This window comes from Vidua chalybeata, chromosome 3 (assembly GCF_026979565.1).
Source record: "Vidua chalybeata isolate OUT-0048 chromosome 3, bVidCha1 merged haplotype, whole genome shotgun sequence".
Lineage (NCBI taxonomy): Eukaryota > Metazoa > Chordata > Aves > Passeriformes > Viduidae > Vidua > Vidua chalybeata.
The window spans coordinates 2,558,399-2,629,419 of record NC_071532.1 but is presented as its reverse complement, the minus strand read 5'-3'; the positions used below and the strand labels follow the sequence as shown (position 1 = coordinate 2,629,419).

The 71,021-nt window shown below is 45.5% G+C and overlaps 1 protein-coding gene across 2 annotated transcripts; it reads left to right on the top strand.

Annotated features, from left to right (window-relative positions):
- Window positions 1–38,157: 38,157 nt before the first annotated feature.
- FOXN2 (forkhead box N2) lies at window positions 38,158–69,235 on the top strand. 2 transcript variants are annotated; one of them, XM_053939178.1, is made up of 6 exons: window positions 38,158–38,196; window positions 49,827–50,377; window positions 57,066–57,190; window positions 61,372–61,436; window positions 64,463–64,531; window positions 65,455–69,235. In XM_053939178.1, exons 2-6 carry the CDS (start codon window positions 49,841–49,843, stop codon window positions 65,970–65,972), a joined length of 1,314 nt encoding a protein of 437 aa, XP_053795153.1. In that variant the 5' UTR covers window positions 38,158–38,196; window positions 49,827–49,840; the 3' UTR covers window positions 65,973–69,235. The 2 variants fall into 2 exon arrangements, with proteins under 2 accessions (XP_053795153.1, XP_053795152.1); XM_053939177.1 differs by lacking the exon at window positions 38,158–38,196 and adding an exon at window positions 40,904–41,057.
- The last annotated feature ends 1,786 nt before the right edge of the window (window positions 69,236–71,021 follow it).

Sequence of the window (71,021 nt, the reverse complement as noted above, 5' to 3'; positions counted from 1 at the left end):
CTCTTGCCTCAGTACCTTTCAGTAACAAGAATCACAGGCAGGTGAAAATATCAATTTAGGGTCAAATAGCAAATTAGTAATTCATTGTTAGTTATTACTTCCTACAGGCATAGGCTGAAAACTGTAAAGAAAGTTTTGTTATTAAAATGTATGCTCATTTTTACCAGAGAAGAGCTAGCTTTGGGAAGGCTGAGGCTGTATATCCTTCGTTTTCTGAGTGGAGAAAACATCAGGTAGTTACAAAAGGGCAGGGATTTGGTTTGGTTTACTTTATTAAGGTCTCATTCAAGGCTCTTGCCTGTAGTCAGGATGGACACGAAGGAATCACCAGGACCTGGAGTAAACTGGGACACAAGGCCCACACACTGTAACACTGGGGGACAAATTTTATTGGGATGCTGTTGACACTTCTCTGACATCAAAAAAGCATTCCCTGATCTCTCCAACATGAGGGACACGCGGTCAGAAATGCCAAAGGGGGAGAAACATTTCAGACTGCCCTCCTACACATGAGGAAGGAAAGCAGACCACAAGCCCGTTTTCAAAACAACCTTCCTTTCCAAAGTTAACTGTGCTCACCTCCTGTGAGAGGAGAAGGCAGCTGAAATGTCATCTGGCCACGAGAAGAGCAGCTTGAACAGTGAAAAAGTGTCCAGGAAGGACTGGACCACGTCGTGCAAGCAGCTGGAGAGCTGACAGCTCATCCTTTATTGCTGGGAGGTGTCACTCGTGAGGGACAGGGAGCCTCGTGGGGGCTCTGTGTGGCAGCACATTTCTCTCTCTCTCAGGATCTTTCATAGAGGTGCACAGAGAGAAAGAAAGAGAAAACAATTTCTATTTTTTCCCATGTGGAATGTGTTTGGAGAATTGTTTACCTGGGGTGATTGCTTGGTAGGATTCTGGTGAGGATTATTTGAGCCTGTGGCCAATCTAACCCACCTATGGCTGGACTCTCCAAACAAGGTCACAAGTTGTTAGTTAGTGAGATATGGTAGGTAGAAAAGTAGGTTTGTAGTTTTAGTATCTTCCTTTGTATAGTACATTAATGTATTACAGCATAGTTATAATAAAGAAATCATTCAGCCTCCTGAACTGGAGTTGGACACCAGCATTTCTTCCCATTGGGTTCACCTGCATTTTACAATAGCTCTGCAGCCTGGAGAGGTTTCCAGTCATTCCAGAGCTTTTGTGAAGGATGCTGGTTACAAACTGCTTCCCACTGGATAAACGTGTGGGAGGCAAAATCTGCCACCAATGGCACCAGGAGGTGTGTTAGCCAAGGGCTCAATTGAACATTTGCATTCGTAGCTTGACAGGATTTTTTGGGTTCAAAATTCTATTGTTCACTCTTTTTTTTCCTTGAATTTCTAAAGAAATAACTGTTCTCTTGTGTGTTGTGGTACTGCCTGGTTGCCTGTTGCCCTACATATTATGCAAAGAAATACCTAGGGTAATATAAACCCAGACATATAAAAAAATATATTAATGAGTACTGGATGGAGAAAAGGAGAATAATTCTTTGAATTTTTCAAATTTTTATTGTCCTCACTCAGAATAAAGCAATGTTGAAAGCCTGAAAAATTTATTGTGAGAGGGATTTAATTTTTCCTTGTGTTTTTCCTGACACATCTTCGACATGTTTTGATTTTCATTAACTATTTGATAGCAGATTCCTAAGGTAGTGGAGAAAAATCAAGAAAACAAAAGAGTAATATTGGTAACTGCTTTTCAAAGGGCTCTGTTAGCATTCCAACTGTCCCCTTTATGCAGCAGGTTAGTAAACAAAATGAATGAAGAACTGGCTTTATTTAAATGCATTAATCGCTGATGGAAAAGGTGCACAGAATTTAGTCTTAACTGGGAAGGCAATAAAAATCCTTTATTATTAATTTTTAACTGTATATCTCCTCATCATGAGTCTGTAAAAATGCAACATCCTAATTTTGTTTTTTTTCACGTCCTAAGTACAATGGATTGCATTGAAGAAAATACAAAGGCTTTCTCTTTTTTTCAGTACTATTGTCTAATTCTCCCTCCACCCCCAGGTAATAATTAAATATAGAGCATGGAACAGGGAAGGTCTGTTCATAGCCTCAGACTGGTATGAACTGGGAGCTAATCCATGGATTTGGTTGTGTGACAATGTGAGGAAATGGTTGGGAGATCAGAGTAAAGGCTTCTGTTTCTAGGAAGACTCACTGAAAAGCATAAAAAGCATACAGCTCTTTTCCTGGAGAGATGCTCCAGAGCCTTTCACATGCTTATTTTAATCAATTACAAAAAATACACTGAATAGGAAAAAAAAAAAGTTGAAAAAAAGAAAAGATGTTTCTAATTCTAGTAGTTCCAAGCGGTGTCTCAAGGTTGAGCACAAAACAAACCATACATAAATAGTAGAAAACAGTCTGCATCTTGTTGCCATGACAATGCCCTACTTATAGCACATTAAGCTGATTCATGTCTTTTCTCACCTCACTGTTAATAAATTATGGTGGCTGATGAGAATTAAGCCAGCTGGAAGAGCCAGTGAATGTAAGCAGCAAATTAATTTGCCACTTAAAACATGGTGTCCTTCAGGGGAATTGCCCTCTACATAGCAAATAATATCTTACTGTATATGTAAAGCAGTAGGAATAAGTTGAAACAGCTGATCTTTGTTTTCTTTGTGATAATGATGTATCACAGCTTGTTGCTGTACCAGCAAGAGCTGGTGCAGCCCCAGTCCTGCTGTAGGCAGCAGCACCAACTTCACGTGGTGGCAGACGAGGCTCCTGCGCTCCATCAGTGGAGATTACAGGGGTAAATCTTTAAAACGTTGATTCCCCACGTCTGAGTCATGTTTTCTCACTGGAAGTGCTGGACATTTGGCCAGCAGCTGCTGAAGGATGTCACCTGCAGTGCAGCACCTTTATGCTGCACTGGTGCACGGTGCCTACCCGTGCAGGGTTACAGTGGGGACAGTCATTTCCCAGCTGATGTGTCACTGGGGTTTATGTGCAGGTCACAGTGCAAGAATGCAGCTGAGAGCAGGCATTCATCAACTGTGAGCAGAGTTTGGGCTTCTTGATTAATGTATATTCACAGTGAAAAAGATTTTCTTCCTGTTCTTTAGGGAAAGGTTCAACAATGGTTATGGTAGAATGGAATAAACTCTGTATAGCTCATAATGGCAGCCTTCAACAGAAACCAGCCACGCTTCATTCAAACCTTTGTCTCTGCATGCACTTCAAGTCAATAAACTCTAACAGCTGGAGCTGGAGGCCTGTATTGGAGGACTTTCCAAGTCACAAGTATAAACCCTCTTGAAAAATAGCAAATGCTTGCTCTTGGGGCCTGAAATCTGTGAAACGCTAGCTGAATTCTGCTAATAAATATTCTGTGATCTTCAAGCATTTGCTCAAGTGCAGGAGCACTTCCCTATATTTTTTCTTCACTTTCTTCTTGAATGGTTTCACTGCTCTCTCAGCTGTAAATCAAATGCAAATTTTCTTTGGCATTGTGCTTCAGTTCGAGTTAACCAAAGAAACCTGATCAGAATCACCTGAGGAAGCCAAATTAAACAGTTGTTCTGTATAGCTTGGCTAAGCTAAGCCCTCCTCTTTTAGATTCTTAATTTCATCTGTTCCTTTCAATGAAAAATCACTGGAGGCTGGCACCTGCTCAGTTATCAGAAATGCCACTAACGGTGTATTCCACTTTTGCTGCTCCTTGTCAGCCCCTTCTGGTTCTTCAGCCTCCCTCAGCAAGGCTCGGCCAAGAGGATGCAGTGCATTAATTCAGACTGGGAGACAGGAAACACCCCAGCCCCAGACCTTCTCAGCAAAATGATGTTTGGGGACCACCTTGTGTGCTCAGAAGCAGAATCTCCCCTCCCCACAAGGCCCTAGACAGGCAGAGAGGGACGCGATTAAAGGCGAACGACGCGTTCCCCGCGCGTTCCCGAGAGGCTTTTGGAGCAGATCCGCTGCCTTGTGCTGGGGGCCTGAAGAGGTGATTCCAGAAGCAGCTGAGTTCTCACCACGCTCTGTGAAGCTGTGCTTTGTCTGGGGCAGCGGCAGCGGCTGCAGAGCCGGAGCCTGCAGCTGCACAGCTCCGCGGGGATGGATCCGCCGGCATCGACAGCATCGGCCCCGCAGGGTCTGGGCACTCTGCCCATCCTTGCACAGCAGCAAAAGGGCCGAAACCTTCCGTGGGTTTTGTGGTCCCAAAGCGGGTCCGTGCACCTCTCGAGCCGAGGGGCGCAGGCACGCCTTGGGAATTGGAGCTCGGTACGGCGTGCGGTCCTAAACTCTCATCTTCTTCCACTCCTCTAGTGCTCGTCAGCTCCACAGCAGTGTTAAGGTTTTTTTTTTTTTTTATTATTATTATTCTTTTTATTTCCACACCAGCAGATTTGGATCTTGGTGAAGAAGATGGACTGTCCTAACATGCCTCTTTATTTATTTTTTTTTTTTTTTTTGGGCTTTGTAAGACAAGATGTGAGCACAACTGAGAGATTTTCTGAATGGATTCAGAAGCATCAGCAGCTTTAAATCCACAAAACTAGAATTCCCAGACTTCTTGCAATTCCAAGGCACAACGCAAAATTTTATTTTACTTGAGATGAATTTATTGCCAATTAATTTAGATCCCTACTTTGAATTACGGAAAAATTAGCACATGTTAGCTAAATTGGAAAAATTAGCTAACATGGAAAAATTAACACATGTTTTGGAAAAATTAGCTGCAGGAATTGTGCACTCAAATCTGCTTAAGGCTTTCTGAAAATTGCAGGAACTGATGTGAAGCTACAGAAAGGTGACAAGCCATTCCCATGTTTCCTTTTGATTGTTTTCCCTACTTTGCAAAAGCGAGAGAGAGGAGATTTGGTTGCTTCTAAAGCAAATATTCAGCAGCCACAGGAAAAGAGGATGTGCTTAGAGGGTGTGCTTTTAGAGGATGTCCATGCAGCTTCTGCTGGAGCTTTGTCATGGCTGGGTGCAAAAAGCAATGGCAGAGAGGACATTGTAATGAGAACAGTTGCGTTTCCTTCTGCATGCACTGAAAATACCAAAATCTCAAATCAGCCCATGCATGTGAAGGATCACAACCTCCAAAATCTGCCATTACCTTCCTGCCCTCACCAAGAATGTTGCTGATTTGAATTAAGATATGTCCCACTTTATGCATCTTGGATGCCTGGGAAGTTTTTCCTATTTTCTCTGCTGGTACCTCTGCAAGAGGGAGGCATGGGGTGGAGAGGCTTTATACATCAGCTTGCAATCTTCTCCGTCTGTTTCAGTAAATAGTAGATAGAAATCCTGAAAGGCAAAGCAAAAAATCAATGCATTCCTTTGCATGACACTTAGCACAAGGATGTCTGACTTATAGAGCCTCACTCTAAAAACCACTTTATAGATGAAAGGTTTTTTTTTTTTTTTTTCTTCTCCCTGGGTTATTCCAGTTCATCTTCTTCATAATGATTCTCTCCTTCAGTTTCCATTGTGTAGCACATGATGTGATTCTTGGGGCTGCCCTGGGCAGGGCTGCCCTGGGGCAGGAGTTAGACTAGGATTCTGTGATTTTATGTATTGCTATTTTAAATTAAAGTGAAACAATTTTGTACTGTAAGATCACAGAAGCAGATTCACAGCTGATATATTTTGCCTTTTCCTCATTTTCTCCAGCACAGCTGGAATGATAACTTGGGGCCTGACCTATTGTGTGCTTTTCTTAAAGCATATTACATTAAAAAAAACCCAAAAACATCAAGTGTAAGTCTAAACACAGCAGCAAATTTTTCATTAGGGGGTTTGCAGATAGGCAGCCTTCAACGACCTATGCTATTAATACAACTTAGAATCACTTTTAAGTAGTTGTGTTGTCAATAAAATGCAGAAGGAAAACCAGTTTCCAGTCAACTTTTCATATGCAGAAGCACCTGAGCTCAAAATTATGAGACTGTGTGATTTTATGTAAATAAATGATAGTGGTTTTATCTGAAAGTGCCAATATTACATGCTAATATCAGGATATAAATGGCACTCGTGCTTGCTAGCTTTGGAAGTATTAATGCTCCTGATGACTTTTTGTTTTCTGAGACACAGAACGGAGGGGGTTCAGTAGCTATTTTTCAGACACAAGCACTCTGGTTGAAGTTCATTAATTCAGCACTTAGAACAAATGGTCTTAACGTTGCCCTAATTTTGTGTGCACCTTGTGTTAGAGGAAGATATTGCTGATCAGCAGCTGATAATGCAGCCACCATATCAACGTGTCTGATCTTGCCTCCCCAGAAAATAAGTGGACATTTTTTTTTTCTTCAGTGGCTAGAAGCAGCCCAAATCTCCTGCCTTCCCCCACTTCAATATCTTGTTCTGTGTGGTGGGGGGAGAGGGGAGGGAGAACCTCTTACCAGCATGATTTTTATGCTGTCTTTAGAGTGTCTTAGCCTTTGGTTTCTCTTCTTTACAGTCACATCTTGTATATGTGGCAATCACAGCCATGACTTACCCTGTAGAAAGCATGCTGGGGAAGTGTGCCATTTCTGACACTGTAAATATGGGGAGAGCCATTACCAGATGCTGATCAGCTCCTCGAGGGTTATGAGCCACGGCAGAGTTTAACAATTTTGGATCCATGTCACTTTGCAATGCTTTTGCCTGGAGACTCTATGAAAGCCTTTTTTTCACCTTTAAAGATTTTTTTTACTTTGAAGTTAGCTGCATTAAGATAGCGAGTGTCAAAAGCTGTGCACAGTGAGCTGTGGCTTCACTTATTCCCTTCTTTTTTTTTTTTTTTTTTTTTTTTTTTTTTTTTTTGAGGGGGGTGGTGTCTTTCCCCCTGCAGAACAGGGGAGACTCAACACGAGGCAGAACCCCAGGGAGAAACGCATAGCCAGAAGAACTGTAACTAATACCAAGCCTAGCTTTTGGTCTCTGCTGAACAAGCCCTCTCCTCAGGCTTCCTAAGCCAGACCTTGCCTGTGGCTGAAGCAGCAGGAGGATTTGGACCCCTTGGACCCAAAGGAGGGTGTGAAGAGGAGTGGTGCAGGGGGTGACAACAGCCCCATGTCCCAGCAGCTTCTCGCCTCTGCTCATTTCTGCTCCTCTGGCCAGCTCCCAAATGGGTCAACCCCAGCACTGGGGTGGATTTCAATAGCACTGTTACCTAGAAACTGAGCCTGTCTCTTCCTTCCACTGCTCACTGACTGAAGGCTCAAGGGTGAAAGTTTTGCATGTGTTAAAAAAGCTAAAAGAGGGAGAGAGAGAGGAAGGGATCCAGCTTGATTAGCATTTCTAGACCACTGATGGTGCTGTCAACTGCTCTGCAACCTGCAAGGGGCCCCAAAATCTCCACTCGAGCAAACGTGGGCTCTGCAAGACTCTGATAGCTAATATTTGAGTCAGCACTTCCCAGTGTGTCCTGCTTGTCCTCTCTTCCAGTGAAACACACACTGAAATATGGGAGCTCAATGTCCCCTTTCCTGATCTGAAGTGGTGGCAGAATACTGTCATTGACTTGCTTCTGTGACAAAATCTGCCACCACACCAAATGCTGTTTGCCTTTTTGTTGTCAGCAGTGTTAACTCTTAATGAGCAGAAAAAAAGAAAAAAAAAAAAAAAAAGAAATGTGTGTTCTCTTCCAGTACACACATCCCTCTGCCTCACTGCTGTGGGGTGAGCCATGGTGCCTATTGAGCAATCCTGGCTGTGCTTCAGCAGCAAAACATTTAGCAGGTTGTTTTCTTTCAGACTTAAGGTGCTTGCTGCACTTCTTTCATCTTGAAGGCAGCTTGGGAGCAGTAGTGCCTGTGGTTACTTTAAACAGGGCCATTTATAGGTCAGGTCTGGGGGAGCTTTGGTCACAGCCTGTCCTTTGGCAGCACTCTGATTTTGTAAAGTGGGACAGGGTCATAAGAATATTTTTAAATGGCTGTTTGCTGCATCCTGTGGTCCAAGGTGTGTATGTGTGTGTGTAAGAACTTTATTTCTAATAACCACATCAGTTTATCTGTGCATTCTGAGCAGCTTGGTATGCTTGGTATAGTTTAACATGGCTTAAGCCTGTCTACAGCTGGCCTGCTGTTCAGTTTTTCCTTACACTAGAAAATATAAGGACATGCTTTTCCTCTCTGTGGCAGTGCATGTCCTTAATTATCCTGAAATGATCTGAGAAATCTGAACTCAGAGAAACACAGTTTGATATCTGTGTGCTTGAAACAAGAGAGCTTCGGCAGAGACACTTAGGATTTATGGAAAATCCATTATGGTCAATACATATTCTTCTAATTATATGATCAGGAGCCTGTGCGAAGTGAAAGTTCCCCATATGGTTCAGTCAGAGATGCTTTTTCTATTTTTTCTATATATTTTTTTTTTAACCTTGCTGCTATTCAGTGTTCTATTGGTTTTCTCCCCACTGGACTCCTGTTTCCTTCTGCTGTTCCCTTCCATGTCAGCTTGCTTCCCATCTTTTATTCCTTCCACTGTTACAAGAGGCTCTGTCCTGCAGGTCTAGCACTGGGTTCTGCCATGTGCTGGCACCAATGTCTCTGCCCCGGGAGCTCTCCCTTTCCTGACCTGTTCCTGTGCCCAAGCCCTCAGCTGGCCTGCCTTAAAAATTGCATATTGTTTTCCTGGGTTCATGATGGAGTAATGAACAAAGTTAAAGGATGCAGCTCCAGAAGTTGTTTCTTGATTTCTTAATTCTTTCGAGTTTTAAATTCTTTTTTTTCCCCCCATGCTTTGGGTTTTATGCCTGACAACAGAATTGAAACAAATGAAGTGTTATAAATTTTGCTAAGCCCTCACAGCATTTTGAGAGTAGCTCAGGAATCATGAGACTGTTTTTAAGAGATTAGAGCTTTCTTTATTTTGTCTGGGTTTTTAAGAAGTCCTTTGGCTATATTTGGGTCACATTTTCAAGCTTTGTTCTGCAACCATAGAGGCTAAAACTTTATATTTTATAAAAAAAATTGGAATTTAAGGGGGCATCACTTCAAACAACCAAGTACTGCAGGACGTATAATTTGAGAGATGCCAATTCTTCTCATCTTCTCCCAGAATGTATTTTTACACTGACCCCTTCACTACCTTGGAGGTTTCTGGGGTTTTATTTATTCAAGCCACTGGCTATTTGTTTTCATCCATTGCTTTTGAACACAGCACGTATGTGCAACCTGGAACAACTGTAAATTTCGTGATGGATTTGGAATAAATATTTCCATACTTAGCAAGAACTGTTTCTTGCATTGACACGTCACCTCCCTTCCCTGGGGCTGTAGGATCTTTCCCAAATCCCCTCTGTGTGCAGCTGATCCAAATAGTATGCAATAATTTTGATGCAGCTTGGTTCAGTCTGAATCAGCAGAGCATTTTGTGTGCTCTTAACCTCCACACTGCAGCCACACCTGTAGGGGGGCTGCTAATCTAATTTTGATTCACAGTGGTGGCAACAAACAGGTCACTTAGGGAGTTAATGTTAATTACTGCAGGAAAGTGATCCCATAATCCCCGATGAAAATGTCTAACTCCAGCCTGCAAAGCACTTCCAGGGCACTAATTCTGTTAATGCTCCATTACTGCTTCACTGGAGCTGTGTAGTCCATCTCCCAAAGTGAGGTAGTAAATCCCCAACCAGCTCCAGAGCTGGGAAAATGTACAGACTAAAACATCATTGAGGATCTTTTGGGCATTGTTTTCTGTTGGGCTTGCTCTGTTTCTTGAAGTTTATCTAGACAGATCTTCCCTGCTAACTCTTAGCTTTAGCAGTTTTCATCCTCTACCTTGAAGGGAGTTGGATGCCAAAAAATACCCTGTGGATGTGGATCTGATCTCTCTGCTCCTTAGATACTGAAATATAAAATAAGGATATAAAGCTACACAATTGCAATGCCTTAAAGATTATTGAAAACCTGACACTGGCAGGTTGATATATATATTTATAAACCAGGTTTATATATATACACACCAACCCCCTCAAACACAGAAGTCAAGAATGCCTTGAAACATCTGGGTAGGTGTCCTTGGGCTTGAGATCTTGCTTCTCTTGTCATGGAAAACTCCACAGCAGCCTCAGTCCATGAGAAACAACCTGGGCACCGTGCAACAGCAAATGTTGTAAGAATAACAGAGACAGGATTCTATGCTGCCCTTCACTCAAACTACCCCCTAAAGACATAGCTATGTACAAAGGGCCTTCTCTTCCTAAGTTTGGAAGGTTTTAATTTTCTTTTTTTTTTAAGTAAGTGGGGATCCTCACACTGGCATCTTTAGCGATTCCTTAGATTTCTTCCAGTCATCCTCATTGTCATTCCTCCTGAAGCCCACTTGTATGTCTCCTTTGAGATGTACAAATTGCTTGGGGATTTGTTGTCAAGCAAAGTGCTTTGGAAGAGCAGAAGAAGATGTGCTGTGTTGGGAGCTGCTGCCTGGCTTGGTTTTGAAAGGAGCTCTAAATGAGGTGTGTTCACCGTGACAGATCAATAAATATGCCCAGATGCCTGAGCTGCCCCTGGGCATTCCCTATTTATTTCTCAGCTGAACTGCAAGGACTCTTGAAAACTTTCTTGGAAGTTGTAAGTGGAAGGCAAATGAAAGCTGTTGAGCTCTTTGTAGCTCATGGGATAGCAAGGGCTGGGTGATGGTGGCTCCTGCAGGCACTGCTTGTGTGATACTCCCTGCATGCCCCTGCCTGGGATCTCTGTTAGTCAAAATTCCCTTGCACTGAGTCTTATGGAGTTCATGCCTCAAAAGTAACTCCAAGCTGCTTGTATATTTCCCTTCCTCTTGTTTTAAATGTGTGAGTTGCATAAAAGTGTTATAAATTGTGATCTCATGACTTAACAGTATTGCACGTCCTGCAGCGAGCAGAACCTAATGCTCAGAGCTCACTAATTCTGTCTATAGAAAGAAATGCTCCTTTCAAGGTAAAAAAACCCCTTGTGGTTCTAAATAGAAGTCTAGTATAAAAGATTGCTGTCTGAGAGGAACTTTTTTTGTCAATGCTTAGGAACCAGTGAAGTGAATGGTTATAGATGAGGTTGGAACGTAGCCTTAATGGCAGGATGTGCTGACACTGGACATTATCCTGCTGTGAAGTTTGGTTTATTTGTACAGACACAGCTGAAGCACCGCATGTGAGAAGGCGAGGGAGTGTCAGAGTCAATCCTGTGATTTGGTCTGAAGGTGTGACTACATCTGGTTTGGCAGTGCCTGGTTATCTCTAACACAAGGTGTTCACTGTCTCCCGGGACTCGGACTGCGATTAACGCACACTTGGAAAACTGCATCTCTGTTCCCCACGGGGAAGGACCACCCTGGCAGGTACATCTGCAGCAGCCCAGCAGATGACACACCTTCAAGGAGCCACGGCTGACACGGAGAGCGTGGCACGAAGCTGTTCCCCCTCGTGCTGGACAAGGGCTCGTGCCTTTATTCTCCACCGCTTCCCAGGGCTCCTTGGCTCTGCTCTGCTTGGCTGCCGGCTGTGCCTCGGGCAGATGGCTGATTTCCATAAGGAGGGGCTGATTTCCATAAGGAGGGGCTGATTTCCATAAGGAGGGGTCGGGCTGTTGTGGCCCCTGTGTGACCACCCCATAACCAGGCACAGCGCAGCTGTAGCAGAGCACGTGAGCGCCGCATTCGTCTTCCCACTGACGCCGGGTCTGAGCTTTTGTGAGGAAAACTGGTGGTGTCACTTGGAGCAGATGGTGAATAGGAGCTTGGTGAAACATCTGTGGTGTCATTTTTAAAGAGTCTTGTCAGGCTGTTCGAGGGATGGGGCTGTGGGACCAGGATATGGCTGCTTCTCCTCATTCCAGAGGTGAGGTGCTGCTAAGGGCAGAGTGCACCTGATCTGGGATGGAAAATGTGACTGTGCTTCCATGCAAGAAATTGCCAGCATTCCTTCGTGATGTCCTGAGCTAGGTGAAATATAGACTATCATCTTCCATGGCGTTGGACCTGGCCAAATTATCCAGCAAAAAAATGTTCAAAGCACAGTGGTCATGAGGGGCCTGTTGGACACACTCAGGCAAGAGGCTGCAAGTGTGGATTACTCGCTGGCCACGGGACAGCTGCAAATGGAATTCTGACAAACCCAGGCTTGTCAGCACTGCAGCCATTCTCAGGAGCCTTTTAAAATCCACTGCGTTGCATTTAACCCAATATTTAGCAAATTCACCCTGACTGAAGAATCAGTGTTGGCTCTTCTATTTCACCTCCCAGAGGTAAGAGGTGAAGATGTCTAAAGAGAAAATGGGCACCACTCTGTGATGGGCTGGGGAATTTGGGAATCACAGCTGGTGGGGTATGAGCCATTGCTGTGAAAACTGCGGTGTGAACCACTGTGTGACCCATACCTGTCCAAGGACATTTCTGTGCACATCTGAGGTGGGTCCTGGCTGTATCAAGGCTCACAAAAGTAAGTGGTGGCAAGGGCTGACTTAGACAGGTAATGGGACCTTTCTCTGCTCCAAAGGGAAGGGGATGGGAGAGATCATGGAAACAGAGTGCCCAGAGGAGCTGATGATGCCTTGTCTCTGCAAGTGTTCAAGGCCAGGTCGGGTGGGGCTCTGAGCAACCTGGGCTAGTGAAAGGAGTTCCTGCCTGTGGCAAGCACATTTCTCTCTCTCTCTCAAGATTTTTTATTGAGGTGCACAGAGAGAAACAAAAGAGAAAACAATTTCTATTTCTGCTCCTTGTTTTTCTCTTGTGGAATGTGTTTGGAGAATTGTTTACCTGGGGTGATTGCTTGGTTGGACCATGGTGGATTGTTTGGGCCTGATGGCCAATCCAGCCCACCTGTGTCTGGACTCTCAGAGAGGGTCACGAGTTGTGGGTTAGTGAGATATGATAGTTAAAGTAGCATGTAGTATTTAGTATCCTCTTTTATATAGCATATGAATGTATTATAACATAATTATAGTAAAGAAATCATTCAGCCTTCTGAAATGGAGTTAGACATCATCATTCTTCCCATTGGGTTCGCCGACATCTGCAACACCTGCCCATCACAGGGGGCTTGAAATGGGATGTTCTTTAAGATTCATTCCAATCCAAACCATTCTATGAAACTTTGAGCAACAGGAATGACTGAGGGGAGTGTTTAGAAGGGTTATGGGGAAGGCTGAAAGCAATGGGAAGTTTTCATCAGTGGAGAGTTGATGAAATAACTGGAATAACTGGGCCAGGTGAGAGAAAACAATCTCTGTGCTCAACATCCCTAGGCACTGTGAATTACCAGGGCCAACATGGACTCAGATTTAGGGTGTTTGTGCTTCTGCTAGTGCTTTCTGAGCCTGCACTGATTTCCCAGTTGTGTGATCTGGTTTGAGTGCTGTTTGCACCTGACATACATTGCCTGATGTGTCAAGCCGCTTTCAGGCAGTTCAGATGCTTTGGGTTATCTCTTCTACCAATAATCTTACATCCTCCTATATTTCCTGGTAACCTGACAGATTCCTGGAAATCTTGGCTCCCAAAACAAAAGGACCTCTTCATTTTGTGTGTGGTGAACCTGGCATGCTGAGGGTACACGAGATGGGCAATGCCTTTCTGTGGGCAAGGCTTTCTGTGCACAGGCAGTGGGTGCTGCTTTTTTGTGTGCAGATTTTAAGAGTTGTGCCATAGGTGGGTGCCTGGAAGAGACCCCATTTCAGCTTCAGAGAATACTTTGGGACTGAACTATCTCTGTCTGAGGGAAGTGGTGACAGACAGGCTTGTCACCAGCAAGTGTCCTGACAGGGACAGTGTTGGCAAGGGCAGGTATTCCTCCCAGCAAACCACGTGAGCCATGTGAGAGGCTGAGGAGGAGCCAACAAAAAGCATGAGGTAGTTGCTATTCCTGTTAGCTGGTTTATTTCTGGTTACCACCCTGTGTTTACCTATGATATCTACACAGCACCTCTGTGTGTTTCATTGTGGCAAGAAAAAAATGACACGGGGATGTGCCCCTTTTTCCCTTCCCCTGGGCATAAAGGGCAATCAAAGCTGGCAAACAGGTCCCTAAGAGGTATTCCTTCCCTTCAGCAGCTCCCTGGGACTGGTCCCAGGTCAAATATACACATGGCTGTAAAAATATTAATGAAAAGAAGTGAAACGTGGTGACAGTAAGTCAAACCCTGAATTGTCTCTGTGAAGAGTAGGATAAAGGATGACTGGCTGGTTTGGGTGCAGTAGCAGCTGTCTGCAGCAGTGGGAATGGGATTGCAATGGAGTTAGTTCACTGAGTGAATCACACATCCCCAGAGACCTGGGTGGTTCCCCCCAATGGATAGCGTGAGCATCCACGACAATTTATTCTCTTTGGAATCTCTGAGCGTCGCTCTCGTAGCCAAAGCACCTTTCTCACACACTGGTGGTGCTTCTGCTGCCTTCCTCACTGGGGACTGGTTTGGGTCCACCAAGAAACACCAACATGTGCTAAGGACTTTGCCTGTGCCCGAGTTCACACATCCCCAAGCCTGCACCCAAAGTGCCGTGTTCCCTTTGCAGTGTCTGTCTGCCCCACATGTGCTTCTCTCTTCTTTGGCTGGCGCCTCTTGGCTCCCCCACAGTCAGGGGATGTCTGGCCCCTAAAACACCGAGCCCTAAAAACCTGCTGGAACAGTTAAAATGCAGCACAGGAACACCATGCTCAGCAGGCTCCCTGCTTCTGCCAGTTTTATTCTTCATCACCAGTTCTGCTGTGTGCCTTTAGGAGAGAGCTGTTTGTGCCTCCAGCGTTAACTGTGGCTGTTAAACACCATCCTCAAATGACAAATTCTTGTCCTTAAGATGAGTTGGCCGTAGCAGGGCCTGCCAGAGCACAAACCCACCAGCAACAGGCACTGCTGGGAGCTGCTGCTGCTCCAGGTGACGCAGGTACTCGACTCCACGGGCGACACTTGGAAGGGATCGTTTTTGTTATCAAATATAAGGCATCCAGGCTGACTCTTAGGTTTCATCTGATCACAAGGCAGGCTTTTATTAATCCCTTATCAATGTAGTGCTTTTGATTGAAATCTGTCTCTCGTTTTTCAGTCTCCTCCCCCCTTCTCCTTGCAGGACATAGAAGACAATGGAAGGGATAGGGCCAAACTGCTCTTCTGCAGACAAGAAGCAAATTGTCTAAAAACAACACTTCATTCAAGACCACGGGAGACTGAGGACAGTGGCAGGAGCATGAATATACAAAAGTGCCTACTGTTAAGGCCACAGCTTTAAGTGTTTAAATTCAAATCACATTTCCATTTGAGGTTTGAATTTATGGCAAGAACATACACACAAGGGTTTCAGTGTTCTAAATAAATCTCATCTGACTTCTCAGGGTATTCCTCATGGCAACACATCAGAGCTGAGTGCAAGGGAGACTCGCTTTCCTTGCTCTGTGAAGGAAAAATATTGAAGTAGGTTATTTTGGTTTGGTTTGGGTTTGTGTGCTCTGTGTTAGTAAATAACACAGCCTGTCATATCTAGGCTCTGGTTGTCTGATTGTGAGGTTAGTCCTTTGCTTGAAACGCTGTTGTTCTTGGACCTTTGCCTTGAGCTTGAGGGCTTATATGTGTGGAGGAAGAGGAAGAACCAAGCTAAAAATAAAGTGGAACAAAACTCTGTTTATTGCCATGGAGTAGATCATGTTTTCCTAGGTGTCCCAGCAGCCCTGTCCTCGCAGGCAGTGTGGATTGGCACAGCCTGCTTTCATCACATGCGAGCTGTGATTACCCCTGTCCCATATCGCCTTCCTCATGTGTTGCTCTGTGCTCTATCTAATATTTTGCTCATGCTGGTCACAGCAACAGCAAGAGAAACAGGCTCCACTTTCCATTACACATCGAGCAAGGAGCATTTGCATTGCAGATGTAAGAGGCAGGTCAAGTTCCTTTGCTCCTTGGCTCCTTCGTGTCCCTCAGCGTGACCCTGTGGTGTCTGCTCCTGCCATGGCCCTGAACTGATGGCAGATGCTGAGAGCTGCAGGGACTGCAGCACAAAAATACCTGTGTGTTCACAGAGCCTGGACCAAAAGCACTATCTGTCTCTCTTTGTGGAGAAGCACTGAAGCAGGGAAGGAGAGTGCACAGCACTCTCTGGGGCAGGACTTGGTACACACAGGAGCTGAGCAGATGTTAGCTTGCTTATGGGAGCAATGAGAATTTCCCCAGTTACATCAGATGAGCTGCAAACTAGAAGTGAGACAACTGTCCTTAGTCAGGATTTAGAAGAAAGCTTCTGTTGGACTGGACATTCCCTCCTTGCCCGTTTTCATGCTTTGAATTCATGACCCTAAACCCTCACCTGTGAAACCCTGTTGGTGCTGGGTGTTTGGCTAAAAGCACAGGATTGACTCAGTGCACAAATTGCCCTGTTCAGTATAGATGCCATAAAGGCAGGTAAAATATTCAGATGTTCAAATATTTTCCATGAGAATCTCCCAGCTGAGGTTATCTTTGACCAGTACATCAACATCCACCATCACACAGATAAACAGTGACCAAGGAAAGATAACAGAGGCCACATCCTCTGCCTGCCCAGCCACGCTCCTCTTGCACTGATAAAACATTCCTGCAGCCCTACAAGTTCAAAGAAATGGGAAAAGGGCTTCTATCAGCAATGTGGTTTTAGTCAGATTGCTGTGAATAGTTTATGCACAGTATCACGAGGTGCTCAGTTTCTGAAATATTGGTACAAGCAGAATATCATTTGGAGTTTGGGTTTAGTGTCTCAGTACTGAGGCACGGTGCATTTTTAGATGTTTTAGAAACCAATCCATAATAATATTTCTCTGTGTGAGTAGAGCACAGAGCGCTGGGGATGCCTCTGGTGTCCTTTCCCAACAGGTACTGCCTGTGCTCCCTGGGCCAGTGGCTATCTCCAGGATATCTTCACAGAAAATTCCCAGGGCTGGCATGCGAGTTTTGTTATATTATTAGCACACTTTGGTTATATTATTAGCTACTCTTTTAGGGCAGCTAATTGAGGAGCTGCAGCAGAGCTGTCTTTTCCTGAATCCCCAAAACCACAGAGGTCCCTTTTCCTTGGCAGCAGTAATTGAGAACATGTAGTCAGATTGCCTCTGGGAGTGGTGAGTTATTAAAAATCAGGTACTTGAGTACTGGTTTTGTGAGCTGGAATGACAGTAAAGGGCAGACAGGCAAATCTCTTGTGCAGAAACCTCAGGCAGGCCATGACCTGTGGCCAAATGCAGCTGTGTGGTGCTTCAAGTGTCTTATTCTAAAGTCCTCTTCATGCCTAGCAAAGGAGCTTGTGCACCCAAAGGGGTGCATAATTTTCTTCCTGTGTGGGCAGTTGCTTTGGTAAAAGATGTAATATCTTCTTACAAACTTTGTCTCATTTAGTGAGGAACAGTAATTTTAGTGTCATGTGGGTCGTGAAGTGCAGGAATTGTCCATCTGCATCCCTGTCCTGTGTCTGTGCTTTACCTCTCTAGGAAATGGGTGGTGAAAAAAAAAAGACCCTGAGCCACCCTCTACCATCACTTTTTTCAACAATTAAGACATTCTCTTTTTCTCTTCCTAGTACATTTAGTGCCTCACAGATTACTAACTCAGTAAAGCACTTCCCTCCCCTTGGCTCCTGTGCATTTCATCCGTGCTGGTTGCAGTAGGAGTGGGGTGACCAGGTGGAGTTCCCATGTCAGCTCCATCCCTGCAGCCACTGGAAATTCAGGTTGTGCAGACAGTGTCATCATAGAACTATGGAATGTCCTGAGCTGGAAGTGACCACAAGGACCATGGACTCCAACTCTGGCCCTGCCCAGAACATCCCCCAGGAGTCACTCCACGTGCCTGAGAGCATTTTCCAAATGCCTCTCGAGCTCTGCCAGGCTTCGTGCTGTGACCACTGCCCTGGGGAGCTGTTCCAGTGCCCAGCCACCCTATGGGTGAAAAACTTTTCCTGATATCCAACCTCAAACTCCCCTGGCACAGCTTCAGGCCATTCCCTTGGGTCCTGCCCCTGCTCACTGTCAGGGTCTGCTGGCAAGACCCCAGCAGTGTGAAAATCCTTTTTCCCTAGCCCGGCAGCCAAAGAAAAGGTCTGGAAGGAGTGAAGCTGAGTTTTCAAGGTTGTTTATTTCTTCTTATCTAAAATATTCTCTCTCTGACCTGCCGAGGTCCACCTAGCACAGAAGCCATGGCTGTCTGCCCCGAGCCCCAGGTATCTCCCACATTAGATACCCAAAATTACCTGTACCATGTTCACAGTTCCTGTACCAACACCTAAAATCTGTGTTGGACACTGTGTCCCTATCCTAGACCAACAGAAAATTGTCACCATCACACCAAGACATGGAGGACAAGAAGAAGGAAGGAAAGGCTAGGGCACGCCCAGATTCTTCTATCTTGTACCCCTGAATTACATTCTAAAAAAGGCCCAAAATTCTACATTTTCACCCTGTGTCAATTCCCCTATTACACTACTCGATCCCTTTTGGCTTGTAATTCCTCATATAAGGTTAGCAGTCTCTCCCATGGGCTAAAATTGAAGCCACAGGTGGTTTTGACTTGTTGCCAAGGTCCCTGAGCCCCCTGCCAGGGTCTGGAGGCATCCAGGGCATCCAGAGGGATGTCCTGGACTCTGACACTGACCAGAGAGAAGAGATCAGTGCCTGCCCCACCTCTTCCCCTCATGAGGAAGTTTTGTTGTTTGCACATGACCTGGGACAGCTCTCCAAAGGCTCCTCTGGATGCAGGATGAGGATGTGGCTTGTGGCCCAGCCTTGCTCCCCACTGCAATGAGGCTGAAGTGACTCACTCTTCCAGCCCACCACTACAACAGAGCTGGGTTTTGGCTAGTCCTCACCTTGTCATTTGAGGGTTTAGGGTAAAAAAAAAAAAAAAAAAGAAAACAGCAGCAAGGCAGCCTGGCAGTGCCATCTGTGCTGAACACTTGCCACCCCTCACCGGCTGGGATCTGCACCACCATCTGCAGCCAGCATCTGCTGGGGAAACTTGTGAGCTCCAGCTTCAGTATAGAGGGGAGCAAATTACTATTGGAAGGAAAAAAAAAATCCTATATCAAAGCAACCTCCAAACCAAATCAGGAAGCAGGGTGTCACCTGGAAGCACATCCTGAGCCTGGGTGGGCTGGACATGAACCATCCAAGGTGAACGGGTGGAAGGTGGCAACGCTGCCTTTTTTTGTGCCAGCTTGAAGATCTTGCCTTGTCTCCTGAGAATGCGAATACAGATCCCTCCAGCTCAAAGTCTCCAAGATGTGACTCTTGAAAAATAAAGGCAGCAGGGTTTGTTTCTTCCATGAAATAGCTCAGTGTCTTCATGGCACCTCTGGAAGTACAGCGTGGGTGAAATTGACTCTTTTGTTTAAAGTCTTCACCTTGCCATTAAGATTGTTCTAAATCTCAGTGCTAAATTAAGTGTTGTGCTACTCTTATTCTGATTCTGTCTCCTCCAATGGCTGCTTATTAAAAAAAAAAAAAAAAGACAAAAGAAATGTGTTATAATTCTCCTTGCTCACCATTCTCACATGAAATCAAATCCAGCTCTTTCCTCTGGTTTATTACTGAGCACCACTACAGGAGGTGGTTAAGGGTTTTTTTAACTGGCAGCTACAGAAGCATCACTTTAATTGCACAAAATGTGTGGTGGATATTGAGAACATTTTCAACCAGTTGTTTGCCTTGTTTGATTTGTGTGGCACCACTAATGTAATACCATCTTTACAAATTACTTTAATTATGACTTCCCCTGTGTTATGGAAACAGAATGGAGAGCTTTTTCAAAATTTAACAACCACACATTCTCATGTCCCATAATTTACAATATTCAAACCGATTATCACATCAGTAAAAACATGAAAAACAGTTTCACTGTTACAGTCATTATTGAGAATACATGGTTGGAGTTGTTGAAAATGTGCCATCTACATCTACATACATCTTAGTGAGTGCCAAAAGACTTTACTTAAAAGAATCTTGTATTTTTGAAGCAACCACAGTGTTACAAAAAACCACAGTGGTGATAAACAAGTGCACTTGCTTCTGTGGTCGTGGCTCAAATTGTGCTTTCAAGTCTAATATTATCAGATTGATACAGATTTTAAATCTCTATTGTCATAAGTGTGAATAAGGTTTGCTTTAGGAGCTGGGAAAACACATTTAAAGCTGGGAATAAATTAATATGAATAAGAGGATGTGTGGGGAACTGTTTAATACTGCTGGGAGCAGAAAGACCAGGCTTTTTCAGTTAATACAAACAGAATATTTGCATCCACATCTTCAGATGTGCACCCAGGAGTGACTGAAGGCTGCTGCACAGATGTTTTTGTTGGTAGGAGTTTGTCAGCAAAGACTGCAGCAGAGACAGCACTTGTAATGATAAAACTTACCTTTTTCCTAAAGAGATAAAAATCCCCCAATCAATGTGATTAATACAGTAAAGAGACTCTACTGCTGCTGCTGGTTCTGCATGTGCTGGTGGCTTATTTTGCCACTGTTGCTTCATCAGTGGGAGAGCATTTTTCTTGTCCTTGTGGCTCCACATTTGGTTTCAAAGTGACCATGGATGGAAGCCTTCACCTGAGCAGCCTGGGAGTGGCTTTGTGGAGTGCATGTACGGTCACACAGCTGGGAGGAAAATATCCCTGCCCTGAGTCTGCAACATTATTTCAAATGCAATAAAGCATTAAGCCTTGATTTAGTTATAAAACTTAATGAAACGCTGCTACAGAGGTGTTTCAGGAGCCCTGCTGGCTTCCCTTGCTCTTCATGAAGCTGCTGAACAACCTTCTGCTGTGTTTGGGTTTAATTCTCATGGGAAAAGTTTACCCTTTTGTTTCTTTGTAGCTCACTAAATGCTGACAGCCAGCACAACATTGTGCAAGACATGGGAAAAGGGGAAAAAGGGCAGGGAAAACTCAGAAGAAACACAGCAGAGGATGTGCCCACCAAGGTGACCAGAAAGCAGCTCTAAGCAGCAAAAGCATGGGACTTGCATCAGCCTGATGTTCCGTGGATAAATAAAATGAAGCTAATTAACACTGATGACTTAATTGCATTTCTGCGGGGTCCAACCACAAAGTCCCCATTTGCTGTTGAGTTCAGCACCCTGGATTTGTGCACGTGATGTCCCCTGAGGAGAGAGACTCTCGGGGATGAGGCACAGTGTTGGAGTCCAGAGCATCCCTCTGGATGCCCTGGATGCCTCAAGACCCTGGCAGGGGGCTCAGGGACCTTGGCAAGAAGTCAAAAACACCTGTGGCTTCAATTTTAGCCCATGGGAGAGGCTGCCAACTCTATATGAGGAATTACAAGGCAAAAGGGATCGAGTAGTGTAATAGGGGAATTGACACAGGGTGAAAATGTAGAATTTTGGGGGTTTTAGAATGTAATTCAGGGGTACAATGTGGAGGAATCTGGGCGTGCCCTAGCCTTTCCTTCCTTCTTCTTGTCCTCCATGTCTCGGTGTGATGGTGACACTTTTCTCTTGGTCTAGGATAGGGACACAGTGTCCAACACAGATTTTAGGTGTTGGTATGGGAACTGTGAACATGGTACAGGTAATTTTGGGTATCTAATGTGGGAGACGCCTGGGGCTCGGGGCAGACTGCCATGGCTTCTGTGCTAGGTGGACCTCGGCAGGTCAGAGGGAGAATATTTTAGATAAGAAGAAATAAACAACCTTGAAAACTCAGCTTCACTCCTTCCAGACCTGTTCTTTGGCTGCCGGGCTAGGGAAAAAGGACTTTCACACTGCTGGGGTCTTGCCAGCAGACCCTGACAGCACAGCAAGGTCAGCCTCGTTTCCCTCTGGAGCTGCCAGCCTGCTGTTTCCCATCACACTCCCCGTGCTGCTGGTGCTGCCTGAAGCTGTGGTGGCTCAGGGCAGCTGGCAGCAGACCCGACACACGTCGATAGTGTCGATGTTACGCCTGGTTTGTCACGAGCAAGGGACTCTGCATCATCCCTGCACTGAAACAGTCACCCAGAGTGACATTCCAGGGCTCTGCTTCAGACCCCTCCATCCACGGAAGGAGTAAGCAAAGGAAGCTGGGAGACAGACGTGCAGCTGATGCAAACACAAATCCTCCTAAAGAGCTCCGTGGGGCTGAGCCAGTTCCATCAGCAGACGAAATTTCCCTCTTTTCCCAGGTCTAAAATGGTGGCCTGCAGCCTGGCCCAGCCATACCCAGCCTGAGCACTGTCACTTGCTCCCAGGAACATCTTTCCTTTATTTTCAGAAAGGGATGGTGAATGCCCAAGGGAGGAGCTGAGGGCACAGAGCTGGAGCACCAGAGGCAGTGTTGCTGGCTAACCACCTTGGTGGCTGCTGGGTTTCCTCTTGGGTGGCTCAGTTTGGCAGAGTGCGAGGCACTGACCTGGTGTCCTTCTGTATGGCAAGGATGCGTTGTATCAGCCAGCAAAAGCCTGGATGTGTGTAATCCTTTACAGCTCATCCACCCTCTCCTTCACAGACACTTTGCTTTTTCCTTATAGGCTTCTCTCCTCTAGACCCCTTCTCCAAACACTTTAAAGTCCCAGCTTCAGTGTTTCTCTTTGTCACTTCTAAAAGTACACTAATTTTTTTGCCTTCTGTTTTCCCTCCATGTAAAATTTATCCCAGTGTAGTTTTATTAGTTATTGCTACTGCGCTTGAACTTACAGAACTTTTATTCCTTTTTTTTCCTTAGTGATGACAAATATCACCAAGGGCCTGTGGTAGGACAGGTGTAATGCCAGAGCCTAAGTGGTTTTGTCTGTTTAGATTTCCAATATCGATTTATTATCCCTATTACAGGGGGTAATAAATAAATAAATGTATATTTTTACATAATCAGCAACAACAAAGATCTAGGGACTTCCTGAGAATCTGAAAATCTGATTGCAAAAACAAGCAAAAAGACATCTCCAGCAGCTAAAACTCAGGGTTGTGCTTTGAACTTTCGCCACATTTTTTAAACAAAGTCTTCAGCTGTGATTGCATCCAGTTTGAGATCGTTGCCATAATTAATTTTAATTAAAGCATACTGAACTTAAACCTTGTGAAGGTTTCTTTTGTGTCCTTGTGTAAGCACCGATATTCACGTATGGTAGGACATCACTCACATGCAATTTTGCAGTTCAATGTTGACTCACGCAGCACCTGCCAGCTTAGCCACGCTTTGAAAATTCAAAATATGCTCCTGAAAGCAGGTTGTAGTGAATGCCAATACAATGATTACATAAACAGAGCTATCTACTGTCATGTGTAAATGCAATTTTGTAAATACCACATCACACGTGTCCTCGCACGTGCCGATAGGTTTTTATGGCATACAGGGGATTGATTTTGCTGTGCCCCCATCAGTCTATTCCATGTGATGATCTCGGTTTGAGGTGATGATGTGCTGTGGACAGGGATTTGATCCATGCTTCCAAAATCTCTGTAGCTCTGGCTGTTTGACTGACAAATGAATCTCCTGCTCCCTCCCAAACTGGAGCCAGCCCCAGCTGCTGCATCACTTTTGGGAAGCTGTGAAAAACAGTGAGTGCGGCTACAGCTGACTTGAGGGCGAGAAACGTTTGCTATGGATATAAAAGTGTCCCTGGCAGAGCAGGAAAGGCCATCCTAATACTTAATTTGCTTTATTCTCACTATACATTCCTTTGGCAACTGTCTGCAGGGCTGAAGCAAGTGATATTATTCCCTTCAGACTTCATATAAAGAGATTCTGACACAGAAATCAGAAAACCAGCAAGTATATGAAGGTGTGACACTACTCATTTGCTTAAGAGAATATCATTTGGATTTAGTAGAAAATTAAAGAGAAGTATTTCTTACATATATTTGAAACAAATGTATGGAGAAAATAAATTATTTAACATACAAATCTCTGTATAAGCAGGTTCCTGTGTTTAGGTAAGGCTGGAAATAGTATTAATTGAAAAAAATGTTGGTTGAAAAATGCTTGTCTTCCTGAAATTTACTGCCACCTTGAATTAGTATTCCTCATGTTAAGTGCTTGTCAAGCACACGGCCAGTAAAAAACGCGGGTGGTGTAAACAGAGCTGTGTGATCGGGCAGATTAAAAAGGTTTGCTAATGCCTTTTGGGGGGTCTTCCTGTTTCCCAGATGAAGAGTTTTCCTGCCCAGAACACTCTGAGATATCTGTATGAGCCCGTGTTGGCTCAGCCAACAGTTCACCTCTGTTCTGCAGATTTTAGCCACAGGAATCGTTTCCAGTTCCGCTTCCCTATTGCCTCCTGTTCTCAAAGGGGAGCGGGCGCGGTCAGGAATACCCAGTGTCACTATTGTCGTTGCTAAACCAAACGAGAATAAAGTTTGAAAAAGCTCTTGGATGGCCTCCTGGAAGCCAGTGTTTAACTCCTGGTGTTGGGATGAAAAACACAGGTTTTTCTATACCCTGGGAAGCGTCCAACACTAGTCTGCACCAGAACTGCTGAACAGACTGGACTTTGAGATTGAGCCAGGAGATTAATTCCTACTTTCCTGTCACAGCCTCCTTCCTCTTGAAGGTGGAAAGCAAGCCAAAAACCCCTAGAGCAGTGTGTCTGGCCTTTGCTGTTGGCTGCCAGGGCCCCGAGTGCACCCGTTGCCTGGCTCCTGGGATCCCCACGCACCCCATTCCCACCTCTGGCTGCTCCTCGTGTGCCTGCTGGATGCCCCCATCTGGTCACCTCACGGCCACCAAGCTGCCTCCTGGCATGGCCACCTGCCTGCATCTCTTGGGCAATCCATCCATCCATCCTAGCTCCCCTTTGTTAAAGGGCAAATATTTGTTCTGGACCAAAATACTTTATTCTGGACCAAAATACTTGGGGAGCTGGCCAGCCTTTGTCACACAGAGCTGGTCTTTACGAAGAGAGATCTTGGAATTTCCTACAGGGAATGGGGGTGACCTTTCCTCGGCTGCTACCAAATTACAGGGAGGAAAGCAAGTAAACCAGGATCAGGGCAAAAGGAGGTGGTGCTCTATGGAAGCAGTGGTGGAGCTTAGGACCTCAGGAAGTCTTTTCCAAAGGGTGGTGGTGTTTGGATGGTGTTTCATGAGTTCAAAGGGAAGATGGCAAAGTGCCCTTTGATGACTGAATGACAAAGTGCAGCAGGCTCTGGGAGCCCCTGAGCTGAACATAAGGAGAGGTTGGGAGAACATTAGGGACAGAAGGATCATGTCACATTTATGCTGCTCCTGCCCTCCCCTCTCTCTCCACCTCTGGCCATGGCTGGGCACAGAATGATGGGCCAGAAGGGTCCTTGTCTGGAGTGACCGTGGCCACCTTGTCACCTCATTTGTGGCTTTCAGGAACAAAACACAGCCTCTCAATGGTGGTTCACAGAGATCACCTCTTGCAGAGGTCCTGCCTCTGCATAATTAATGATTCAGTCTTCAGAACAGGAGGGTTTGGGGCAACACTGCTGCCTTCTTGTGTGGATCCTTGGCAACATGAAGTGTTTTTTTGGTGATCAATTTGGATGGATTGCCCTATTGGTGTCTCAAATTTGTGGGCATAGGAACAGTGAGTAACACCAAAAATAAGTTTTATTATTATTTGACTGACTTTTTTTTCTTAAACATTAAGTAAATTAATCATCTTAATTAAGCAGATGTGATCTTTCAAATTTAACAGAGCAAAATTGCTTATTGCTGGTGGATTTACTTATAGATCTGTGACCAAAGCTCCACATGAAAGCCTAGCCCTGCATTAACTTTAATTGTACTTGTGCAACGTTTCTCTAGGTTAGAAGTTATACAATATAAACTTGGTTTGTCTAACTTACCTTTCACAAGCTCCTACAATAATCAAATGAACCCCCAAGTGAGGAGCAGCAGTGTCTATGCTCCATTCTGATCCATTGAAGCTCCAAAATCCAAGCTGCAGTAAAGAGGAAAAACAACAGCATGGTTTCATACCACCTCAGACATGCCAGTGGAATAATTAATTTGTTCTTCTTGATGATCTTCTTCCATGTTTCCAAGTCAAAACTGATTTGAGCAAGACATCAGTTCAGAGAGAATTAAATGCAGGTTTTGTTCATTGTGATAATTTAAAAAAAAACCATGTTTTTCTCTCAGTCCCCTGACTTTGCCTGATGTTTTTCTCTCAGACAAAGGGGTCAGTGCCAGAACGGATGTCAAACAACGAAACATGAAACGACAACCATGATTTGCATTTTATTTGGTTTCTCATCAGGTTCCCATCTCCCCACTGACTCTCTCAGGATGAGTGTGTGCTTTCCTCCAGCCCCAGGTTTTGGCCAAGGCACCTGCAACGTCTGGAGGCCTTGGGCTCTCTCAAGAAAGGCAAACGATGCAATTTTGCTAACGCAAGATCCGTTGTGTGGATTAAACAGAACTAGATGGATCCTCAGCTATGGCAGAGGCTATCCCCATGCAGATGCCAGAACGTATGAGTCCACTGGACAGCTGTAATCAGGTCCAGGCAGTAATCCCTGCCAGCTGTTGCACAGATGTGCACATCAGAAGCATTTCTATTTCAGGAAGGCTAACAGGCACCATCTAAGTCCTCCTCTCTTTGCCCACAGCACAGCCCTTCCAGTAGGATGTAGCACCAAGGTCTGTTGATTTCTAAATAACTCTCCAAGTCATTTGAATCTAAAGATTTCTGGTGATAAAGTGTAATGGTCTATGGAAGAGAATAGCTGGTGCACACCTCGGAGCCTGATTTTGATCTAAGTTACCCTGTCCAAGTTATGCTGCTGCAAATCAGGAGTGGCTTTCACAAGAGAGATCCAACAGAGAAATGAGGCAGGAAACAATGCTCTGAACAGGCAGAGGTTGCAGGTTTGCCAGCAGGATTGCCAGGAAGTGCAGGTGCTCTGCAGAGCGGGGTCACAGCGGCAGCTGCTTCTCTGCAGAGGAGTTACAATGGGTTTTCTAGCAACTGCTCCAGTCCCAGGGGACAAAGTCCTCTAAAAGGTTCTCCAGTAACCATCCTGCAACCACAAGCTTAGGCTGACTGGGAGAAAAGGTGCTGGAGCCTGAACTCTGGTCTCTTCTGCCTCCTTGGAAGGGGCAGGGAAAGCCCCTGGTTGCATTGGCAGAGGCAGTCCCTATCAAATATGGGAAATAGGTGGGCAGAAGGTGCTTTTGACTTTGTGCACCCAACTGGAGATGTTCTCACAGACTCCAGAAAGGAAAGAAACTGCTCTGAGGCAGATTCTGTCATCCTAAACCAAGCAAGATGCGCAGGAAAGTACCAGGAAATTTACTCAAATGAGGATTACTGTGCTTGAGCCCAGCCATTTGTCACTACTTTTCTTCACCTTGTTGTGACCCCAGATATTCTAACTTGAACATAGCCCATTCTTTTGCTGAAACCCCATGCACACCTATAACAAAGTTAATCTATATTGAATATTTAGTATAATCTTACAGTTCAATTATACATATACAGTTAAATTATGTAGGTACAAAATACACATATATTCACACATATAAAGAAAACACATATATACATACACATATACACAATAATCTTAGCTTCAAAAGACAAAAAAAAAAAAAAAAGTAGAGGTATAATACAATCAATAACTCATAGTGTTTCTGAAAGCCTTTTATGAGGGTAACCACAAATAAGTTCAGGAACACCAGCTTGGATATTGTCAGGGGCATATGGAGAAAATTCCTTGCAATGATTACAGAGCTGTAAACTGCTGCTGAGTGGTAACCAATGCTACATGCAAATGTGGAAATTGCTTGTTAAGTGTAATGTTCAGTGATAAGTGTTTTGATTGCAGTTGTTTTAGGGAAATCTGATACATGGCAGCAGCGAGATTGAAGGAATATTAATTCCACCTTGGATCATCTCAAGCCTTGGGACTGGCAGAAGACGGAGAAAACTTTTCTCTCCTGGATAGCTTTAAGTTATAGACAGTTCTGAATTATTTGGGTTTTTACAGGTGAAAGAAAGAGCAGGACATCAAGGCTGTTATAGCCTGTCCAAGTCAGAGTGCAGAACCACCCCACTGGCATCTGCAGGTACAGAACACACACCACCAGCTCTCCAAAACTCAGCAGGCAGCTTCACTGGCCAAAACCTAATCTTGCACTGGAAAAAGAAAAGGAAATCCTGGTCACAAAACCACAACTTTTTCCCAAGGATGTAGGAACAATATTTGTCACGAAGCTATTTTTTTCTGAAGACGTTGGAAATAAGATGTGGAGAGATGCCTTCTGGTGAGGGGCTCCATAGCTCAGAGACCAAGCTCATGGGACGTGGTGTTGGGTGTTCCTCCCCAGCACCAACTCTGTGCAAAGTGGCCTCTTAAAACTGGCTCTGCTTACAGATTATGCCCTGGAGGATAGTCTCTGTATCTTCCCACCCTGCTCCCTCTCTCACCTTGCATTTGGGTTTGGGAACCCCTCAACAGGCATATCAAAGTTATCAGGTGCATTTGCATCTGAGCTCTAATTTTTTTTATTTGCCTTTGATCTCTGATTCAATCCTCTTCTTTTTTTTCCCAGACGGATTCATACGAGGGCAAAGCACTTGATTTTTGAAAAGTACAAATGAAAAGTAAGTAACAGAATGTGGGGAATATACACTGCTAATTCCTGACATTTTAATGAACTCTGTGGTCTCATTCCGGCACTGAGCACGTCTGGTCAAAGCAGCCCCCTCAGGGCAATGACAGGCTCATAAATGAATCTCAGACAGCATTTTTGTGCATTTTCTCCATTGCATATTCAACACAGACTTGTGCTTGGTGAACAAAACAAAGGGTTTAAGGACTATCTTTAACTGGACACCAAAATTTTGTTTGTCCCAAAAGAGAGCCAACAACAATAATCTGGGGAAGGAGAGGGAGGATGACCATCCTGTGGTTCCTGACTAAAACCAGCCTCAGATGGGGATCAGGACATTTTCTAGACGTACATGTGCAGACACATGATTTTGCACAGAACTGCTCTTTGTCCCCGCAGCATTCAGCCCATCCTCTATTTTATCTGCTTTTTATCAGTTTGTAAATTCCCATTCACAAATGGAAACGTCCCTGGGGAGCCTCCATCGTCCACTTGCAGCCGGATGCCACGGTGATATGAGTCTGGGGGGTGCTGTGCTGCACCTTCCTGTGCTGAGAGGGACCTGCCAGCCCTGCTCGCGCTGCGGCACTGCCAAAGCCGCCCAGCTGAAGGGCTGGAGATGCCACTGGAGCATCTCAAGGGCCATTTCCTAGCAGGATGTGTCAGCTTGTGTAGAGGTCTACACCCCCAGTCATTACTGGCACGGCTGCCTCAGATACCTGGCAGATCCATGATCCACAGGCTTAACATCGGCAAGCCAGCTGTCGGCACTTTGACAGTGAAGTGGATTAAAGCCTTGATAATCTGTGAGTGATGGGTGTTGTGAACGTGCCTAAAAGGACTGGCTCGCAGAGAAAAGGCTTCCTACACTCAACCAGGACCATTAGTGGCATATGGTTTGCTGGCTGCAGTAAGTACAGGAATATGTCAACCAAACAAAATGCTGCATGATCATTATGCTGCCCTTAATCAACTTGAGGGTGCCTTCCTGAATGCCACAGAGAAATGCACCAGCTGCTGTTGAATAGGCTTTCTTCCCTCCAAATAAGACCATAACCAACAGGACATCTGAGTCCAGATAGTTTTCCAACACCTCATCCATCTCCTGGTCTGACTCATGAGATTACACCCAGCATCAGTGCACTGGAGAGGACAAATCTCATTCCATAGCCAGTAGTTTCAATGCAGTTGATCCTTCTGCCCAGCACATCCTGCCCAGGCAATGAAAGAACGAAATAGTATTTTTTGTCTACAGAATAAAGAGGCTATTTCAATCACCCTTGTGTCCCATGCCTTTTATACTCTGAGTGATGGCAATGTCACAGGTCAATGTCTTTATCTACTTGGTATGCCTTCATTCCATTTCTCCAAGCCAGCCCCTCAGAAACAGCCAGCAGGAGCCATACCAGCCCCCAGCATGTGGGGATAAGCGTTTCAGTGTTCATGCCCTGAAAAAGAATGTTTAACGAAAATGTGGTTTTGACTGTCAGAGACCGTGCAGCAACTGGACACAAGGTCCTTGACCATTATCTTTCTGACATTTCCAGTCAAAAAATCGTTGACTGGAACAGGCTGTGACTTTTCACTTCATGATGGAATATCATCCATGTGAGAGTGAATTTCTTAGCTTGCTTGAAAAATTCATTGGGAATTTGTTTGCACCAAACCAGCCATTGCTATTTGCCTCACACAAGGACCACATTTCCCAAGTTTCTCCTTTATGGAGAAATTATCAAGCAACTTCAGGAATGGAAGGAGATTCAGACAAAGGGTAAATTCCCTGCTGAACCAGGCTGCAAACCCACAATTTTCAATGCACCTGGAGTCTGAAACCATGATGGCTGTAGACAGGAAGGACCAGAACTCCACACTTATGAGCTCTTATCATATCCTGAAGTCACTGGAACTGGTAGCTTGTACTGCCCGAGTCAAAACTTCGATACCAGTGATGGCATAACTCTGTAGCAATCTCTTGACATAAAAGAGATTTGGTTGTGGATTAAGCCCAGCTGGACATTAAGCCACTCTCACACAGCTGCTCTCTCAACCCCCTTCTCTCCCCCCTCCCCACCTCGCTGGAATGAGAAGGAGAATCAAAGTAAACTTCTTAGGTTAGAAAGATAGAGTACAGTCCAATAGAGAGATAGGAACAGTTTAAGAATGGAAAATAAAGTAAAATTCAGTAATTATGGCAAATAATAATGATATTTTAAAGGGAAAAACAAGTGATGCACAACACAATTGTTCCCCACCAACTGACAGATGCCAGATCCTCTCCCTCCTGAACCCAGGTCATCCCCTCTCCCAGGTAACTCCCCCCAGTTTATATACTGGGAATAATGTTCCATGGTGTGGAATATCCCTTTGGTCAGGCCAGGTCACCTGTCCCAGCTATGCTCCCTGTCAGGTTTTTTGGGTACCTCCTCACTGACAGCATGTGAGACAAGGAAGAAGTCCTTGATGTAGGATGAAAATGACTTAGCAAAACCCAAAACATCAGTGTGCTATCAACACCATTCTTATTCCAAACCCAAAACACAGCACTGCAACAGCTACTGGGAAGAAATGAGTTCTGTCCTAGCTGAAACCATTGCACAAAGTACCCAGGAAGACACAAGGAGCTGGTAGGCTGATCACTGCCTTGCTTTGTCCCTTGCCAGGTGCTCCTCGGTTTGTAAGTGCCATGTGCAAAGGGGACATTCAGAGAGCATGTCCCAGACCTGTCCTCCCAGCCCTGGGAAGCCTGTGCATTCCTCTTGCTGAACATGAGGATGGCATCACCTGCAACATGAGCCCAAAAACATCCGAGAGCACAGATCTCCTGTGCCGTTCCTAATTCTGCCGAAACACATCCTGATGGGCAGGACGAAAGCAAATCTCTCTGGGGATTATTCCAGAGATGCTGAACCCCAGCCCACCACTGCAGAATGAGGAGATGCTGCTCCCCTCCCAGGCCCCCCTGTATGAACTCATCTGTATTAGAGGAGATTATTATAATAACCAGCTGCCTCAGTTGGTGTTTTGAAGCTAAGCGCTTGTAAATGCTTGAAGATATTTGTATTAAAGATAGGCTAAGCAAAAGCTGGTATGAGAAGTAAAGCTTATCATGTGCAGGAAGATTGAGGGGTAGCTTTCAGGTTTTTCATTGGGCTTTAAATCATACCTTTTCTTTTGAACAATAATGTAAAACCATAAAACTTTGTTACTGAGAGGCACCATAATGAGTATTTTGCATTGAAATCAAAATAGTTTCTTTTAAAAGTACTCAAGCTCTCTTCAAGCTACCAAGTCCTTACTCAGATATTTAACCTCAAATCAGAATTTGAGCTACTGCCATTTGTCTTAAAATTGAAAGCATCAGCATAAAAATGAACCACAAGTAAATTCATTTCAAGTACTGCCGAATACAAGTTGAAAGCCAATTGTTAAACAAGCAACTACTCTCCTAATCACAACAAAAAGAGAGTGCCATAACACAAGGTGAAAATAGGCAGAAAGCAAACAGAACACACCATTGATTGAGTCCTTCATTATCTAGGATAGCTTTTAATGGAGGAACCTGCCTGTGTGTCACTGCTCTTATCTCTCCAAAGGCAGTATGCACACACTGTAAAAATCAGTCTCTTCATTTTCTGCTTGAAAAGATCATTGTGAAAAAAAGGTGTCAGGGACTGTGGGTCATGCTGATTTATTGGCAATTAAACCTGCAGGATTTCTGCACTCTTTTCAAAACAAAGTATCTCTGGGTAATTCAGCCTGGCACATTACATAGTGGGCTAGATACTAAAAGGCATGAATCTTTTTGTTTGTGCACAACAAAAACATTTGACGTGGTCTTATTTAGGAAATTGCTACTATTTTCTGTAAGGTATTTGTATTACCCATAAAGAGAGGGAGGTAAGTTACCTCTCAACAATGCATGATTCTTTCCAATAGTGAAGATGCTGATTTTATTCCTCATCTTTTGTTGAGGATAGCAAGTCTACACTCCTGGTTAAGAGTAAATAGATGACAGTGGTAAATGTATGACATCTTGCTAAGGTAGACCACATTTGCTTCGCTCCATGATTGATTTGTCCATTCTTAAGTTCTTCTGCACAAGCTTTCAAATGAGACTGTATCCTGTCTGGTCTCCTTGTGTGTATTTTCCATCTGTATTATTTAGAAGATTAAAACAAAACAAAACAAACAAAAAAAAAAAGTTGTCCTCAAGTTACACAGCTAAACTGGAAAAAAAAATCACTATTCTGTTTTTGCAGAACCATCTCATGCAGGCTTACATCACTTACTGAGCTGGCATAAGCTATACCACACAAACAGGTGCAATTAGGATTGATATTCCCACACACAGTGTTTCCCAGACTAGCAATATTCTCAGGTTCTTTCTAATACAGGTAACTTCTTAGCTCTGCAAACATTTTTGGAGATCTGATATTGAAAAGTCCTAATATTTTGATGGTAATTCAATACATTTAATTCAGTTCTTGGACATGAGACATGGGAGGAATACTGCAACCAACACTGCACATTTTTCCAGTCAGTGGTTGTATGGTTGAGAAATCATCTAAATATTAATTTTTACAGGTAACATTACACCTATGACTTCCTTTATAGTTTACCTGCTTGTCTGAGGCCTGGATTTACACTGGTGAGATGTTCATAGAAAGGTGGGTCTCGGCAGATGTTGACAGACCCTCAGTCCCAGGAGGAGCTTCTAAAGGGAAAAGGAAAATGCTGAGGGCACATTCAGTCCCTAAAATGAGTGACTGTGGACCTGTCTGTATATAGCTACAACAAGAACAAGAATTTCAGCACTGACTGCCATTCAGGACATAGAGTTGAGAGAGAGCAAATGTGGCAGGCAGCAGGGTGGTGGGAGAAGAAATGCTGTGAACCACAAACTGCACAATGTCCCTCGTGGCTTTGCCTAGGGCCAGGGAAGAAATCAAATGCTAAACTAGGCTAGTGGTAGGAGACAGCAAAGCAGGAGACACTGCCAGATAGAAACCGCAAGCAGAAAGTTACGGTGTGGGAGCTGAATAGGCAGACACACCAACCTGGAGTCACAGGAAGTCCCTTTGAAGTTAATACTTCAAACGGGGCTGTCAGTGTAAATCAGAGATGCCACTTGCAACAAACATTCCTAGAAGAAGCAGGTGTCCAACCAGTGCCGGGCCAGCATTTCTCTCACAGCATCCCTGCGCAGAGAGAAAAGTTAGCCAGAGCCGTGAACAGCAGCCTGGTTTGCTCCCGTGGAAGAGACAGTGCTGCTCCCAGATGGATTAACCTGCTAGCTCTTGTGCCAGCTTTTCACATGGTGGCACGCCAGATGTAGGTCACCAGGATCAAAGGGCTTGTGGTTTCATGAGGAGAAGTGCTGGGACACTGTGAAGCCTGGCTGAGTGGTCACATGTGTGGCAGGAATCCCAGCACAGCACCTGGGGCTCGCTGGCTCTCGGAGCACACACCCGTGGCACTGCACGTCCAGCACCCTTCCCTCTGCTTTGCAGCAGTTCCCTTCTTGCCCTTCCCTGCTCTCCACACTCCTGGGTGCAGCCTGGGAGTGCTGAACGTGCACTGAGATTAGATGACAGCTCGGGTGAGGAGGTGCTTTCATGGTGCTGGGTGGCACAGGTCAGCCAATGCATCCCCTGGAGGATCCCTGCTGTGCCCTCTCCTCTCAGGAGAAGGAAATTGCAAATGCCAGGAGGCAGGTGTTGTTTTCCCAGTGGGCTTGTGTTCCACATGACAGGTTTGGATGACTGTGCTCCGTGAAGGCTCCTCCCAGGATGCCCTTCTCCATCCACATCTTGCACTGAAATAAGAGTGGAGAGCTGAGGATATTGACCCTGACGCGGGAGAGGTGGAAGGCCTGATTTTCTGCCCATAGCAGAAAACAACCCAAACAACAAAAACACTTCACGTTTTTCTAAGTTTTTTTTTTCTTGCATTCAACCACCTGTGGTGATGGCAAATCACCCAGAACCGCGGCTGTGCCCTGAAAGGGAGAGGACAGCCAGCCTCTGGTAGAAACCAGGCAGGAGGCAGGAAGGAGGGCTGCAGTGATGACAGCTGCCTTGGCACAGCAGGCACGGCTGTCCTTCAGTGGGCAGGACATTCAAGGACAGCCTGGAGCTGGGCCAGGAGGCACCAGCAGCCTCTGTGAGTCTGTCTTGGCTCAAAGCAGGAGGTGACAAGGGCAGGGTGGAGGGCACCTCCTGCCACCTCCTCAGCACCTGCCTCGGCTCCTGCAGCCCATCCTCCCCACACCTCCTGCTTCGGAGGGGGGCTGCAGGAGGTGCTGCAGGACATCCTGGGGAGCTGTGCAGAGACCCACGTGGAGCACCATGACTGATGTCTGTCCCACCTATTTTAAAGGTCTGTGTTGGAAAATAGCACCACGTCCTTGTCATATTTATTGGATGAGTTCTGCTTGGCGTGGTTGCTGCTCTGCTCGAGGTTTCCCTCCGTAGCTCTGAGTAGAAGATGGAGCAGGAGGGAGACCAAGGCGGCGTGTGGGCTCAGGCTGCCAGCAGCCACAGGCCTCCATCGTGGGACAGGGGGCACTGCAGGAAAAAATGAGTTAATGCCTTCAGGCTGAAACGTGGGAGCAGGCAGCTTTCAGCTTCTTGGAGGTGATCTAATGCACGGCAGGGCGACACCGGTGGCCTTGGCTCTGTCCGATGCCCTCCACCACCTGCTCCCTCCCGCTCTCACTAATCACAGGCAGAATTCAGCAGGGAAAATAGATCATGGTGAGGCAGCAGGGATCAAATGTGGTGTGGACACTAAGCAGAGACAAACACAGTCCCCTTGATCATCTGGCTGCTGCCTGGGCCCTAAGTGAGGCATCCTGATGCTGACTGAGGTTGCCAGTCACGAATCAGTAGGAAGGAACGAACATCAGGAGAGGTGTGAGTGCAGCCCTGATGACCCAAAACTTCTCTGCACCCCACTAGGCCAGGCCAGCTAGAGTTCCTCTAACCCTGCACAGACAAGCTGCAGCTGTACACGCATGGCTGGGAGGCTTAGCTCTGCCTGCTGAGCCTTACGGGGATGAGTGGGACATGAGGCAGAAAGTTTAAGCCTCTCTAAGAGGCTGCACTTTCTTTTGTCCCCTGTCCCAGAGGCGTTGCTGCAGGCACCAGTGAGTTCACAGGCTGCCAAAGAGTGAAGGTGACAGTGGGCGGACCTGGAGAGGAAGGGGAGATGCAGAAGGTGCTCCAGAAAACCTCAGATCTTGGTTACTGTGTTTATTGAGGAAAAAGTGGTAGACTTGGAAAAATGTAGTACGGCTTAAAGCCAAAAAGACCTAGCATGGGTATGCTGAGGAATAGAGAGGACTGAGGAAGATAAAGGTGACAATGTTTTTCAGGAGATGTAGGAATACTTTATTTTATTTGAAGAGTTGTGCTCCAAGTTGGTTCAAACAAAATGCTGGTTCAAAGGCCAAGTTTTATTTTTGTTTCTTTGAGGGGCTGTCGACTTCAGGGCACTTACAGCTTTTATCTTTTTAATTTTTGTTTGGTTTTGTGGTGTTTTTTTCCACTAAAATCTAAAGGGGGAGAGAGCATGCATTCCTACTGAACTCAGATTGCATTTTTAAGGGGTAAGTGAAAACAACCTGTGAGCAGACCCACTCTAAAGGCCAGGGCGTAAATGCAATCGAAGGTTGAGAGCAGACACCACCTTTGGTGGCCCAAACTCAACCTTCCACATAATGAATTGAAGCTGGAGGGATCCTGGATTCAAACGTCTCTCTTTCAGGTTGCCGCCCAGCAGGGCAAAAGTCAGAGCAACACACCCTGATCCCAACGGGCAAACTGTGCTGCGCTGGGCACTGCTCCTCCCTCTGCCAAGGCAGCTGAGGCGTGGAGGGCACACAGGGCACGCTGATGTGCACTTTCAGAGGGATAGCAATTCAGGCAAAAGAGCTTTTTAGGGCAAAGCATTGCTGGTACCAGCAGTGCTAGGTCTATTTTTAATGATTTGGGAATGGAGGGATGCTTTCAGCAATACATAATTAATACAAGTGCACTTCTGTTGTCTGCCGAGAGGGTTGGAAGGCCCTGGCTGACTTCTGAGGCTGTGAAAGGAAAAAGAAAAGGTTGAATGAATCACAACACATTCCATCAGTGGAAATTAGGTAGGAGCTCAATGAAAGTTGCTGAGAATAATTTATTCTGGTCAGAACTTGGTGGCTGGGCTCTGTTTCTGAAGCTGGCCATGCTTCATGGTGCAGTTGAAGGAGCCTCTCTGTCACTGGATTTGATGCTCTGCCCTTGGGAGAATATTCCGCCTGCTATAACCCCGAGCCTGATATATCCTTGCTCTTAAAAAAAGCAAGAGGTTGTTGTCTGAAACTGTTTCAAATAAAAAAAAAGAAACAACCCAACCACTGGTTCCTCCTAAGGTGGAGTGAGGGGAATTTCCTTGAAACGCATTCTCATCGTTCCTTAGAAATAAAATTACCACAAGTCATCACGAGGCAAGCTTCAGCTGTATCCTTCAGGAGGTGAGGAAACCCTGGGAAAGCGATTAAACTTTTTTTTTTTTTTTTTTTTTTCCAGTGGAAGATCAGCTTGGAAACAAGACGAGCGACTTCCAGGGGTCCTTCCTCTTTATGGTGTTGTAAAAGCGCAAGTGCGTGCAGGGTTTCATTTTTTGTCAAGAGGGAAAAAAAAAAATTATATATATATATACACACACACACACACACACACACACACACACATATATATATATAAAAATATATATATATATATAATATATATATATGTAAATATATATACATATATACATATGTAAATATGTAAATATATATATAAAATACATATATGTGTGTGTATGTATGTGTATGTGTATATATACATATATGCATGTATGTGTGTATATACACATATGTATATATACATATATGTATACATGTGGCAAGCACATTTCTCTCTGTGCACCTCAATAAAAAATCCTGAGAGAGAAATGTGCTTGCCACATATATATCTATACATATATACGTGTATATATGCATACACGTTTATGTATACATATATATGTATATTTACATATATATACATGCATATATACATGTATATACACATATGTATATATATGTGTATATATATATACATGTATAAAATATATATGTGTATATATACACATATACATGTATAAAATATATATGTGTATATATACACATATATATGTATAAAATATATAGATATGTGTGTGTATATATATATATATATATACATATATATGTATAAAATATATAGGTATGTGTGTGTATATATATGTATGTATATATGTATAAACAAAGAAGGCCAGGAAAGGGAAGTGAAACTAAAAGGAGGGTTTATGCACTTCTATTTTAATTTTTTTATTTATTTCTTTTTTAAATTCAGAAAGTGTGGCATTTCTGGGGGGGAAAAGGGGAACTTTCCCGAGGCGGCGCGGCCGCCCGCAGCCCTCACACGGGCCCGGCGGGCGCGGGGCGGCGCTGCCGGCGGCGGGGGAGCGAGGGAGGGAAGGCGGCCGGGCAGGAGAAGGAGGAGGCGGCGGCGGCGGCGGCGGAGGGGCCGTGCTCGCTCGCGGTTGCCATGGGGAGCGGGAGGGCGGCGCCGCCGCCGCCGCTGCGCAGGGAGCAGCTGCTCCCTGACACATCCCCCCGCTGCCATATTGTGTCCGCCGCCGGCCGCGCGGCTCCATGACCGCGGTGAGTGCCGCCCGCGCGCCCCCGCGCCTGCCTGGGCTGCCCCCGCGCCTCTCTCGCGTTTAGCTCTCGGCTTTGCCGCGCGTTTGGGGGGGGTGAGTTTTTTTTTTGTTCCCGGCGCTCCGCGAGGGTTTCGTGGGGGAAGGGGGGAGAGCGCGGGGAGCGTGGCCGGTGCCGGGGCAGGCGGTGTGGCGGGTGTCCCCTCATCCCCCCACCCCCCCCGCCCCGCGCGGGGACAAGGCGCGGAGGCGGCGCGTCCTCCCCAGCCGCTCTCGGTGGCGGTGCGTGGGAACGGCGGGGTCCCCGCGCACCCGCAGCTCCTCCTCCTCCTCCTCCCGGCGCGGAGCTTCCGCCCGCGGCGCTGTCCGCGGCTGACCGCCCCTTCACCCGCTCCGGCGGCGGGGCAAGCCCGCGCTTCTTGCGCGCTTCCCAGCCGGGATGATGGAAAACGCGGCCGGCCGGGAGCTGGGAGCGCGGCCCCGAGGTGCTCCCGGCCGCCGGGTCAGCCCGTCAGACTCGGGCGCTTCGTTTGGTGAAATAAAGGCGCTCTGGGCGTCGTTCCGCCGCGCCCCGTTGTCCCCGAAGCGGCGGGAAGCCCCCAGGGATGTGCAGAGCGTCTGCGGCTTGCAGAGGCGCTCCGGGGTTCCCGCGTTTTGGGGTAAAATCCAGGAAAGTGCTGGCGGAGTGCTCGAGGTCAGGCTGGGATCTGCACGTGGCCCTTCGGAGTTTTCCGTCTTTTTCGGGATTTTTTTTTTTTTTTTTTTTTGGTGAAGCTGGGCGCTGAGTTGGAACAGCATCCCAAGTGCCTTCCTGCCTTACTCCTGCTTGGACACACCGTCGTGTTTGGTGCTCAGGTTCTGTGGGAGCGGAAATTGGCTTTTGTTGGTAAGGGTTTGGATTGTGACAAGGCCCAAACAAAGAGTAAAAGGAACAAAGAAATAAAATAAACCTTGAAGAGGACCCGATAAACTCACGTGCCTGCCTGTGGATGGATGCTGTGTTCTAAATGTGGAGTTAAACGTGCTGCATTGTGGTGGACTTAAATGCCGAGGAAGCAGTTTGAATAGCTTTGTGCCTAATCGATGAAATCGAGATAACTTTATATATAATTTACCATGTGTATATATGCACACAGACACTCTTTAAATCTTGTTATTGGTGGGCTTACATTTAGACAAATTTAGTAATAGGTGGGTTGTAATATATTGACATGTGAATCATTCCACTTCAGCTCTATTTCTTGGATTGGGGTCTTTTTTTCCCCTCCTTAAAGTCTGGTGTGGTGCTACATCTATGCAAGAAAAATTCAGCTGGCATTATCTTATGTCAGGAAACTTGAAGTAGTTTGAAGGTTGCTGGTTTGTTTTTTTTTTTTTTTTTTTCCCCTTGGCAGGTGCCTACTCACATTTCCCAGGCTCTGCAGAAGGTAGTTGGACACGAGTCTGAACTGAAAGCTTCACAGAAGCAATTAGTGCAGCACAGGGCTCGAGCTGATGAACTTAGCCAGGTGCCAGGGTGTGTTATCTCTGAGCTCAGCCACGCTGCTGCAGCGGATCTGCTGGGGCTCACTTGTGTCCAGCTGTGCCACTTCACTTTTGTAGAAATAGGGAGGAGGAGGTGGTGGTGCTCACTTTGTGTGTTTGAGCTGCCTGAAATACGTATAGCACTCTTCTGTGCTTTTAGTATTTTTTGCTTGTGACCAGACGAGCCCATAAGCTGGGCAGGGCTGCTGTACATGGTTTTTACACCTGCAGACTGTGGTGGGGATGCTGTGTTGGCCGCCCTGCAGGTCCTGAAGGGAGCTGGAGGCAATGGCCCTTTATCAATCCAGGCGTGTGGCCCTGAGCACTCTCGGGGACCTTGCTGGAATAAAGCTTGGTTGATGTCTTTGTTGGCAGCGTCTCGACCAGAGGATGAAGTTGTGACCTGCTTTGGGTACTGCTGCTGGGGCTGTGCTGAAGGACCTCCTCAGGGATTTTGCAGCCCAGAAGTAAGATATTTTTTGTCTAAAAGGGGCACCAGCCAAGGAGTGCGCTGCCTCAACAGCTCCAGCCCCCACAGAATTTCTGCTTGAGGAGCCTTTCAGTGTCCTCTAGAGAGCTTGGGATTGAAGGCACCAGCATTGCCAGCAAACCCCTGTGTCAGGACGTGCCAGTCCAGTGAGTGGTGGAGCAGATAGAGGTGTGTGCAATGGTCCTGCTGAACGAGAAGTACTGCCTGGCAAGTGAGTGGAGTGCCTTGGAAACAAAACAGAGGCTTAGGGACGTGTCAGGCTGAATTTTGCCATTTTTATTAACCACGGGCTCTGTTCCGCTCAATGCAATAGACTTGAAAATGTGACACGTTGAGTAAAAGAAAACTCTCCTGGTGAATTACGTAGTTTGGCATCTGAAGATGCTGTACATGGGTATGGTTTGAACTGGTGAGAAAGCCATGTGGTTCTCGTGCACAGCTGTTGGCTCCCGCAGCAGGAGCAGAAGTTTTCTTGTTGGTTTCACTGGGGTTGTAATTCCACCTTCCTGCTCTGTCATCTCTCTTTGCCTACTCATTGTTGGGGTTAAAAGGAGCTGGTATTTACGAGAGGAAGTACCCCAGGCTCCCAGAAGACTTCTTCCACGTGCAGGTTTGTGATACCTTATCAGAAAGAGCTGCACAGAGGGATTATAGCCAGCGAGGTGGCAGAAGGGATGGGCGTTGGGAGGAGTGATAGTGTGCCCACAGCCACCGCTGCCACGCATCTCTTGATGCCGTTCCCTGCTTTGGGATAGTCTTAGTGCACTACTGTGGTGCAAAACAAGCTGTGTGAAGCACAGCTTTCCTTGCTTGGATGGATGGAAATTGATGGGAAGCAGCCTCTAGTCCCTGTAAGTAAATGGCTGTCAGCAGTCTCGATGAATGCTCACGGCCTTTCAGCAACTTCTGGGTTTGGCTCCTTGAGCATTTGCCGTTCCTCCCCTCCTGGTAAAGGAGTGGGTTTTGTGTAAGCTCATCTGTAGGATGTCACTGCACTGATGGCAGCTTTTCCTGGGGGAAGGGGATGGAGGCAGCGGGTGCCTCATCCCGGTGTGCGTGTGTTGCCGCTCCACAACTGAAATGGTGTTGGGCAACTTCCTGTGGCTCCGGGTGACTCACGGCGGAGCCCGGCTCTGCTCTCGACAAGTGCTCGCTTGCAAACCCTGTCCACATGGGCAAGCTCCCTGTGGCTTCATCTGGGGTGTCTCTTTCCAAATCCAATGGCTCCCTTGTCTCGCAGAGAGGACACAAGAAACCCCTGGGGTGCGGCTTCACTTTTTCCCTGGCTCGATCTTTATGTGTGATGGGTGTGTGTTTGTTCCTGTCACGTTGCACCTGCTGATTTGGTGGTGGTGATGGTGAGCTCTCCATCTCATCCTCATCCTACACCATGCTGGGTAAAAAAGCAGGCAGTGATGTTCCGTGGCGCTTCCAAAATACAATTTAGCTCAGCAAGAAGAGACAGCTCGCAGTGCTTGGGTAATAAATTACATGGAATGGAAGAAGTACTGCCTGATGGCAGCCAGCATCTTTATGACCCCTGGTACTCTGCCTGCTCCCTGTAAAACATTGTGGCTCTGGAAGCACGAGGGTTGGGTCACTGCAGGCTGGGAGGGTGCTGCTGAGTGCTCCGTGCTGGCCTGTATGGTCAGCAGCTGGGAAACATGGCAGCTGTGTTTGGGGCAGGAATACCCATTTTACTGAGTGGTTGCTCAGGGGCACCACGACCATTTTAAGAGAACTCTGTAATTTGTGCAAATAGGAATACTTATACTGAAAGTCAGTGATGTGAATTTTGACTTCTTTTCTTGCTGAGTGCATTCAAAATGTTTTCCCATTATTTTCAGACTAGACTTAGTGCTCCCTACTTTTTCCTCAAGGGCTGGAGAATGTTAGGAACTCCATTAAATTGACTACTGCAGGCATCATCACCCACCCCTACTCTTCTGCACACTCAGTCTTCATGTCTTCTCTCAGGTTATTTTCAGTGCATTCCTATCTTGCAGTTTGTCACTACTTTTAGTTTCCCAGTTTAAGCGTGGTCCCGCGCTTGCTTTCTTTTCAACAGTGTCACTGGGTTTTGTTGTGCTTAGATTTGGGGCAAGTGCATGGTTGCCTAAAATCTGAGTACTGGATATGAAGAGAGCTCAGCACCTGGAAAAGTTTCATGAATTAGGGCTGAAGGAGTGGGAGCTGGGAAGCTTCCTGTTAAGCAGCATCCACTCATCCATCCCTCGTCCTCTGCTCCGTGAGGATCATCCCCAGACCAGTTATCAGCCAGTTTGGTTTGGTTTAGGGATGTTGAGTAGTCAAAAGTTGGAGCGTTTTTTGTTTGCTTGCTTGTTTGTTTAAACAGAAAGCCAAATTCCACACTGGTGGAATAAAATTAAAAGCAAGTTGGCCAGGGAGGTCAGCACAGTGAAGAGTTCTGCTTTGCCTTCCCTGGGTTCTGGAGGAAATCTTGCACTTTAGGAGCAGGATCTGGGAAGCAGCAAGGGGGGACAGCTTTGCAGTCATGAGGTTGTACTGGTGATGTACAGCTCCAGTGGTGCTTTCCAGTTAAATCTTGCAGAAGGGTCGCTTGGGGTGAAGCTTCAAGTTGTTGGGTTTCCACTGGAAATTGGGAGTTTCGGTACTTTAAAGGCAGAAAAGCTGTATGGAATAAAAAAAGCTTTATGCTTTTCTAGTGTTGGTAAATTGGTACTGACACCAGCTGAAATGTAGCTATGTTCACTTCTGTTTCAAGAGGATGGTAGAGAAACACATAGAAGAGTTACCCTGGAAAGGGAATTAGCGTTAGAATTATTTTGCAAGTCATTTGCTCAAATGGCTTGTGAACATATCAGTGATTTGCTTTTTTTTTTTTTTTTTTTTTTGCATTTTAGTCCACTTAGCAAGCTCAATATTGAATTTGAGGAAAATGACCCATAAGCATCTCTTGAAAAGCTATTGCCTGTAAAGCATTTTTCTTGACAGCACTTATTTCCCTCCCCTCCCCTTTTTTGGTGTCTCACCAGAGGTTTTCCTTAATAGTTAAATTTCATTGCTTGTTTGGGTTTCTTTTTTTTTTATTATTTTCATGTCCCAGTTTCTCTGTTAGACTTATTATGTGCATGTTTTAAATCTGAGGCACGGGGAACCAGGTCCAACAGTGACTGCAGCCTTTGGAAAAGCTTCACATTTGCAAAGTCTCTGAAGGCAGCAGTGGAATAAATGTCCCAGAGGCTCTGGGTCGTGTACAGGGTCTGGATTGGGGTCAGGGCATGTCTGAGCTCATGTATCACTTTCCTTTCAGATATTTGTTTCAAACACAAACCCACTTATGTGTGTGCATGTGTGTGTATTTAATTTTAAAAATTGCAAACTTTTATGAAAAAAAGGTTAGATGAAATCTTCCTCTTGCTCCCTGCCCTTTCCTGGGCTATCATAAGGGTTTGTTTAATCCCTTCCCTATTGCAGGATTTCTTAACTTTTCTTAATATTGGACGTTTGAATTGATTTTTGTTACGTTTTTACCTCACCCTGCCTTTAATTATATCACAGGGTGTGGGAGAACGTTGACATGAGAGGCTTGGAAGTATTTCTGCAAATGCCTGGAAAACCTCTCTTCCCCTTTGAGCCCACCAATGCCAAGGTTCAAACGAAGCCCCTGAGCTTATGGCTTGTCCAGTTCTTTGGCTGATTGGTTTTATAAGCAGGTGATAAGTGCCTTTTTAATGTTTTTTTTTTTTAACCCATTATTTTTAATTTCCCTCTGCTTTGCAAGGCAGGAGGAGAGGGAAGGGCCCTGCCTGCTGAAATCTCTGCCCTTGGGAGCATCTCCACGTGTCCTTTGTCACCCAGGGGTTCATCTCTTCCACAGACAGCGGGTCCCAGCTTGCTGAAATCTCTGCCTGAGAGGTGGTTTTATCCTCAGAAGACTGCAATGCCTTTAGTTGTCTTGGATACGTGACATCACAGAGTGTCATAATCAAATATAGGGCTGGGGGAGGATCTCAGCTGACCTCCAGCAGGGGTGGGAGGTGTGCAGGGCACACAGGGGAGATGAGTGGGGGGAAAGGTTGAATTAGTAGGGAGCAAAATGGTTTGGTGTCATCCTTTTAATGCTCCTGGTCAGGCAGATGGGTGCTTTTTATTGATGGGTTTGCATCAGTCATGCCAGGATTTTTTTGTTTGTTTGTTTGTTTGCATTATTTTGTTTGTTTGTTTTTGTTGGGTTTTTTTTTGTTGCTCTTCCCTCCAACGTGCAAAGACTTGTAGCTGGTCCTGTGCTATGTGCCTGATGACTTGGAAGTTTATCCTCAGCTTGGGTAGGTGAGCAGTGCCAGTCATTTATTTGTCTAATTCTTGGGCTGTTTAGACAGCACATATTGATGTATTTGAGTCAGGACAAGCTTCTTGTAGATTCAATGGAATATGAAAAATCAGTAGAGGAGTTTGCTGTTGGTGTAGCTGTTTGCATGCAAAAGCAGGCACCAATTGTCTTAAACACTCTCACAGAGCCTGTTTGTGTCAGGACAGAAGTTGTGTGTAAGGCACAACTGCCTGGCTCTGTAACTAAGGCTGCACACCCTGAGCTTGTGGTGCAAAGAGGGGGTGCAGAGCTGCTGTCATCAAGTGTGATATGGCTGAAAATCTTTTTTCCTGGGTTAAAATTATGTTCGACTCCTCAGACTTGGGCAATGCACGGTAAGATTTTATTTTTGTTTTTAAGCCTGGAAGGGAAATCACTGTGCTGTTGGCAGGCTCCAGGTCTTCCCACTATTAACAGAGGTGACCTAGTTGCTTGGCTGGTGCTGCAGAAAAAAAAAGGTGCATTTAGTTGTGGAGAAGGTTGTCCTAACCTGGGGCACCGATGCTGTGCAGGTGCCAAAAGGGCACCTTTCATCTGATGCCACTGTAAAGAAGGATCAAGCAGCAAGAGCAGCTCTGTTCTCATGCTGACTTGGTGTGGACAAGGCTGTGGCACCTTCTGACAAAAAGGCTGAATTTTTTTCTTGCTAATTCAGTGGGTCCAAGCATGGTGGCCACTGAAATGATACCTGTACACTTACACCTGCAAAGCTGCTGAGTTTGGAGGAGGTCACCTTTGGTGGGATGGTGGCATCTGCCACGGCTTTGTCCTTTTGGCCTGGATTCTGCTGGAGCTGAGACTTCTTCCAGGAAGGGCTGCTGCAAAGTAAATGTGCTTCCCTGCTTTCCTGAGGATCTGCTCAAGTGGACTTCCAGTTTCATTAAATGGTTGACCTTCTAATAAAGCAACTTCGTCCTCATTAAGTGCTCACACATCAAAGCATTTGCTCCTGTGGCAGAACATAGCAGTGCTCAAGGTCTTCCATCAAAATTCAGTCAGAGCTGGGGGTCTTTGTGGGATCATGCAAACCTGGTTTAACCCAGATGTGCTCTGTGAGGCTGAGGAGCTTTCAGTGCTCATAACCTTTCCCAAACTTAGCCCTCCAGTGAGTTAGAGAGAAGGCTGCAAAATACAGTACCTTGTCTTGAGATCTGGAGTCTCCTCTGATCTGTTTGTGCTTCTCTGGACCTGACTGCTGCCTTGATACACCTGCAGCCTTAATCAGCCCCACCAGACCTGGGCTCTGCTGCTTGGGTCATGGTGCTCTGGAAGAACAGGTCTTCACTGGGCTTTGGGTGCTGGACTGGCATGGATTAGCAGGGAGGTCTGCTCCTGGCTTTTATGTGATGCCAAAAATCAGACTGCTGGAAGAAGGTTGTGTCTCTTCACATCTTTTCTGATGCATCCTAACTTTTATTTGAGCAGCCCCAGTTGACTTAGCAGCCTTTTAATCTTCTTTCCCTGGAATCATAGTCCTCTGTCTGTAATTACCATGCAAGATGATGTGCACCTCCACTGTGATACTTTGAGGGGTAAATGCTTTGTTTGGCCTTTCTTTAGAAGGTACCAACAGGAGACAGATCCTTGAGTTCCTTAGGATTTGGATGCATGAGGCTCTGCTTCCAGTTGGAAGTGTTAATGCTAGCGAACAGCAGCGTGCTGTGTCACTCTCTACTCCTTGGTAGGGTAAAGCACATGGGCAGAGCACAAACCCTTCCCTATTTTTCAGAGGTGTGCTTAAATCGTATTAATTTTGCATTTGCCTGGCTGGAGGTTGCCTTCTTGCCTCTGCTTACAGGGCTGGGGCTGTCCCCATGGGAATTACCAAAACTTCTGCACTGGAGAGCTGCTTCTGTGCTTTTTTCTTTCTCACGCTTTCCTCTCCTTGCTCTTACTGTGGTTTTTCTTCTGGGTCATCCTTGAGCACAAAACCCTGCCAGCTTACAGCAAAGATGGCTTTGGTGAATTCCATCACCCTTATGTAAAACACGAAAGCCCAAATATTGGAAGTGGTAATCTTGACAGTGACATCTTGGAAGCTGTGTTCTTACAGTTGTGTCTGCTTGTAGGTAATCAGAGCACACAGTGGAGAAAAAAACGTGTGGATTTTGGATGTCATTAAAGGTCTGTGTGAATGAAGAGGGGTTCTGGAGAGCACACAAGCTGACCACTTGTGTGCCTTCAGATATGCTCCAGTGGCACTGGTATTGCTCCTGTGACTTTTTTTTCTTATTTATTAGTCGATAATAGTCTAATATGGCCTTTATACTTTTCTAGAAGAAAGAAAATAATTTCTGATATGTTCATGTAGAATGGGTGTGGGGTGGTGAACTAGGATAAGAAGGTAATGAGATGTGGATTTTTGTAATGCATCTACTAAGAGAAACGTGAACCTATATTACTTACTGTAAGTATGTTACCTGCAAATAATTTTTATTTTCATGTGGGGCATTAAATATGCTAATGATTCTCTGCTAAAACACAGTGGCATGCAAACAAATAGTGCACTGACACGCAAACAAATAGTGCACTGACACCACAAAGTCCACCTGATTATAAGTGCCAGCTTAGTAAGTTGTTATATTTTTTCCCTTATGGTTTTGAGAAGACTGAGCGTGCCTAGGCCATTTTTGTGTTGAAAACAGACTTTAGTGCCCCCTTTCCCCTAAGAAAAGAGTACAGTGAGCTCAGACTTGCATGTGTGTGTCAGCATGTGCACGTTCTTGATCTGCCATGCTGACGGAAGATTTGTAAAGGGAGATTTCGTGCAACATGAACCAGGAGCTAAAATTACCAAAACACGGCTGTGAGGTGTGAGCTCCTGTGTAGCTGCCTAAAGAGGTGCTCGACGAGGGGGCAAAGGTAATCAGTAGGAAGAGAGCAGAGCAGCTCACGCTGCAGCAGAGTTGGGGTTTGTCTCACTGTATGAATTTTATCACCAGCTCTTTGTTTGTTTAGTTGTGGTTTTTTTTTTTTTTTTTTAATTGAAGAAAGGATTGAAGAAGTGACATGAGCATATGTATATATGGCTGTGTTTAAAGCCAGCCATCTCTGACTGCCACTATAAATCTGCTCTGGTGCCTTGGGGGAGAAGTAAATTGTAGGGAGAGCAAAGCTATTTTTGACCAGCTATTTCAGCAGCTCACTTTGCTTTAATTTTTTTCTTTTTTTAAATACTGACTGAGCTGCTAGTTAATCATACCTGTCCCTGCACTTAATAGAAACAAGAAACAGAAAGTAAAAAAATTGATGGATGTTTTCCAGCACTGCTACTGGTAAGCAGAAGTGCAGGTGCTGGTGCAAGAGTGTATGAGCAGACGAAGAGAGGAACAAAACCTGCTGGTGGGAAACACGCTGTGTTTCCTGGGGGAGGCACAAATTCTGCACCTGATGACTGCCTGGCACCAGGCAGGTTCTGCTGGGGAGCAGAACATGGATTATCCCGTTGCCTTTGTGTCACCACGTCGCTCCTCCACTGCCCGTATCGCTCCCCTTCTCCCAAAAAAAACGAGGCTGGGCAGTTCTGCCAGGGGCACGGTGAGGCTGCCAGCTTAGAGCTGCCTGGGTCTGGGGTGGCACAGCCAGGCAGTGGTAGGAGGAGATGCAAGAGCAAGGAGACAAGTGTTTACTGCAAACCAGTGTAAGAAAACGTGCAGTAACTGCGTAGAGCCGTCTGGCGAGATGTGATATGTCCTCATCTTGAGCTCTGGCACTGGGAGCTGGAGCATGAAACCAGAATGATAGTGCTTACAGGGACAGGGAACTGGAATGGGGTTTGGGTTCCTCTTTGGTTGTTTTGTTGGATCTTTTTACAGTTAACATCAACCTCAGCGTGGCTCTGTGCTATTTACAACTGTGAGCTGCATCCATAGTTGGAGTGTCTTATGTCTGTAGTGTGCAAGTACACCCCCTACATCTGTACAGTGCTCACACATCAGCAGGAAAAAAACCAGCTGTTCCCATAACACAGTTTGCTAGAAGACCCTTTCTGAAGCTCTACAAGCAAGGTGGTGTCTGTTGGTGTAAGGCCTCTGAAGCATGGATAGTGTGTTAGACCTTGCATGGAGTGGCAGTGTTTTATAGATAGTATTATGATTAGGGTTTTAGTGTTTTGTTGTTTTGGGTTTTTTTTACTCTGTGAGCCAGTGTTCCTGCAGGTCTGAGCTGCCTCCCCAGTGGTTGTTGGTCCCTTCCTCTTGAGAACTGGTCCCAGCACTCTCTGCTCTGCAGGGAAGCCCAGGGTAGGGCAGCAAGCCTTTGCAGGAGGGGAAAAAGATCTTTTGGACTCAGGCAGCTCTGTGGGACACAGGTGATGAACAGATAGGCTGGCCAGATCTTCCCCTGGTAGAAACAGGCAGCAGCACTTGGGAGTGACTGTGACTTGCAGGGGGTTGTAAAGATTTCATTTGCACTGAGACCATAAATAGACTTTGTGCTGATTTAAGTTTTGCAATTCCTATTTCACTCTTTGGACACGAAAGGCAAACACTTCTAAACAGGGTCAGCTTACAATATAATGAGTAACTTAAGAGTTAATGTGATATCTGAATGGATTAGATCCTACCTGTTAAGGTCTTTTCCAGGTTTCAGGTGTTGACATGAAAATAACCATTATTTCTGTGTCTGAATTGGTGTTTCTAGATAGATACAGCAGTTTCCAAGTGCTACCCATAAGCTCTGCTTATAAACCGAGGGGAGTTTCTGCTCATGAGTTTAGTGGGAGGCTCCTGTTGGACCCTGGCTCTCACCAGTGGCTTCAGTGTTTCGTGCACAGCATGGGTGTGGCAGCAGCTCTCTGGCCACCGAGAGCAGGCACAGACTTCCCCAGGCATTCTCCCCCGGGGAAGGCTGTGAGAAGATCAGAGAAAAAGAACGAGAAACGATTCTTCTCTCCACTTGTTGCACCTGCTGTTGTGCACGTGTGGAATGTGTCATGGGGATTTGTGTACCAAAGGGTGATTTCTTTACTGGACACTGGATGGTGTTTGGGTGGATTGACCAATTAGGTAAAAGCTGTACCGGGCTGGCTGTAAGGGTTACTGAGTTTCTTAGTAAGTGTAGTATAATATAGTATAAGATGATATAAGAAAGCAATTGATCAGCCTTCTGGAATCGTGGAGTCATTTGTAATTACCATCAAAATTACCATCTGGGGGTCTGAGGTGGCACATGGGGATGGTGCAGCCCCGTGCTTGGGTTTGGTGGGCTCCTGCTGAACATGACTGGGGTAGTTTGCAGTGATTTCTGACCATCTCCTTTGTTGCAGACCAATCAAGCTAAATGGGTCCAGTCACTGGAATGACTCCGGATAAGAAAGCTGAAACGCCCGGAGCAGAAAAAGCCGCAGGACTCCGGCAGTGCCATGGGATGGGCAGCCTGCCCGACACGGGCGACGCCGGCAAGCCAAAGGCCACCGTGGTGGACAGAGATTCAGCAGATGATGAGCTCACAAATTTGAACTGGCTGCACGAAAGTACTAACCTGCTAACAAACTTCAGCCTCGGCAGCGAGGGCCTTCCAATTGTTAGCCCCTTGTACGACATCGAGGGTGACAGCGTGCCGTCCTTCTCACCGTCCTGCTACCAGAACCCTGAGAAGAAATCCTCCACTTCCAAACCCCCTTACTCTTTCAGCCTTCTCATTTACATGGCGATTGAGCAGTCCCCCAACAAGAGCTTGCCAGTCAAGGAAATCTACAGCTGGATCCTGGACCGCTTCCCCTACTTCGCCACGGCCCCCACGGGCTGGAAGAACTCGGTCCGACACAACCTCTCCTTGAACAAGTGTTTCCGAAAGGTGGAGAAAAGCCATGGCAAGGTGAGACCTGGCAGGAGAGAGGTGGAGCAGGTTGGAAATCCAGGGAGAAATGGAGAAGGTTCTGTTGTTCTTAAGCACGTTTTGTTTGGGTCGTTTTCACCCCACCTTGTTGTCTTAGCGCTTTATTTGCAGATGGAGGTGGTTTGGAAATGCTGCTTCTGTGGAATCACAGGATGACAAAAGTCACTGGGTTTTGTTATTTATTGTTGACCTAGGTACACCCAGCTGTGGTGCATCCTTTTTAAATCTGGCACACATGCAGTTGCAAAGGACTCTTGTTTCCATTTGCTTAAAATTTTGTTAGCCTGCAATAACCAGCCTGAAATTTCAGGTAACTCTCCTAGGATTTCTTCTTGTTGAAGCCTCTTAAACCAGTGCTTTCTTTATTTTCCAGTGCTGAAATTCTGGGGTATGTTCCTCCTTCCCTGCTTTTCCAGCATGGCCGTGGCTACAGTCACACTGGCAAGCAGGGCTAGCAGGGATGTTGCCCCTCTGGGTGCAGATGTGGTCCCCTGCAAGGTGCCCTTGCTTGTGGGCTCACTGGATGTACGTGCTTGAGTGTTCTCAGTCCAACAGCTTTCTCAGATATTAAATTGACTCTTCCACTTGTGATCTCTTGTTACACTTAGCACAGCTCTAGCTTTCCAATAACCTTACTAATTCCTGCATTTAATGGACTGTAATGCTTTAACATCTGTCATAAGATAAGATGTGCATGTCTGTGTGCTGCAGACACACTTTTTAAAGTCAAGGATACTCTTTTCTGTGCATGGGATTTTACTAGTGACTTTCTTCCTCTCTCTCTCTCATTCCCCATCTTGTTCCTCAAAGAGCTGGCTCTGACTTAAATAAACTAACAAACCACATACTGAAAGTCAACAAACAAGTCCTGTGCTTGGAGGTCAGACTTGGTGGTAGCAGGCTTGTTATCAGAAATGCCTGCACAGCTTCTCACTGTAGAGAGGGGTCCTGGAGCTGAGTGGGCATTGGGGAGGACTGCCTTGTACTGATAGGGCTGAACATCACTGCTTCTCAATATCCCTGCTTTTGCATTAAATTGTTAGGGTGTTGTTTTCACAAGCAGCAGCTTTGCCCTGAAAAAAAAAAAAAAAAAGTTTTTATTGCAGTGTGGCAAGTCCATTAACTACCCCAGTGCTGAATCCTACTGAGCCTTAGGACGGGCTCTTAATGTGGCTCAAGATGATGTAATGGGGTTACTGGGATGCTCAAGCTGTCCCTGTGTGGAGGACTGGATCTGAGCAGGGACCACACGCTGCTTTAGGTGACAGAAATGCTGTTAAAGGCCTGGGTGGCTGTGTGCAAGGAAGGTGACATGAGTTTCAGAAAAATTAGGGCAGGAAAGGGAAATCTAAATTGGTATGAATTGCTTCTGTCTGTGGACCTGCCCTTAAATGCTGTGATGTTTTCCAGCCTCATGGGTTAGGAGTTAGCAGTCAAACTTGTTGTCTTGGCATTTGGGTGGCAGGAGCTTGACACTGCCTGGTGCCCTGCTTACCCTGGCATCTCCGTGGGTATTGCTGGGCTCAGAGGATGGCTTGCTGCTCGATGTGACATCTCTAGTAGGAAAAGCAAAATGCAGATTATCTCCCACTGCTACCAGCAAGGTGATGCTGATGTGCTCTGGCAGTGGTTTCCCAGGGCTCCAGAAACTGCACAGCTGTGTAATTCTGAAGAACAGAAACTGCGCTTACCAAAAAATACCACCCCAAAAAAAGCCCCTCCTGAAACTTCCTCATTTCCAACAAGCAGCAGTTCAATCTTTATCCTCTGCCCCCCCCCTAGAAAAGGACCAGATGAGGGTATTGCTCCAAATTCTTCCTGCAAAATAGGTGTGTGACACACAACAGCATGCCTGAACCCCATGGGAGATGATGGAAATGCTGCAGACCCCTTTGGATGAGCTCCTCAGGTGTCACTTCTTGGAGCAAGCAGCAGTTGCTCACAAGCTCATTTTGCTGATCCTGTTGTATGTAGCCATGTGCTAGCCATGCCTCTGGGTGCTTCCCTGAAAGTACAAGATAATTTTGTTTTTTTTTTCTTTCCTTAGTTGATGGCATTTTGTACTTCAAAGGGAGCATGCAATGAGTCTGCTTCTGTGCCAAGTGCCTGTGGAAGCAGGAAGGTCCATGGCATGTTGTATCAGAGGAGCCTGGTTTACTTGGTAACCAGGGTATGGAGGGTTTTACAGCCTTTCAGATGAATCTGAGCTCTTGTGTTGGAAGAGTCTAGATGTGTGACAGTAGGGGATGGATGGTCTGTGCCCCTGCATCCCAGGGCAGGCTCTGCTCTCTGACACCTCCCTGGCTATTGCTGCTGCCTGTCAGCTGTGAAATCATCTCTTTGAGGTCAGGCAGCAAAAGAAGGAAGAGTCCATCCTCATCTTGGCCATAATGCTGATATTTTGTTTTAGGTTGGAAGTGCACGTTGAAGGAAAGCTGATTTTTCCTCACTTACCCCCCTGAGCTGGCACGGCAGGGCAGTTTCAGGACACTTGCACTGGAATAATTTTGGCTGGTGCTGCCCTGGAAGAATTTCTGCAGGAGCATGCTTACTATGCTCTGAGCATTGTCCACAAGGCCCTGCTGGTGCAGATCTGAGCAGAACATCCAAGCCACAAACAGGTGACCCCTGAGCACCAACTCCCTTATTCTGGAGAGCTCTTTCCACCAGACTTGTGCCCCATGATGTTGCAGATGTAGCTCTGGATGGTCACATCTGTGGCTGATTGTTCTGTGTGTATATTTGCATCAGCCACCTAAATCCCTGCAGGCTGCAGGGGTTCAGGGGTCTAGGACAGCATCCAACAGAGACTGGGGGAAGACTGTCCTTGCTTGGACCACTGGAAAAAATGACACGTTGTGGTTTTCTTTTAATGAGTGGTGCTGAAGGGAGAGCAAGTGCCTTGAGGTGCCTCATGAGCCAGCATTGCAGTCAAGAGGAGGAAGTTCCTGTGCCATGGGATCAGGATGCATGGACATCATCACTCTGCTAAAACACCATTGCCTGCTCTGTGTGCACAGAGCACACTGCTGCTGTATCTAAGTGGTGTGTCAAGGCTTACCCCAGGTGACAGACCCACCAGCTGAAATACCTTTTCTTTTAGAGCTGCAGTAGAGAACATGTCTGCAGTCAGCCAGGCAGGTGAGATTCCCAGTGGGTCTCTGGTAATGGTGGTGATGAACATCAAGGGGGTGATGCTGGAGCAGTCCCAGGGACACCTGCTTGCCTTCCAATGCTCCTGCTGTGGCCCTGGTGCCCCTGAAGATGTGGAGGTGTGATTGTGAGTCAGTGATCCTCAGAAGCTACAGCTAAAGCTCTTTGCATCTTAAGCACTGTCGTGCTGCCTTGGGCTTGGGGAGAGAGGCGCCTACGCTGTGACGTTGCCTTTTTTTGAGGGAGCAGCATCTGATCTACAGCACAGGAGGACCTCAGGTGAAAAGGGGTTTGGGGCTGAAAGCCATGAAGAGTCTCCCTGCTCTTTGCTTAGACTTGTTTTTATGATTATGGCATTGGGAGTTACTCATTAATTGATGCTGAGGAGAAAAGGTGTGAGGAGGCAGGATCAGCATCCACATCAAACATTTAATTTGGCAGGCTCCTGCTTGCATGGATGTGGCCCTGCCACTGTTTCCTCTAGAGGCTGGGGGTTACAGGGCTTGAATATCTTCAACAAATGTCCTTTTCTTGGTAAATATCTGGTTTAGGTGTTTGTGGTAGGTTATTTTTTTTTTTTGTCAGGAGATGGTGATAAACAATCTGTAGCTTTCCAAATATTTGAGCAAAGAGAAGGGCAGGTCCCATCTGTATGCCTGTGGAGATAGTAGAGAGATGCCATTTATGTGCTAAACCTTTTGGTGGATGTATTTTATACCTCCTTGCACACAGACAGCGTTTTCCAGTGGTTCACCTTGCTCAGGTGGATGCAGCTGGTGAACACTGTCCATCCCTGCTGGAGCCAGGCCTGCTGCAGCCAGGTGTGAAGCTGATGGAGAGCTCTCTGCAGCATGGGGACGTGTGCCTGCAGGGAGCCTGAGCCACCAGCACCAGCTGAGCTGCTCTGCTTTGGCTGCTCCTTGGGTTTTGCTCACCCGACTGGTGTGGGACTGTGGTGGGGTGGTGGTAAAGGATAAGGCTGGATCATGGGAGGCATTTTGTTTCCAGCCCATATTTCTGTAATCCAGCCCTGAAATGCTGGGTGCTGGAACTTACAAAAGAGCTTTAAATACGAAATAGCCTTTACAAAATAGCTCCAATACTTCAAAATGTAGGAATTCTTTTCCTTCCTTCATTTTTGCCTAGATAAAATCCTGCAAGTCAATTAGAAACATTAGATGCAGAAAAGGTGATAGACCAAAAACTAATCTCAGAACTATATGATTGCCCTTGTTTTGAGCTGCAGAGCAAGAAGAGCCTGGTGGCCTCTTTTCACTGACTCTGGAGGGATTTTTTTTCCTCTAGATCTTAAGTAAAAGTTACACCTACATTTCATTCCAACACTTGCCTCACTGTTGAAGTGAAATACTAACCTCCAGAGGCAGTTTAGCATTTTAGAGTGTCCTGAATTAGTCCTTGCTGGGAGAAATGGCACAGTGTGTTCTGGCTTGTTTTAAAGCTGGATATTGGTTCTGTGGCATTTCCAGCTCCAGCTGTGGCAGGCTTTCCCCTAACAGTGACACTTGATTTCAGACCTGGGCTGGACTTCTCCCCCTGCCTTTGCTAAGCAGAGGGTGCAAGCAAAGCACAGGAGCAGCTCCATCATCTCTTCAGCTCAAATGTCTACTTTTAGCATCTCCAAAGGTGGGTGGAGGTGCGGTTTCACGTTACACATGACCCAAAGAAGAAGTCACCCTGTTTACTGCCTGTTGCATCGCATCTGTCAGTATGTGCATGGCTTCAGGGCGTGCCCGGGTTCAGCTTGCTGTTGCAATACCCACCCAAAATCCTTGTGTTATGTTGTCAGGGCAGCAAGCTGGAGGAGTACCTTGCTGGGAAGATCAAAGAGGGGAACTAACCCCCCAGCAGCCGAACTGAATGAGGCATGAAGCAGAAGTGCTCACCTAAAGTAGCAGATAAGGTAGCAGATAAGCAGTGTAGAGAAGTGGTTTGCTGCTCAGGGGACTTTCTGCTGCTCCCTGGGGGCAACAGCCTCCACACTGTGGAAGGGAGGGAGGAAAAAAAAAAAGCCAGTTGAGCGTGGTTGGGGTACTGGGGAAAGGGGTCTGGGAGAAGTAAAGGATCAGGGTGTAATTCTGTCACTGAGATGAGGGATAGAGCCAGCTGAGAGGATGCCTTCTGTTAGTATCTAGGTGGTTAAATCAGCCACCATGGCTGTTAATTAATTAAAAGTAAGCTTTTGATAAGTGTCTTATAGGCTGTGCTCAGTTTTAGCATGAAAAGGTAAGTATAAGGAAGATTCAGGTTAAAAAAATTAACTTGGAGAGATGCAGCAGCTCAGAAACGTTCGTTAAAGGCAGTGGCTTTAGCTGCAATTGCAGCTGCATCTCTCTCTCAGCTGGGGCTCTCCCTGGCTTGATTTTTCTCTCTTGATAGCAAGGTATTTCCTCTTCTTAGAAATCCCCTGTGACTTAAACAGAACCACAGACTTACATGCTTTGTATGTCCTTCTTAGTCTGGGGTAAATCATGGAGCATCCATCCATAAATTGGTATTTTTGGCCCCCATGATTCTGGCAGGAAGAGGCCAGCTGGCCACTGTGGGCTCACAGGAGCTTCTCCATGAAGCTTGGGTTTCTGCTGTGATATTTAGCCCCCCAAAAATCCTTTGGAAGGATCTTACTGTTCAGGTGTACAGCTGCCCCATCCTTCAGCCGTGTACATTTCCATTTCTGTAGCATCTGTTTTCCCCAAAAAATCTGGTGCTGCTACGTGCAGAGCTCTTAGCTGATCTGTCAGGTCAGGTCTGTCATGATTATAGGATTTCTATTTTGGAATAGAACTATTTAATTAAGTTGCAAGAAGTAGCAGGCCCAAAAAAAACCCCAGGTTCTTTATTTAGTAAATTCATGAAGAAAGCTTTGAGACAAGCAAGAGGTGCTTTATCTTCCTTAAGTTTCAATATAGCAAATTTAATGTAGAGAATGACTAGCACAGGGGTGCTTACATTGTTAGATGCATCAAAAATACATTCATTAGGTTTTCAGATTCTGAGAAAGTGGGGATAATCCATTTTGTAGCTGGACATGGAGCAAGATCCTTTTCCAGGGTGGTGTAAAGTTTAATGAGTATGTGTCTATATCTAAACCAAGGGGAAGGTGCTTTGGCTTCTTACCTAGAAACCTGTTAAAGAAAAGATTGCTGATCAGTTTACTGATGCCTGGACAGGTCCCTAAACTCACAGCTGTGCTTACTGAGTGTTAAAACAAGGTTTACAGCATTTAGAGGACAAATGGGAATGGGGCTTTAGAGAAGGGATTTTGGAGATGCTATCCTGACCTGCAAGATGGGTGCTTCAGTAGTGTAAATGAGGGTCTCGGGGCCATTTTCTCAATTTTGGAACCATCCAGGATGGGACTGCCTGTGGATGTTGTGTGTCATGTGCCTACTACGTGCAGTCACTGCACTGTGCTGCAACTTGGGGATATTAAATTAGAAAGGACTGTACCAGCCTGGTCCTGGATTTTCTAATTTGCTGTGCTTTTTCATTGCAGGTGAACGGAAAAGGGTCCTTGTGGTGCGTTGACCCAAAATACAAACCCAATCTTGTCCAAGCACTGAAAAAACAGCCTTTTTCCTCAGCACTTGCATTTTATACTCCGCCGGCGTCGCCACCCAGGTAGGTGGGGTTCTCATCCAAGCAGGACACGTTGCTCCAGGTGGCAGAGGGTGTTGAAGTGCTGTTACCAGAGCAGAATTTGAGTGGGCCTTAGGTGGGATCATCTGGGTGAGGTGGGGAGATGCAATGAGCTCAGGCTTCCCCGACAGCACAGCTGGGCTGTGTTCAACTCTCTTACTAACTGTGGGAGAGTGTAAAAGAAGCAGGTCAGGGGTGTGCTGGCTGCTTTCTGGACAGCCCAGTTTCTGCAAGAGGGCAGGCTGTCCTGGGAACTGGAGCAAAATCCTCTTTCAAGCACAGTCCATCAGAACTGTGCTAGGCTGGTGCCTGCTGTGGAGGAGTGTTGGAATCACCCCCAGATTGGGGTGACCCTGGGTGGTGGTAAAGTCTCTCCTCCAACCCGTGCCTTCAAAGAAAGGCTCAGCAGTCTTCAGTTGTCTGCTCTCAAGGCAGTTCATTGCATGTTATCTCAAGGCACACAGACTCCCTGACATTCTCCCTGACTCCTTCTCCCTCTGCGTCTCTCTCCATCTCTCCTGCCCAGGGGGCTGGTGCCATCTTTTATATCACACATTACGTGTTAAATGTTTATGGTTTTCCCCAATGCCTATCACCTATATTGAACAGTGACTTTCTGCTCTAAACCAATCTGTGAGTGCCAACATCACCAAGTACATGGAGGATAGGAAGGAGAAAGAAGGAGGACAGGGCACGCCCAAATCCCTCCATCTTAGAACCTCTGACCCCCATGTACAAAACTCAGACCCCTCTGTACAAGGCCTAAAACCTCCCTGTACAGCACTCAAAAATCCTTCCTTTCACTTTGTGACTACTTCTATTATAATATCTAAACTTTTGTGATTTCTTGTTCTTCCTGCAAAGTTGGTAAATTGTTCCATGGGTCAAACTCAAAGCCACAGGGGTTTCTGGCTGCCTGCCAGGGTCTCAGAGGCTTCTGCCCTGGACCTGGAACATCCAAGAGTGTCTGAGGGACACCTTGGGTTCCGACAGAGGAGGTGGGTGTCTTCTCATTTAAGTCACTTGTCGGGATATAAAATGTATCTATTCTGTGCTTTTGTCGAAAACAATCGACTTTTCCACAGTGTGAAGTGCTGAGCTGCTGCCCTGAGAGGGTTGTTTTTCTCTGAGGCTATTTAAAAGCATTTTGCAGCAGGGATGGAAAAGAGCCTTTGCTGTAAGCGTAGTGTGAGGTGGGGCATGCAGGACTTCCTTACCCACACAGTTTAAGATTAGGCACTAGATTTTGGAGAATTTGAAGTCAAACTCATATAGAGTTTGACTCAGAGTTCCTGAGCAGAGGAGGAGGAGGAGCAGCAGCTGGGTCAGCCTGTGGAGGCAGGAGGACAGAAGGCAGCGCAGCACGTTTGGGTGAGCTCGGTTCCGAGGGAGGCATGTGGCTGGTTCATCTAGTTCAGGGAAGAATTTGGGTGAGATAAGAGGTCATTAAGGTGTCTGTACATTGCCCTATGCCTTAACCTTACTGCAAGGAGTTTCCTTAACAAACAGGAGGAACTGGGATTCCTGGAGCAGGATGTAAGACTGATAACACTGAGGAGACATTTTCTCAGGGTCCAGCAGGACACTGACCCTGGGAGCTGCTTGCACCACTGTGCAAGCCTTAGGGGCTCGAGTTTTTTTGTGTGGCACGGGCTTGTCCAGTGGGGTTTGTAACCCACAAGATAAAACCAGTTGTCTCTGGTCTCTCTCCAGCCCAGGGCCATGCTGGGCTGGAACAAGCCAGGCAGAGGTATCCTGTTTTCCAGCTTTCTCTTGGAATTGGGAGCGCTACTAAAATAACCCTGAAGCATTTAAATATTAAGAAAACAGTCAGATTAGAAACTGTGAGATGACTGGTGGTTTATGGGAATAAAGATTATTGAAATGTCTGTAATGGGGCTCTAGAGGATGATGCTTTTACAGGCTTTAATGCCTCTGTGTAAGGGGATGGACCTCTGCTTTTGGGTACAACTCAAGTGAAGCTTTGGAACTTGAAAGCTTTAATGCTCTGTCTGTGTTAGTACAGCCAGACTTTAAAATGTAGAGAATAATCCAGATGGGAAGTTGTCAGTCCTGCCAGAGGTGCAGAGGATTGACAGCCTCAGCCTAGGGCAGGGAGTTCAGAGCCTTGACCAGTTAAGCTTTTAAAATCTCCAGGGTCTCCAAGATCAGTGCAGCTGAAGTTGTGTTAAGTGTGGTTTACTTAGCTTGGATAAATGCAACATACCAAAATTAGGTGTGAGGAAGGAGGCATTTCATCTGCATGCTTAAGCACTTGGAAGAGCAGGACTTGAATTTGAAGCTGTTGTTTTTGGTAACTTTTTTTTTTCCTTTTACTGAAGGACTAGTCACACTTGCCAACAATTACAGGGAAATCCTGGATCTAATGAAGCCACATGGCAAAATTCCCACTGACTTCAACACGGGAAGGGTTTTGCAGTGCTTGTATTTATGAGTATAAGAAACAAAATATTAAGACCCCAAACTGCTCCCTAATGAAAGCTGGTTTATTTTCCTTCAATAATAAGGAAACAATTATGTGACTTTTCATCACACGCAGAAAACCAGATTTTTTTTTCCCTTCCATGCTTAGATTTGATTTAAATTCTGCCCTAATTTTGGGGAAGGGCCCCCAAGGATCTGCCTTGTTGTAGAGAGGGAGGAAGCCCAGAGGTTCAGCTGGAGAGAGGCTGAAATGCTGTCCAAATTTATCCTCAGAGTAATCCTAAAATTCAGCTGTGGCAGCCTGTGAATTTTCCAGTGGGAAGACTGGTGTTCATGATTATTTTACAGTGTGTTTGTGGGGAGTCTGCCTATCATTCAGCACGATTTTAAAATAAAATTTAGGCTGTTGCTTTGAGCAGAAGCTTTCCAAAACTGTAATCTGTGTCTAGTGACACTGAAATGTGTATTATCATCGATGATTGGCATGCCTGGTGCATTTTATTTCTGCACAGCTTGTTCAACAAGTCCTTGTGAAGCCCCTGGCTGCATTCTGGTTCTAGTGCTGCAGGAATGCCAGCCCTGGGACAGCCACAGTCCTCATCTTGCTCAGACCTTATGCCTGGCTTGTCTTAATCAATACCAGGCATTAATTGACTTTGGGGGAGCTCTGTGTGGACATGATTTTTGAAGGACCTGAGCTTAGACAAAAGGATGATGATGTTTATCATCTCTTTGTACACTGGGTCTGAGGGCTGCACAGCCAGCCATTTTGGGTTAGACCACTGCTTTTCTTTATTTTAATTTTTTTCCCCCCCACCCGTTTTTGGATCTGTTCCCTTTGCACTCTGTGGGTGCTACAAGAAAAGATACCAGACAGTGAACCCTATTTTTGCACATTTTTCCCATTCAGCTGAGGTTTCTCTTGCACGTTGGGCTTGAAAATTCTGTCATCACCCTTCAGATTGTTCTAGCAGCACTATAAAAGATGCACATTGCTACATTTCATGCAATTTTAATAGTATGTACTATTTTTGTTGTAGTTACTTCTAACTGCTCATTGCTATATTTATAATAAACTGAATAATTAGGGCTGGGTGTGTAGCAGAAAAAAAAAAAAACATGTGAAACCTTTAAATTGCCCTTTATTTTGTGAGGGATTTATGGGTACATTGGTGCAAAGCTGATCTGATTATGAAAAACCACCCTGGTTAGCATCAACTAGAAAATCAGCAGTTGTCTTGATTTGGTTTTTAATTTGGTATTACTTTTTGTTTTTGTTAATTGCCTACCACTGCTTGGAAAAGCAGATGATCACAACTGGTCCTTACCTGTCCTCTGAGCATCCCTGTATGAACTATTGTTTTGTTCATGTGTAGGTTTTATGTACTGAAAAATACATACCTTTGTTTAAAATCCAGCCTTTAGGCAGGTGTAGAAAATCTGTAGAAGTCAGTGACTGTTGCCAACAAGATTTTTGCTTAGTGTGTGTATTTGGAGGTGTTTTTCAAACGCTGGTGATGGCTCAAATAGTGCTACACAAACCATGAACCAGTGCTGAGCCATCTACTGAGGGCAGCAGAAACTGCTTGCCTTCCTGTGGAGAATAGGGTTAGTTTTGTTTTTAGCCTTCTGTGATCATAATATTTTGTCTGCTCTACTTTGTACCAGTCATTTGCCTGATCAGGGCTTGGCTTTGAGCTGTTGAATTTCTTTTTCAGTCGGTCGTCGTCCCCTCACTACCTGACTTCAGTCCTTCAGCAGAACCACGGCCGAGCTCTCAAAGGTAAACTCGGAATTTCCTTTCACTCTCCTCCCCTGGTTTTGGTCACAAACATGGGCTGCAGCCCAGCTGTTGTTGTCTCTGTCCCTGCTCTGAAGGGTTTGCTAGATGACAGAAAGAGCCCAGGTGTAGTACAGTGCACGTGTGTTATGTTAGCTGCTCGTGTGTTAATTTTAAATCCACGAGGTGAAGTTCGGGGTGTAATTGGGGCCGTCTTGTTCTGATAGCAAAATATTCAGCACATGCATCACTCCCAAGTATGACCTACTTAATGAATAGTTCAGCAGAAAATGAATCTGAAAGTTGCTCATCTCTTTGTCAGTTTTACTGGCCAAGAACTGAGAACCAAAGGTAGCAAATGTTAGTGTATAAAATTTGTGGTACCAAGAGGGAGCTAGAAAGTGTGCTGGGGCTTGCAGCATTTCTTTTGAAGGACCCAGTTGGGCACAGCTCCTGCACCTTGCTAATAAAGCTTAATTAGGCTTGTCCTAGACAAAAATAGTCATTATTTTGGTTTTTAAGTGCTGAAAAGTGAACACTACTCATTTTTAAAGGGTTGAGCCTAACAAAAGGTGTTGCAGAGGAGTGTTGTTACAGCTCTTTCAGCAGGATAGTGAAAGGCACTGCCCAGGTGGGACCTGAGCAGACACCCAGCTCCCTGATTTGCTGGCTCAGTAGGCTTAGAGGTGAGGAAGTTGCTTTTAGTTTTTGGGCACAAACCAGGAGCTTTGGTTAGGCAGCAAAGCCAAGGCTTTTTGGAGACCAAGCAGCTGCCTGGCCCACAGGTGATGATGGCCATCCACCCCAGAGGTGGCATCTGGGTGGCAAAGAAGCATCCCTTGGCTTGGCTGGCTGCTGCAGGGCTGCTGGATCTGGGGTTCTCAGGGCTTGTTGGAGAACACAAGCAATCCCTCTCCTCCTAAGGATCTTGCTGATGTGTCCTGTGAAAGGTTTGGAGGTTGCCAGTCTGATGTTGCCTCATCCCTTTAGCTACACCAGAGGTGCCCAAATTATGACAGGTATCTGCTGCCATTTAGTTTCTGCATGTGGGGGAGCCTGTTCAGCATTTCTCTGGCCTTAGAGGCAAGCCATTCATGTTCCTGGGGTCCCACAGGGCAGCTCTTGTGCAGATGAACAGAATTCCCTGTAATAAGGCGCTTCCTCAGCCATTCTGCTGGAGGAGTGTAAATTTGGGAAATACTGCACTGCTGAGAAGAGCAATCACAAATGAAGCCAAAGCACATTATGAGTGGCACAGAGCACTGCAAAGAGGCCACTGCAGAAGTGCCTCTCCTCATTCTTTGGGGGTGTTAAGGTGCAGAAATACTCTTTGTGGGTAGTAATCCTGCATTGCATTGATGCCTCTGGTTGCTTGTCATTTTAACAAGGTGGTGCTTATATACCAGCATCAGGTGATAAAATAAAATGGCTGGGATAGCAAGTAAGGAATGGGAATATTTCACTTCCTGATTACACTAGTGCAGCAAAGTAATTCTTCATGCTTTATTTTTCTAGTTCTTTTTGTCAGTTGAGTGCATACAGCCTATGAATTCAAGGGCTCTGTTTCTGCCAAAGAAAGCCAAAGCAGAAAGAAAAAAAAAAATGAGTACAGTGGGCTAAAGCCTAAAGTTTGCTGGATTTAAAATGAAAGGCATGGAAAACAAGGGGGAAAATGTGTATGTTTTATAACCTGTGTTGGAAACAGCAGCTCAGTCCCCTTCCCATCTTGGTACAACATTCCCTAGGTGTCATGCTCTTCAAATTTCTCCTTGACCGGGGGTGAAGTTAGGGAGAATTATCAAGATAAGGAAGCCACACTGACAAACTCTGCAGTCCCCCTCCCAATACTACCCTCCCCTTAAATTCAGTAATACAGTCAATGCCTGTAATGTGGGGAAGAAAGCAAATGCCATCAAAAATGACAGTGCTGATGTTTTGCTGTAGCAGTTCCCCCCCCACAGTTGCAGTTGAGCAGAACTGAGAGCCTGTTCTGCTCGCTGCTGGTCCCTCCCAGCCCTGTTCTCCACTCACTGCTCATGCATATGTACATACCTGCCTACACCTCAGATGTGATCTGCTCTCAGACACCCAGGCTCTTGTGAGAGCTCGCTGTCTCTGTGCTCCTGTTTGCCTGCTTAGTCCACCATACCTGTTTCTGTTCTGTATAAGGAGTATTCATCCTCCATTGCAGAAGCGAGCCAAAGAATGGATTGGATTTCCTCTTCTTTAAAGGGCACGAGGGTGTCCTGAAATGAGTGGGAAAGGCGTGCTTGTTTCTTTTCCCTTTCACCTTGTTCTGGTTGGAAATGTCACACTCTGCCCTGTTATCCTCAAGATGCCCTTCAGAAATGTAAGCAATCTGCTCTGCAAAGGATGGCATTTTGCAGCAGTGCTTCTCACTGCAGCTGACAGTGCCACAATTCACCTCAACCTTTTCTGCGTGCCTATTTATTATTTAGATCCCCCTGCTTTCTAGATTGAGCAGTTCAGTGCCCTTTCCACCCCGTGCAGTCTCAATTTCTTCCATTTGACTTATTGGTGTGGAAAATTCTGCTGGAGGAGGGAGGTGTGCTGAATTAGTGCTGCGTTAATGGGCACGGCTGCCCTGGGCCCTGCACGTTCCCACAGCCAGGGTATGGAGCTGCTGAAGTGCTTTGCTGTGCCGTGGCTCTAATCTTCCTCTCCCAACTGGTACAAACAAAAGGCACTTGTTAAGTATAGCAACAGCATTGTCACATGAAAGTCTAATTGTGTCACTGATTCTTGGCTTCAGTCAGTGCAACGTGAGAGCTCGGCCTTTGAAATGTCATAGTTAAGGTATGAGACTGATCTGGAACAGTGTTGAGCTGTACAAGGGTCATGCTTTGTCTGAGTTTGTACATTCCTCCCACCCTTGCTCTTTGGTGTAGGCCAGTAGAGACAAATATATATATATATATATATATATATATGTATTCTTTGTATATTTTAGAGGCCTCATCTTGTCAGGCTTACCTGAGTTCTAACATTTTGCTGTTTCTGCTTCACAGAATCTGATATTGATGCTGCTACTGCAATGATGCTGTTAAATACTTCCATTCAGCAAGGGATGCTGGACTGTAAGCATAAGCCATTTTACTCTTGTTTTTCTGCTCTACTCAGTAACTAAATACTTTCTGTATAAAATTTCAGGAAACAAGTATGGTCTAGTTTCCAAACAGTAAGAGTAGTCAAGAAGCAATTCTGGTTTGATTGTTCTTTCAGCTAGCATTGCAAGAGTTTTATTAGAAGCAGCCTTTTTTTCCTTTTCCCAGTTAATTTTGATTTTTTTCTGCAAAGTTCTATCCCTGCCCTCTGTGCTAGATGGTAAGAAGAGTTTCTTGGCTGCTTTGATGCTTTGTGAAGGCTGACCTAGAAGAGAGACTAGATGGAGTTAAAGAATAAAGTAGGGATTTATTTGAAGGCCTCAATGGCTACGCCTTGGGCAGCACAAGAGCCCAGCCAGGGCTACACCCAAGATGAACCCAAAATGGTCACAAAATGGGCAACTGATCACAGGGTCTCAGGCTTTTGTAAGTTCTGATCCATTTGCATATTGGAGCTAATTGTCCAATTCCAGCTTTAGCCCATGCAGTCCCATCCTGCTTGTTTTTCTCTCTTTGGTCCACCATTGTTTCTGCTCTTGGGCCTGAGATTTGGATCCTTTGTCCTTGGTGCCCAGCTGGAGAAGGAATTGTTTTGTCTATACACTTTGTGTAGAGAGGTTACTATCCCCTAATACGAAGCTCAGAACCACACACTGAAGCAGCACAGAATCTGGAAAATATAAAAATATAAAAGCAAAAGGCATCGTTTCCCCCTCTGTTCCTCTAGCTCTTAGCTGAGATTAGGTGGTGACTGTTGTCCTCTGTGGGTGACAATAAACGGGCACGTTGTGCCATTAAGTGCTGGAATTCAGTTTCCCTTGCAGCCAGCCAGCGTGCTGGTGGCGCGGGAGACCTCGCTGGGGCATTTGCCTGCTGACACCTGCCGTTCTTCACAGGTGAGAAACCTCAGCCCCTGAAGGCGCCCAAGAAGAGGAGCTACGGCAGCGCCTTCGACGCGCCCGGCTCCATAGCCCTGCCGGAGAGCGACTCCGCGGCCGCCAGCATCGACCCGAGCGAGGATCACAACTACAGCGCCAGCAGCATGGGCTCGCAGCGCTGCGCCTCCCGCTCCAGCGTGTCCTCCCTGTCCTCCCTGGACGAGGTGTACGAGTTCATTTCCAAGGCCAGCCACGAGGGCAGCGACGGCAGCGAGGGCTTCCACAGCGAGGTGGACACGGACGGCGACTACGAAGACGATCCCCTGGGCGACAGCGGCTACGCGTCCCAGCCCTGTGGAGATGCCTCCAAGGAGAGTCAGCCCAGCCAGAAAGTACTCGAGGAGCTGTGTCAGGAGATCGACGAGGAGCTGAAGGAAGCAGCAGGGTCTCTGCTCCACCTTGCTGGCATCCAAACGTGCTTGAGCTCCTTAATAAGTACTGCAAAGACCCACTGTCACAAGCAAAGGAAAAAATAGTATGTTTGTCAGTGTTGAATATATACATATATTTTTTTTAATTGTGGCAATACTCTTCTACTTTTGCCCTTCACAAGGGAGATCAAAGCCATAAGAGGACTCACTGCTTTGTTGTTTTTTTTTTTTGGTTTTTTTTTTTTTTTTTGGGCGCAAACTATAATTTAGCCATTTATTTTTTAAATCACCACCTAAATAGAAAATATTTAATCTTCTCAAATTTGAAGATATGCATGACTTGTGAAAACCCAAAAGCATACTTCTTAATGGTCACTTCTTAATTTTTTTTTCCTTTTCGATAGTTGACTTTATTTTTTTTTCAGAGATATGTTTGTTCAGATGCACACTGTGGATCATATTTGCATCTCTGCTGGCCCCATCTGCAGAGGTGAATTTCGTTCTGTCTAAGGGCTCTGACTTCCATGTAAAGGATTCAAATCCATTTTGCAATAAGAGAATCTCTTTATAGTTCCTAGACATCCTTCAGCCAAAAAAGATTTTTTGTGGTATGTTGAACTTTATCCCTATTTTTCTTTTAAAATCAGTGATGATTACTTACATCTTCCTGTAGATTATGCCTTTTTTTTTTTTTTCTGTTCAAAAATGGGTAAAGCAGTTCTGTTGGAGTGGGTTTTAACAGTACTGTACATACAAGGATGCCTTAAGTATGTTGCAGAATTGTATACAGCTATCCAAGGTCATCTTTCCTGTTGCTGAAAGGTAGCATGATGTGCCATAAACGTTCTCAGCAACGTGAAGCTGCTGCTTCCACCAGGTGTTGGGCAAGCTGGGTGAAAATTAGGAGCAGAGCCACTTAGGAAACCAATGTCCACTGTTGAAAACAGTGCTGGATTCAGCCAAAAGTTAACCTTTCCCTAAGGGAGTATTTTCCTGGCTGTTTGAATGCCTTTCTTAGACTAGTGTGGGTTTTTTGCCCCTTTTTTCTTTCTTTTTTTTTTTTTTTTTTTCTTATTTGTCAGTGTCTTCATGAATATTGTCCTAAGCTGTCTGCTTCCAGTGCAAACACAGCCATTCTGCTGAAGGTCTGTTGCTCTGAGGGCCCATTCCAGTGCCTCTTGAAGACAACGGTGGTGCTCCTGCTGACTCAATGGCTGTTGGATCAAGCCTAAAATATTTGAGGTTCTTGGTGTTTTAGAATTTAAAGCACAAACACTAGGAGAGAAAAAAAAAATTGGTTTTTTGCGGGTTTTTTTGTTTGTGTTTTTTTTTTTTTTCTTTCTGCAATTCAGTTTTAAGAATGATTCGTTTTATTTCTTGAAAGGGAAGGAAAATATTCTGCTTCATTCCTGTTAGCCTACACCTGTAACAGGGCAACGTGTGTGCAGACGTGTGTGTGTTCTGGCTGTCACAAGTGCTGCATTAGCCAATTAGATCTGATATTGGATGTAATACTGATGGGTAATAGGGGTAAAACTCGCCATTTAAATGACAATTAAGTACCAACGCAGTGGTTTTTAGGATTTCAGGAGCTGAAGATGTGAATGCTTGGTGGAACTGCTTCTTCTTGCTCATGGGTTGCTTTTGAACTCTCATGGAAAACTGCTAAGGGCAGAGCTTGTGTCAGTGTGGAAAGGAGGATTCAGATACACAGAAATACCGTGAGCAGCCTGAGGTTTTGCTCGGTGCCACGATTTCAGTGTCACGCTGTTGAAGAGGGGTGCTGCTGCCTGCCTCCTGCTGAAGTGGTTGCAGCTTTCTGTAGCTTCCAGTGAAAGCTGCACCAAGGTCCGGGTATTCTGGAAGCTGTGCTCATAGTCAGCCCCATGGTTTGATTTGGTTCTGAATTATTTTTTGCCTCAAATAAACTTGGAGGATGCTGTTGGGAGTGTGGCTGTGCTGCTGGTAACCCTGAGGTTGGTGACAATGACTTCAGCACATCCGAAGGACTGGGATGCTGGCAATGCATTTCATCAGCATATGCAGTGACCAGTGAGAACCAGTACCCCATCAGCAGCCAGCAGCAGGAGCTGCATCCCATCCATCCTCAGGGCTGGGAGAGCCGGGGTGCTGGGAGCGGGGAGCAGTCGCAGCCTTTCCCTGGGACACGGAGCAGTGCAGCGGGGCCGTGCTCTCCCTGCCCTCCCTGCTTTGCTGTCTTCCCTCTCTGCTTCCCAAGGGGGAGGCAGATGAGCTGTGCCCCTGCCCCTGTGCCTTGTCCCAGCCCTCTGCCCGCACGGGCCGACAGCTCCCTTGGGGAACACCTCTCTTGGCAGTGGGAAAAGAGCTGCCCTTCCTTCCTCTTGCATATCTCTTGGGTTTGGGTTTGTTTGCCACCTCAGTTAAAGACCCTGGTGTATATAGTATAAATGGAGTATAATTAAAAGTTATTTTGATTGTTGGGCTTTGGGTTTTTTTTTTTTTTTTAGTGACATATGTAAAATGTTGATGCCAATGGTTGACTTGGATACGTTTTGGCAAGAAAAGTATTAATGAGCCACATTCAGTTCTTTAAATGCAGTGAAGAAGTGTATGAGACCTGTGTTCATGGGAGGTTGCTGTGTTCAGGGTAAATCTGATGTGATTACTGTGCAAACATATACTGGCTTTTCAGATTCCAATCCTGAGTTACTGATCTGCAGAAGTCACATCAAACGTTTTTAAATCCAACTGCAAAATGGAAGTTGTGTGGTTTGCAACTTTTCATCAACCTGAAAAGTACAAGCTTTAATTAAAGCAAAATATACTCATACACGTTAATAATGGTGTGGTCAAAATATTTATTGAAAAGAAAAGTTAAAATATTTTAAATGTTGCACCTGCTATTTTATCTTAAAGCACATTGTTCACACCTAACTGCCAGTGCCATTATCAAGTCAGTTTTATAAGTGTACATTTCTTCAAACTAAAAAGTGCATAATTAAAAGTATTATGTTACTGCCATATAGTGATATAAAACATTTTATAATTGCCAATTCATTGTAACTATTATTTATTTAAAAGTGAATTGTAAGAATGCTTTCTGATCAAATGAACCAGAGTTGTTTTAAAACCATTCCCGTTAGCTTGTTTCTAATGTAGCATAAGCAATGTCCTTGGGTTTGTTTAGAATAATTTTGCCAGTAGGTGACCAATTCTAACCCTTTTTCCTCTGGTTTAGTCCTTTACCCGTTTTAAAGACGATTTACAAAACTTTAGTTTTTTGTATGCTAACCTCTGTTAATTAAAATGTTTATAAATTTTATTTTTACCAAAGAGATGCAATTCATTATGACAAAATATTGCAGAATAAACTTTGTTTTATAACATTTGTGACTTTTCTGCCCACATTTTTCATTCAGATGATCAAAGGGGCTTTTCTAAAATAAACAGCATTGCAAACAGAAAGCGCTGTGTTCTCTCTTTGTCTGCAGACCCTGCCTCTGGTCTCAGATGGTGCTGAGCATTCCACCTTCCCATTTAAACTTCTTCCAGCAGACTGGACTAGTGCAAAAAGCCCAATGTGTGCGATTCATTGTGGGTTGGTTAAGATGTCTGAGTGTGTCTGGAAGTCATCTGTGAAACGCCCATCAGTCCACAGCAGGATTTGCTTACAGTCACATCCATCCATAGCTGGCCCCTGATGTTTGAAGAGCATCTAATTAAGGTTTCACCCTTTAACCTGGAACCTAAGGAATATTTTGACATCTTGGAAATTGCTGAAAACGCTACTGGCCTAACATCTGCCCTGCTGTGCAAAGCAGTTGTTTAAGCAGAAATAGCTTGAATCTTTTGCTGATGAAATAACTGTGATTATTTGCTGTTCTGTGCTGTTTTGTATTGCTGTGGCCAAGTTGCTTGGATGAGGCTCAAAGATCAACAGCCTAGTACAGGACAGGTAATTTAAAAACTGGGTCCCTGGATAAAGCAGCATAGGTCTTGTTTGGGTTTTGGTTTTTTTTTTTTTTTTTTTCAGTGTTTACTTTCTCTAGATGATGATTTATGATGTCTGTTGGTTCTTTATACAGAAGGCCTTATGGAAAGCACACAGGTGGGAAAAAATCCTCTTAACTAGCAGAAATTATGTTCCCCATCCCATTTTATACCTCAGCTTGATGCTCCTGGGCCAGCTTTTCTCTCAAATGCACACACGTGGTGTGTGCCCTTCCAGTGCCTGAGAGGCAGAAGCACCAGAGGAGGAAAACAAGATGGGACATGATGTTTATCTCTATTAAAAGCAGACTTTGGTCCATCTCTTGTATTTTTATTTGTTTAACCCACTGGTATTACTGAGTGAAGCTTGCTCTCTAGGATCTGATGACAATACAACCTTCTCAGTACTTCAGGTGATAACAGTAGGTGATAACAGAGACTTGTTTTATTGCTGTATCTAACAAAATTAAATCACATTACGGAATATATGTGCACTATTAATATATTTGATTTCGTGATCATCTTCATAGGCTAATAAGAGAACAACTGCACTAATTAGTTTGGACAAAATCACAGCCATGTATTATATGTTAATGATACCTTTCTAATTGTTACTCACTATATTCTGAGAACCTTGAGCTTGTTGTTAAATTTCCCAGGAGTGTTTTCCTCTGTTACGACTTCGCTGGAAATTATCCTCTGTATGGAGCCACAACTCTCAAAATAAAGCATTAACTGCAGCAATTATGCACTCACACCAGCTGTATTTAAAGGACAGTTGTTGAAGAAATACCTAATAGATATATTTGGAAAAAATGGTTGTTTAAATTTGACACAGACAGTGGTTATTTCACATGTTTTGAGGTTACAGGTAGCTGTAAATGTTCTTTGAGTAGTCTGAGTGAATGCATGTAGCTTAGAGAGAATTGCATAGTAGTCCAGCAGTGCTGTTGCTGTGAACTTTCCCAGCATATTTAGCCATAAAAATCTTCCCTGTTTTTACCCATGAGGGTGGTTCTTGCATCTGGGAAGGCCAAGCAGTATCACCTCTGCTTGAATTTTCAGTCTTCAGATCGGTTGGGGTTTTTTCCTCCCCTTTCCTCCAGAAGGCTCCCCTGAAAGCTGCCTGCTCTTACTGTTGGAAACTCCTCAGAGCCAACATAAAACTGCCACCTACCCTCT

What these genes read in the sequence shown, in the direction of transcription:
- FOXN2 (XM_053939178.1), top strand. Translation starts at nt 49,841, where the DNA reads ATGGGTCCAGTCACTGGAATGACTCCGGATAAGAAAGCTGAAACGCCC. An exon ending in TGGAGAAAAGCCATGGCAAG is followed by an intron (nt 50,378 to 57,065) that starts GTGAGACCTGGC and finishes TTTTCATTGCAG; the next exon opens with GTGAACGGAAAAGGGTCCTT. An exon ending in CCGCCGGCGTCGCCACCCAG is followed by an intron (nt 57,191 to 61,371) that starts GTAGGTGGGGTT and finishes TTTCTTTTTCAG; the next exon opens with TCGGTCGTCGTCCCCTCACT.